This window comes from Lactuca sativa, chromosome 1, assembly GCF_002870075.4.
Source record: "Lactuca sativa cultivar Salinas chromosome 1, Lsat_Salinas_v11, whole genome shotgun sequence".
NCBI lineage: Eukaryota > Viridiplantae > Streptophyta > Magnoliopsida > Asterales > Asteraceae > Lactuca > Lactuca sativa.
The window spans coordinates 157,657,907-157,729,995 of NC_056623.2; the positions used below are offsets into that span (position 1 = coordinate 157,657,907).

The 72,089-nt window shown below is 40.2% G+C and overlaps 1 protein-coding gene and 1 pseudogene across 1 annotated transcript; both read right to left on the minus strand.

Moving 5' to 3' along the window:
• Positions 1–14,636: 14,636 nt before the first annotated feature.
• On the minus strand, positions 14,637–15,877 carry LOC111879342 (aldehyde dehydrogenase 22A1). The gene is made up of 7 exons (XM_023875785.1): positions 15,797–15,877; positions 15,613–15,708; positions 15,493–15,499; positions 15,325–15,446; positions 15,017–15,232; positions 14,884–14,909; positions 14,637–14,745 (listed from the first exon to the last, which is right to left on the minus strand). Exons 1-7 carry the CDS (start codon positions 15,875–15,877, stop codon positions 14,637–14,639), a joined length of 657 nt encoding a protein of 218 aa, XP_023731553.1.
• A 67-nt stretch (positions 15,878–15,944) lies between these two features.
• On the minus strand, positions 15,945–46,982 carry LOC111879341 (succinate--CoA ligase [ADP-forming] subunit alpha, mitochondrial-like; annotated as a pseudogene).
• Between the last annotated feature and the right edge of the window lie 25,107 nt (positions 46,983–72,089).

Below are 72,089 nucleotides of genomic sequence, written 5' to 3' on the forward strand. Positions count from 1 at the left end.
TATTGGTAGTTCGGGGAGCTAGGGGAGCAGCAGTTCGGGGACTTGTCGAATAGTAGCCAGAGATTTCAGCCAGTCTTCAGTTGTGCGAGGTGAGTATTCTTCCAGTAGGAACGGGTCTAAGGCCACAATGTCGGTCCAATTAAGTAGTTGTAGTATGCTGGGGTGAGCCCGATGTCGGGGTAAGCCCGATGCAGTTTATATGTTTCCGGACTTCGGTCTGATTCCGTGGCGGTCCCGAGAAGTAGTTAAGTATGTGTGATGTATTTGTGATTCATGTAGGTTATATAATATGTTCTATGTGTTCCGGACTTCGTTCTGATGCCGGGGCAAGCCCAATGTATGTTAATTTACATGTTGTATGTTATGTGTTCCGGGGTAAGGCCAATGTCGAGGAAAACCTGATGTATGTTAGTTATTATGCCATGTGTTATGTGTTCCAGGGCAAGCCCGATGTATGCTAGTTTATATGTTATATATTATATGTTCCGGGCTTCGGTCCGATGCCGGGGCAAGCCCGATGCAGATTATCTGATTATGTTATGTGATATATGCTATGTTGTGTATGTACCGGGATAAGCTCGATTCCGGGGTGAGCCCGATGCCCGATGTGGTCGGATGTCGGGGTGAGCCTGATGCCGGACAGGAGTCCGATGTCGGTTAAGCCGATGCTGGGATTCGTCCCGATGCAGTTGGGAGTAGTCCAAGAGTTATAGTTAGGTTATGTGTTTATGTTATATGCATTGTTGATATGTTTATATGTGTACTGTTCTACGGTCTGATGTCGGGCAGGTCCCGATGCAGTGGGCTAGGCCCAAGTTATGTGATTATGTTTATGGTATGTGGTAGTTTGGGGACACTACTAGAAAAAAGCCTTTTACGAGGCGCATTGCGTGTCGTAAAACGCTCAGATGACGAACAAATGCGCGTCAAGGAAGGCCCTGTCATAACGATAAACGACGCACATTTACAACGCGCTTTTATGACACGCAATGTGTATCATTAAAGCAGCTGTCAAGAAAAGCCATGTCATAAATGAAGCCGACACACATTTTTGCGTATCGTAATATAATTTAAAAAAAAAACTATTTATAGATTTACTAATTTTCAAATTAAATTTGCATTTGATGTCTCATAATAGAATATAAAATATCATATATAAAAAATGCAATGCATTGCACAAAAGCTAATGTCATACAAATAATCATTGCCATAGTAGACAAATGTAATACATCAAACGTGAATAATGCAACCATTAGTTTCACATAAACCAATCTATTATAAAAAAATCCTTGATTGTAAGCAGACAAATTCAAAGTTTAAAAGTCAACCAGTGGGGAAAAGTTCAAGCCTCATAGTTGTCTCCTGGATGATCCCTTGTGTTATTGCCTGGCCAAGGTGTTCCATTGTAACACCCAAAGTTTGAAAAGCCAAGAAAAGGAAGAAAACCCCAATTTTAAGGGGAGACTCGGCGAGTCCAAGGAGGGACTCGGCGAGTCCGAGCGGGATCCGGGTTGAGGTGTAAGCGACCAACTCGGCGAGTCGGCCATGGTGACTCGGCGAGTCTGGTTTGAGCAAGGAAAACCCTAAATCTGGGACTTCGAGCTTATTTAAACGTCTCATTCTCTCCTCTAGGGTTCCTTTACTGCCTCTCTAGCACATATCACTAAACCCTAGCCGCCATAATCGTTTTGGAGCAAGATTTACCCTTAGTGAAGCTTTTGAAGCTTGGAGAAGGAAGAAAGGCCTTGGAGGTGCAAGAAGGGACTATAGATCCGGGATTGAGAAGACATTTCAGACCAATTAGAGGTAATAAGCTGTTGCTTGGACTCCCTTTGCACCTAGATCTATTCTTATGTGTGAGTTTTGGACATTTTGGTAGGATATGTAACCATTTCGAGTTGGAGGTCCAAATCTGAGGTTGCTACCTCAGATCCATGCTTGTTTTGGTCTAGAATCCCCTAAAGTATCAGCCCTTGGTATGTTGAAGAAGTATGTTTGCCATAAACCCTAGTTTAATGTGTTTTGAGCCTAGATCTCTTAATCTACATGTAAAGTTTGCCACTTTACGTAGGGGATAGGCCTTAGAAGTATGGATCTATAAGTTGGAAGCCCTGTTTGGCTCGAAAAGTCACTGCATGGATTAAGGACTGAATAGACTCGGCGAGTCCTTCGAGTGGACTCGCCGAGTAGCCTGAAGATGAGGAGGAACTCGACGAGTGGGATGAACAGCTCGTCGAGTCGGATGAAGTTAAGCATGAACTCGGCGAGTCGGAAGAACAACTCGACGAGTGGGTTGAAGATTGTCTTGGACTCGGGGAGCCTATTCTTGGACTCGGCGAGTCAGGTCGCGAAACCCCAAACCTGTGACAACCCGATATTTCGAGACAATGTAATGTAAAACCAATCAAATTTAGGTCAAAATATAACTTTCCTAAAATCTTATTTGGGTTAAATAAAGTAGTAGGAACCTTATCAAGGTTTTCGTACATATAAAGAACCCTAAAATCCGAGTTATAATGAAGAAGTTATGACCAACCGAAGATTCTCGGCAAAACCAGCAACACTGATTAAACGAAAAACGCGAAGTTTCAATACAATAGTTTATAGCCTTAAGTATCTAAATGAAAGTTATAGATAACCTCAAACCGTGAGCGTACATAAAAAGAACGTCCAAATCTGACTTCGTATGAGGAAGTTATGATTTTTCCAAGATTCGGGTATAGCAGTAGATAGGGCTGGCAATTCTCGACACGACCCGCGACACGACCCACGACACGACACGAAATAAATGGGTTTGGGTTGAGTTTTTCAACCCGCCAATCCACCAACCCGCCAACCCGTCAACCCGTTTATTAAATGGGTCATATATGGATTTCTCAAAAAATAAATGGGTTGACCCGCCAACCCATTTATATTTTAATAATATATATACATACATACATACATACACACACACATACATATATATATATATATATATATATATTATTTTTACATGTATTTATGTATTTATGTATCAAGTATCAATATTTAATAAGTATTATCTATGTTTGTATTAATGTTTAGTTTTGAACATGTTCTATGAATGTTTTTTAATTTTCATTTGGATGTTTAAGACTTAAGTAGTTAAGCCTCTAAAATTCGGATATGTTTGCATCAACCATTAAGAATTTATTCATGTTTAATTGTCAATTTTATTTATGGAATCTGACCCACGAACCCGCCAACCTGTGAACCCGTATAAATAAATGGGTTGACGGGTCATATATGGGTTTATGTTACAAACCCGCCAACCCATGACCCGCTAACCCGTGACCTGTATATTTAAATGGGTCGTGTTTGGGTTGACATATTTTGACCCTTCAACCCGCCAACCCACGACACGCCAACCCGAACACGACACGATTGCCAGCCCTAGCAGTAGACAGCTAAAAACTCGAAATAGAGCTCGAGATACTTTTGACCAAAACAACCTAAATGAGAATCTAAGGTCTCAACATTAGTAGCGCAATGGCGAAAAGTCTGACGAAAACGGACATCGGATGAAGAAGTTATGGAATTTTAACGGACTTTTCGTGTCCCGGCCCGTTAAAAATAAATAATTAAAAATAAATTCAGAATTTTCCAACTAAGTCTAAACGAGAGTTGTAGATCATGTTTTTAGCTACGCGTGCATATAAAGAACGTCGAAAACGGAGCTCGTACGCGAAAGTTATAGATTTTACAAGTTCGGGGTCCAAAATCTGAGGCTGTCAGGCCCCCACGACGTGGCACAAGCTTGCCGCGACCCGGCAAGTGACTGAGGGAGTCCAATCAATGGAAGAGGATAGGTTTGACTCCCCACGACGTGGCCATCACTTGCCACGACGTGGCACACTCCAAAAATGCCCCTATAAATAGATTTCAAGGGCTCCGAGTTCCATTGCTCAGTTCCCTTCTTTCTTGCGCCGAAACTCTGCGTTTAAGCCCCAGAGACCCTCCCAAAGCCCCGGTTTTCACCTTCAAGCCCCGAAGGAAGCTTTTGTGTTCCCGAGATTCCCGAGAATCCCGAGATTTCCCGCGTTTTCAACTCTTCCTGTCGAAGTTCTGCTCGATTCCTCTCTCGACTACTTCAAATCAACCACTTCAATCAAGTGAGTTCATACCCCTATAATCCACACTTTTAAATGTTTTATAAATGTTTTTATATGCTTTTAAGGGGGGGAATACAAGTAAGACACACGATGATTATCGTATGTTATATAAAGTTTCATTATACACTTTTTATCAACGGAATCACATGTGATTTATAATTATTATAAAGAAACTTTCGTATGCAAAATGTATCACGATAACATCATATATTTTGAAATTAAAAGTGTTGCTATTTATATATAATTCAAACACTCTGCTTATACCATATGTATATGTGTCCACCTTTGATACTACAAACATACGATTATTTTGGCACGAAAAACATCAATATTTTGGGATACTTCTTGTTAATAAATCAATCATATGTGATTTATAACTAGTATACCAATGGATTTACTACAAGTTTAACAGTTTTACTAAACATATTACTTCAAATGACTTTCTTAAATGTTTTTACATGATTAAAGCTCGTTATCAAACTGTCTTACATACTGTAAGCTTCCTTTCAAACTCGGTTACAAAGGTGTTTTCAAACAGTGGTTTTCCGTGTACTTAAACTGTCTTATCAAACAAAATACTTTCAATCATTTTATAAACTGACATCAAGTCACAAATTCTTTATTAGACTTTTCAACGGTTTTACAAAACTTCTTTATGCTTTTATATTATAAATTGCATGCCTCTATATGTATAGTTATATAAGAAATGTTTAAAAGAATTAGGAAGGCTATCCACCCTATTTCCTTTTCGCGCCTTGAGATGTGGTCTGGTGGGATATTGGGTATTCGTCCAAAAGTCGTTTAAATATCAGTTATATATCATGTATACATATATGGTCATAAATGTTCCATCAGTTAATTTAGTTCCGATACTCTTGAGTAGCAATGGTGTATAAACCTACTTGGACACTCATCAATTACATTCTAGTAAACTATTATAGGAATAGTTTAGAGTAAACAAAACATTTTCCCTACTACAAGAAATTACACCGGAGTCAGTTCATTCATGAGTCTAGACTACATGTTATATGAAGAAATACTCTTACATGAATACTTATACATGAATACTTTTACATAGACATTATATGGCAAATTACTACTACATGTTATATGAAAGAATACTCTTACATGAATACTTTTACATGAATACTTTTACATAGACATTATATGACAAATTACTATTACATGTTATATGTCTAGATACGGTTATATCGTTCGCCTTTCTATCTTTACCTTGTGATTCAATCACATCATCGACGAGATAGATTGGGACTTTATCTCCTAGTACCACATGATACTTTGAGGGACTAACCATTCCGACAACCACTGTTAGCTACAGAGGTAAATGAACAATCTACGGATGTTTTAGGTTGATACCATCGTGGGTATACATAAGGGACTAACTATTCCTAAACCCGGCTGTTAGCAATAGAGGTAAATGAACAATCTACGGATGTTTTAGGTTGATACCATTTCAAGTATACTTAAGGGACTAACTAATAAGAGTTAAACCGGGAAAAACCATCACATTTTCAAGAGATGCGTACTTTCAAAACAGTCAGGTCTAGGTAAAAGACTACTTTCAAAACATTTGGGTCTTGGTAGAAGACTACTTTTATACTAGTAGGAAATATGGGATTTTCTAGAGTTTTTCATACTTATGCTAAATGTTTCATCATTCATTCGCCAGTCTTTCATATCAACTAATCAAAGCAATGACATTAAATACTTATGAACTCACCAGCTTAAATGCTGATCTACTCTTTCAAAATAACTTGTATTCTCAGGTTACAAATAGACAGGTGCCGATACAAGGTTTAGAGAAGACGGAGCAGTCAAGACTCGTCTTTTATTTTGATAAGTTATCATCATGTCTTGTACTATGAAAGAAAACACTTGTAACTAAAATTATACTATTAATGCAATGGATGATGTTGTTGCTTGTTTACTACTTTACAATTGTTGTGATGCATCCATGACGTCCTCCGCCCCAAACGTTTCCGCCGTTCTCGGTTTTGGGGTGTGACAGATTGGTATCAGAGCATTGTTTATAGTGAATTAAGTATATCAAGCCATAAAAGATATACTAACTATAAATACATAAGGGATTAAAAATACTCTGACCAAGAGTTTATACTTTAAATAGTAAAATATTTAAGTAAGTATACGTGCTGCATTCATACTAAAATCAGTGTCACTAGGACTGTACAAAAGAATTACGATTGTTGGGCAACACAAGTGGGCTTAGAGACATATGATCAAAACTGGAAAGATATAGCATGATCACCTATATTATCCGAGGGTTGACTAGCATGTGCCTAAGTTTTAATTGGGTGGTTGCAACAATGCTAAAATCTTACCAACCCTACCACAAAGAGAACAATAGAACATAACAATAAATTTAAAATACTATAGGTGTATTTTGGTGTTACTATAAGTACTTTATACTTGAGAATTAAAACGGGATCCTCATTACTAAGTTGATAGTTGCTAAGTGGATACACTAAGGCTACATTTAATTAGGATGTTATAGACTTAGAATCAGTGATAATTTTGCCTTACCCCTATTCTGTGTGAATTTGGAAATAAGGTCACTTATTCGAAGCTCTATCCTGTTTAGATTACACATAGCTGGTATGCACTTCACAAATAGCGATGTAACTAATGAGGGTTTTCTAAATAATTATCTAGATAGTTCGTCTTCTAATTATCCACTTACCCTAAATTCTCGCATAGAAATCATAGCTGGACTCCATCCCCTTGACAACCAGTTTCTTCCGAATGAAGTCATAGCTGGTTGGTTTGGAGAAGAACTAGAGAATGATCATCCTATCCCCTTGGATGATCACCGTGATGAAGACTTTTCGTATGATGCTAACTCCGAACCAAAGGTTGAGAACCTACCCCAAGCACCTCCTTTCCAATTCCTAACCCTCGTCCGACTTTTCATGGCCCGACCCTGAGTGAGTGGAATGCTTGGAAACAGGGAGCCAAGGACAAGATCAGTTTATGCTATTTGATGGCGACCGAAGCTTTTACGACTTGAGCGATGGGGGCTCAGCAGATAGAGTCTTGCCAATCTTGGTCCGCAGAGAGGCCCGAAATGAGATTCAAGGCAAGACAGCCCTACATCAGATTGCAGAAGTAGGCGCCTATGCTAGAATGCATACCCTCCGCACCATTCATCTAGAAGATGCTTACGAGAGATCAAAGAGAAACCATGAGAACCTGCTGCAAGCACTAGCTGAAAACCCAAGCCAAAGTCATAGAGCTCCAAGTACGCCAGAGAGTGTACGAGAGATACCTGCTTGATATGGAACGTCAACTAACCGAACTAAGGGTTCACCATGGGGGTGACTGTCGCCAGTAAGAGATACCTTACTTCCTTCTTTATTTTAAAGAACCGTGTTCCTGTCTATGTCTGTGTAGTACTTTCTATGTGACTACCTTGTACTGTAAGTACTTTTGGTTAGGTCTTCATGATGTCAAGAACTATCTCCTATGGATATGATGTAAGGCCTTTTACAAGGTCATTTTCCCAAACTTTTACGTCGTAAATATCAAAGGTATTGACAGTCGGCTAACTTTTGTGTCATTTCCTTCATTCAAGTACTCTTATCATACTCTCATTGGAGTCTATCTGAAACCTGCTTTAGTTAAGTCATTGGACCATAGCAAGTTAGATATGGAGGCATTTCCAAGTCTCTTTCAGTGGTTGGATTTTGTTATTAACCAACCCACGATACCTCAACTTGTACAACAAACGTCTTGAGACCATTCTACGAACTTACCTCTACTCATTTCTAGGACTGCATCATAGGGATGTAGGTCAAACCTTCGCGAACATACTTTCATTTTGTACTAGGACTGCATCATAGGGATGTAGGTCAAACTTTCGAGAACATCGTCGTACTCTTTACATGAACAATCTAAGTACATCAGGGTCAACCAAAATCGCTCACAAAATCCTAAATTTCGTGTTACAGAATCATGTCGTCATCCAGAAGTAATAAGTCGATCAGCGAAACCCCCACTTTTCCTATGGACGCCGCTGCCTTTGAAACAACAGTTACAGCTGCCATGGTGGTTGCCGTAACCGCAGTCCTTGCACACCGTAGCGCTAACAGCACAGTTAATGCAACTGATGGGAACGAAGTTTCCAATCGTAGTATCCATGCAGGAAGTCGTCAAACATTAACAGTCACAGGCTCGCAAAGACGAAAAACAAAAATCAAGAAACGAAAGCATCAAGCCCGGAAAGAACGCAAGAGATCCCAAAAGCTAGCCATACAACAGTAGCAAGTGGAAACCCCTGCCATCCCAGTACCGAGCAGGCCATACGAGGGAAAACTCCTGAAGTGTGATAAGTGTAGTTTCCATCATCATGGGGCTTGCCATGAGATGCAGTGTTGCAATTGCCTAAACATAGGGTACCATGCTCGTAACTGTGGAGCACCGGCGCGACCCATCACTCAAGTCCCTTTCATCGAGACTAAACCTGCACACAAGATTTGTTATAGCACGGAACGATTTAAGAATCAGTTATTCGACTACCTTTTCAATCTTAATTATATACGACTCTTATACACGAGATTGTGATCGTGAAGCCCTGTATAAATTCTAAAATGGACTTCAGGATGGAGAACTGCCTAAGTATACGAGTAATCACATCGTCATGTGAACAAACTTAGAACCCAATACGACTCCCGAAAACAGATCGCCCTATAGTTCAAACACCCTCGGAGATACCAGAACAGTACAAACCACTTGACGAACTACACAGAAAGAGAATTAGAAGACTAGGCTTCTCACCCTAGAGAACCCCGGTCATATTCTCGCGGAGATCGACGGATTGCAACGTATGTGCCTCGGATATCGAGGACTCCATCAAGATTTTCGTGGAAATCGTTATCTCTGCCTCGCATAGACAAAATGGTTGAGCAAATGCAAGGAAAGAAACTACTTCCAGGAATGGATCTGGAATCCGAATATCACCAGTTCAAGTGTTAGGGGAGGATGTCCGGAAGACTATCTCCTGAACTCGATGCGGACACTTCGAGTTCGTAGTGATACCCTTCGGATAGGACCAATACGCCCATAGTTTTCATGAGCTAAATAAATAGAGTTACGTCTTTCTTATTGGGATCAGTCATCATTTCTCCATGTAATGACTTACTTATCTACCCTCGTAGTAAGAAGAAAGCCCATGGTAACATTCCTACAGAGGAACTTTTAGCAAAGTTCTCTAGGCACGAGTTTTGAAATTGAAGAGTCAAATTTCTAGGACACACTTTAGTAATGTGAGAAATTATGAGTACTCTTTCAATTTGTCAAAACCGTTGAGCATTTATCGACACCAGAGACGCCGACAGTTTTTCGCCAGATTCTAGGTCTTACCGACCTACCGCCTTAGTTCATTCAGAACTCCTCGCAAGCTACAGAACCTCGTACGCCTTTGACCCAGCAAGGGGTGGCCTTTGACTGGGAAGTTACGTAAGAAAAGGAACCTTTGAGATTCCAAGTGAGTGACCAAGTTCTTTAGGATAACTCACTCTGGGAATGGCTTAATACGCTTCGTAAAGCGTGGAAAGCTAAATCCAAGTTAGACAGGACCTCCGAGATACTTATCAGAATCGGTCCTGTGCCTCACACAAACAAGACCTACTCCGCGAACTCAGTAACATACTTTCTACTCTTCGCATCTCGATCGTGAAACCATACCTTTCTGTTAGGACTCTTGCAAGTCCACTCGTCGAGATCCTCGCCTTCGTATTAGAACCGTAGTGACCCTCGACCGAGAGGTCAAGCGGACGAAGAAACGCCATCGCCAGTTAGTGAAGGTTCGTTGGAATGCCAACCGAGAACCCGTGATCACTTAGGTGCACTAGAACCAATCGATTAGGAAGTTTCCTCCTTATGACTCGATCATTCGTGCATACTTCCTTGCTTAAATTCAAATTTCGGGACGAAATTCCTTCTAACGGGGGGATGATGTGACAACCCGATATTTCGAGACAATGTAATGTAAAACCAATCAAATTTAGGTCAAAATATAACTTTCCTAAAATCTTATTTGGGTTAAATAAAGTAGTAGGAACCGTATCAAGGTTTTCGTACATATAAAGAACCCTAAAATCCGAGTTATAACGAAGAAGTTATGACCAACCGAAGATTCTCGGCAAAACCGGCAACACCGATTAAACGAAAAACGCGAAGTTTCAATACAATAGCTTATAGCCTTAAGTATCTAAATGAAGGTTATAGATAACCTCAAACCGTGAGCGTACATAAAAAGAACGTCCAAATCTGACTTCGTATGAGGAAGTTATGATTTTTCCAAGATTCGGGTATAGCAGTAGACAGCTAAAAACTCGAAATAGAGCTCGAGATACTTTTGACCAAAACAACCTAAATGAGAATCTAAGGTCTCAACATTAGTAGTGCAATGGCGAAAAGTCTGACGAAAACGGACATCGGATGAAGAAGTTATGGAATTTTAACGGACTTTTCGTGTCCCGGCTCGTTAAAAATAAATAATTAAAAATAAAGTCAGAATTTTCCAATTAAGTCTAAACGAGAGTTGTAGATCATGTTTTTAGCTACGCGTGCATATAAAGAACGTCGAAAACGGAGCTCGTACGCGAAAGTTATGGATTTTACAAGTTCGGGGTCCAAAATCCGAGGCTGTCAGGCCCCCACGACGTGGCACAAGCTTGCCGCGACCCGGCAAGTGACTGAGGGCGTGCAATCAATGGAAGAGGATAGGTTTGACTCCCCACGACGTGGCCATCACTTGCCACGACGTGGCACACTCCAAAAATGCCCCTATAAATAGATTTCAAGGGCTCCGAGTTCCATTGCTCAGTTCCCTTCTTTCTTGCGCCGAAACTCTGCGTTTAAGCCCCAAAGACCCTCCCAAAGCCCCGGTTTTCACCTTCAATTCCCGAAGGAAGGTTTTGTGTTCCCGAGATTCCCGAGAATCCTGAGATTTCCCGCGTTTTCAACTCTTCCTGTCGAAGTTCTGCTCGATTCCTCTCTCGACTACTTCAAATGAACCACTTCAATCAAGTGAGTTCATACCCCTATAATCCACACTTTTAAATGTTTTATAAATGTTTTTATATGCTTTTAAGGGGGGGAATACAAGTAAAACACACGATGATTATCGTATGTTATATAAAGTTTCATTATACACTTTTTATCAACGGAATCACATGTGATTTATAATTATTATAAAGAAACTTTCGTATGCAAAATGTATCACGATAACATCATATATTTTGAAATTAAAAGTGTTGCTATTTATATATAATTCAAACACTCTGCTGATACTGTATGTATATGTGTCCACCTTTGATACTACAAACATACGATTATTTTGGCACGAAAAACATCAATATTTTGGGATACTTCTTGTTAATAAATCAATCATATGTGATTTATAACTAGTATACCAATGGATTTACAACAAGTTTAACAGTTTAACTAAACATATTACTTCAAATGACTTTCTTAAACGGTTTTACATGATTAAAGCTCGTTATCAAACTGTCTTACATACTGTAAGCTTCCTTTCAAACTCGGTTACAAAGGTGTTTTCAAACAGTGGTTTTCCGTGTACTTAAACTGTCTTATCAAACAAAATACTTTCAATCATTTTATAAACTGACATCAAGTCACAAATTCTTTATTAGACTTTTCAACGGTTTTACAAAACTTCTTTATGCTTTTATATTATAAATTGCATGCCTCTATATGTATAGTTATATAAGAAATGTTTAAAAGAATTAGGAAGGCTATCCACCCTATTTCCTTTTCGCGCCTTGAGATGTGGTCTGGTGGGATATTGGGTATTCGTCCAAAAGTCGTTTAAATATCAGTTATATATCATGTATACATATATGGTCATAAATGTTCCATCAGTTAATTTAGTTCCGATACTCTTGAGTAGCAATGGTGTATAAACCTACTTGGACACTCATCAATTACATTCTAGTAAACTATTATAGGAATAGTTTAGAGTAAACAAAACATTTTCCCTACTACAAGAAATTACACCGGAGTCAGTTCATTCATGAAGCTAGACTACAAGTTATATGAAGAAATACTCTTACATGAATACTTTTACATAGACATTATATGGCAAATTACTACTACATGTTATATGAAAGAATACTCTTACATGAATACTTTTACATAGACATTATATGGAAAATTACTACTACATGTTATATGAAAGAATACTCTTACATGAATACTTTTACATGAATACTTTTACATAGACATTATATGACAAATTACTATTACATGTTATATGTCTAGATACGGTTATATCGTTCGCCTTTCTATCTTTACCTTGTGATTCAATCACATCATCGACGAGATAGATTGGGACTTTATCTCCTAGTACCACATGATACTTTGAGGGACTAACCATTCCGACAACCACTGTTAGCTACAGAGGTAAATGAACAATCTACGGATGTTTTAGGTTGATACCATCGTGGGTATACATAAGGGACTAACTATTCCTAAACCCGGCTGTTAGCAACAGAGGCAAATGAACAATCTACAGATGTTTTAGGTTGATACCATTTCAGGTATACTTAAGGGACTAACTAATAAGAGTTAAACCGAGAAAAACCATCACATTTTCAAGAGATGCGTACTTTCAAAACAGTCAGGTCTAGGTAAAAGACTACTTTCAAAACATTCGGGTCTTGGTAGAAGACTACTTTTATACTAGTAGGAAATATGAGATTTTCTAGAGTTTTTCATACTTATGCTAAATGTTTCATCATTCATTCGCCAGTCTTTCATATCAACTAATCAAAGCAATGACATTAAATACTTATGAACTCACCAGCTTAAATGCTGATCTACTCTTTCAAAATAACTTGTATTCTCAGGTTACAAATAGACAGGTGCCGATACAAGGTTTAGAGAAGACGGAGCAGTCAAGACTCATCTTTTATTTTGATAAGTTATCATCATGTCTTGTACTATGAAAGAAAACACTTGTAACTAAAATTATACTATTAATGCAATGGATGATGTTGTTGCTTGTTTACTACTTTACAATTGTTGTGATGCATACATGACGTCCTCCGCCCCAAACGTTTTCGCCGTTCTCGATTTTGGGGTGTGACAAAACCCTTCGAGTTGAAACTCGAATCAGTGAGTTGGGTGGAGACTCAGCGAGTTGGACTGGTCAGGACTCGAGAATAGTTGACTCGGCGAGTCATAAACTGACTCGACGAGTCGAGTCGTGAATAGAAAGACCGTGAGCATAAGAACTCGGCGAGTTATTAGGTGGACTCGGCGAGTAGGGTTGACCTGGAAGGTTGACTTTGACCAGGATTTTGACCTTGACTAGAGTTGACCTAGTTGACCTTTGGAGGTCAGTTGGACTAAGTGTTATATTGACATTGATAGCTCAAGGAGCTAGTGGAGCACCAGTTCGGAGTCAGAGGTCAGGTAGCAGTCAAAAGGATTAGCAGTACCAGTTCAGCAGTCTCAGGTGAGTTTCCTTCCAGTAGGAACGGGTCTAAGGCCACAATGTCGGCCCGTTTAGCTAGCAGTAGTTTCTGGATTTTGATCTGATGCAGTAGTTAGTATGTTTGATGCCTTCGTGGCTCAGACAGGATTTATGTGTTATGTGTACCGGGCTATGGCCCGATGTAGTATGCAGTATATGTGTGTTCATGCTAGTTGATATGTTTATGCTATGTTCTGTTCAGTTAGCCCGGACTTCGGTCCGATGCAGGGGGCAACGCCCCGGTTAGTCCGGACTTCGGTCCGATGCAGGGGACAAGGTCCCAGTCAGTTAGCCCGGACTCCGGTCCGATGCAGGGGGCAAGGCCCCAGTTAGTCCGGACTTCGGTCCGATGCAGGGGACAAGGTCCCAGTCAGTTAGCCCGGACTTCGGTCCGATGCAGGGGGCAAGGCCCCAGTTAGTCCGGACTTCGGTCCGGTCAGGGGACAAGGTCCCAGTCAGTTATCCCGGACTTCGGTCCGATGCAGGGGGCAAGGCCCCAGTTAGTTCGGACTTTGGTCCGATGCAGGGGACAAGGTCCCAGTCAGTTTCCGGACTTCAGTCCGATGCAGGGGGCAAGGCCCCAGTTAGTCCGGACCTCGGTCCGATGCAGTGGGCAAGGCCCAGTATGTGCTTTATATCTTATTGCATGATATGTGATAGTGTGGGGGAGCTCACTAAGCTTCGTGCTTACGGTTTTCAGTTTTGGTTTCAGGTACTCAGTTTTTCAAAGGAGGAGCTCAGGAAGATTGCAGTGCACACACCATAGTCAGTTAGTCTGGGAATGCTTGACTCTGATAATGATATTATGTTTGAATTAATACTCGAGAAATTTTGTTATGACTTATGATACATTTTTTATAAATATGATCTTAGTAATGTTTTTAAAGAAATTTTTGGGTCGTATTTTTGGGTCGTTATATCCATCCAGCAAAATACAAGCTTCATCAGGGACTTTCTGCCCTTGATTAAAGTGAAAGTGAGATGATAACATTTCTGCCATTGTTTATATTGGATAAAAACTCATCCACGCTTTTCTTCTCTAACATAACAGTCTCTGCAGAAGTAATGCACCCACTTCATGATTACAACAATGTTACTATTATCAATTCAGTTCATCAACACTTGATGTATAATGTACCTGAACTATAGTTGCAACCTTGATGTCAATATTTGATCCTTGTTGAATGGAGTCCTTTCCAGGGGTAAACTTACTATTTATCACAGTTTTTGCATGGTAACTGTCATGAAGTAGACAAAGTATTAGAAAGATAACAATTGTCAGAAGGAAAAAGGACATGCAAGTGTATACGGATGCTTTGATTTCAGATTTAAAAAAAGGACTTACTTCCTCTTGCATCAATTTCATTTGATGGTTGACATTTACAATAACAGTAGGTGGGAAGTATTGGTCAACAGCACCTTCACTAATATCTCTCACATTTCCACCTCCAACAATTTCAGCTCCTTTATCCAATGCATCGTTTATTAAGCTTTGAAACCTTTCAGAATGGTCTTGCATGCAAATCACACCCATGTCGTATTTTCCAAGTTGTGGAGGACCCTGGCATATTTATTTAATTAATAAAAAAACAATACGTTGCAAATTATATATAATCAAAAGGGTAGAACTATAATTACTAATTAGTTACTTACAGCTGAGACAGATTTAACAATCTTAAAAACCGCAACTACAAATGAAGCGTATATGTCTTTGTGGGAATAAAATCTTTTAGCTCCTGCACAGTTTTGTACACTAGATTGTAAAGCAGCTCCTGCTAATTTTTATAGAGAAAATGTAAGTAAGCTGCTATTATGGATTACATATTTGCTATTATTTGTAGAAAATGTATATTCATTGCTATTTCTCACAATTTGGAGTAAACAAAAGATGGAAAAGTCAAAATTGTTATATGAATTTGACTGAAAGTCAAAGATTCTTACGTGAGCCACATCGACGGCTTCATAGACAATAAACAAATCCTTTCCACCAAGCACAAGTATCACGAGTATCAATGTGTCAGCGGCTTTTCTCATTATCTGGTTTTATAAAACAATGTAATGTGAAATTACGTTAATAACCTTTATGTTATCTTCCAGTCATGAGATGGAAAAGGGAAAATCATACCATTCTGCCAACACCTGGAGAGTTGACAATTACAATTTTGTCAACTGAGGAGACTAATGCTTCTCCAGTCTCAGCAAACATAGAAAATTCAAAGTTTAAGGGACCTGATAAAATTAAAAATTATTGAAATGACTAAAAAGGGCTTGGCTTACACGATTATGACTTTAACAAGATTTTCAGGAGCTCCAATAGCTACAAGGGCAGTTTGGAGAATTCGCACGTAGAAGCATCCAGACCAGCTTGCATGTTCTGAAACCTGAAATACCAATAAGGAAGAGTAAATTGCATTTTTGGTCCTTGAGTATAGATGATTTTGCAATTCGAGTCCCTTATTTGAGGTTGTTCATCTCTATTTCAAGAAAATGACTATATTTTTGACCAATATTGCAAAAATCAGCTATACTCAGGGACCAAAATAGTTATTTTACTTTGAATAAGGACCAAAACTGTTACACGACCACAAATGATGACCAATTTGCAAGAGAAAACATTTTTGGACCAAGACTGCAAAAATAGCTATACTCCACGGGGTGTAATATAAATTACTCAAGAATTAAATACATTGACAACTATGCCATTCCCATAGAAGACAGTAGCTTAAATTGAATTAAATACCTTGACAACTATGCCATTCCCAGAGAAGACAACAACTAAAACTGGATTAAACAAGTTATAAAATGGATAATTCCATGATACAATTGCTCCAACTGCACCAAGGGGGTAAATTTCACTTTGGGTTTTTTGTGAAGCATTGATCTTCCAAATAATAATAAAAAATGTTAGTATTCAAAAAATACATTACATACCTTATGTTCCATAACATGAGCAAGTCTATACTTCTCCTTGAGATCTCCCTCATGACGCTCTCTTCTCAACTCAACCTCAAGCTGCACAATCTTTCAAAACACTTTGAGGTCAAAAGGACTAGTCCCAAAACATAGAATTGATAAAAAAAAATTCAACTTTTTTTAGAAAAATCATACTTTCGGAATAGACATGGAAAAACTAAAGACTGCTAATGCCGAAGTTAAGTTAAACAGAACATTAATTCATATTTGGAAAATATTCCACTTAAATCTTAGCAATAAATTAACATAGCCATACAATTGTGCTTTAAAGCAACCCTAACATAATAATCATTTAATGTTATCAAAAAACTTACAAAAACTAAGTAACAAAATTTCTTATAATATTCATGTCGTAAACACACTAACTATCCACACATCAAAATGAGATGCAATTACACAAATTTAAAAAGCCTAACCAAAATTGAAATTCATTTGAAAACTTGAGTTACCTTCTGTTTGAGGGTCATCAATGAATTTTGTCATGCAGTCAACAAAGTTGGTCCCGTTAAAAAGGATCCTCACCAATACCCACACATGTGGATTGACCTAGCCCTACAGTAGTAGTTTGGTATACCTGTAACAAAATGAACAACCAAATCATTCAAATAGCTGCATAGAATCATAATGTTTTCCAAATTCAAAATAAGCAATTAATCTTAAACCAATCATATAATAAGTAAAGAAAAAATCAAGAATATCTTACCACTTCCTAAGTTATTGTGCCAGATCGAGATACAATACCAATACGCCCCGGTTTATGAATGTAACCAGGCATGATTCTGATATTGCATTCTCCAGGCTTAATGATACCAGGGCAATTTCGTCTAGTCAACAGAGTTTTTGACTACTTAATAAGTGCAGCCTTTACACGAACCTATATGCATATGATTGATTACAAGGGACATACAATCAATAACATTCTTACATTGAAAGCACAAGTAGCCAACATATTGATGAGAAATGCAGGTTACCATGTCATGTTGTGGAATTGCTTCTGTAATGCAAACAATCAAATCTAGTTCAGCCTCTAATGCTTCCATGATTGCCGCTGCAGTAAATGGTGGAGGCACATAAATTACAGATGCATTAGCCTTGGTTTCAGCTTTTTCATCTTCAACTGAGATGAAAACAGGGAGCCCTAAATGCTCTGTTCCATTCTTCTTTGGGGTAACTCCACCAACCTACAAAAGTCAAGAACAAGGTTCAAAATAAACGGAAAGCACTTTCAGAGCTACATGTTGAAATTATTTATATACATTTGTTAGATCATTATATTCACATTTTCATTTCTAATCCAAAAATATCTCAATGTCATTACTAAGCGTTACTGTGACAACCCGGAATTTTTATTCTGAACAATCATTCACATCAATAGAATTGAGAACTGTTCCTGGTATCTGTTAAGCATTTTGGAGTTACTTTAAGTGTTTTAAAGCTTAGTACTTCAAAGAATAACAGGAGAGATGATGCCCTAGGTTCATTGTGCATCATTTTCGCAAAAACTCCAAGAGTTAGGAGTTTTCAGCCCAAATGGTGTTTGGACCGAAAACCCCCTTGAGTATATATATGACACTTAGCCATATTTTTCACATTTTCACTTTTTGAAGAACAAGAACCAAAATCCTCTCAAGTATCATCCGATTTCTCCTTCTAGATCTTTAAAATGTGATTGTTTCTTACCCTATCTAGTTGATTCATTCCATATTCAAGTGTTTTTACATGATTTCATCCATGAAATCATTCCATATATATATATATATATATATATATATATATATATATATATATATATATATATCGTTAAGTGTTCTAAGTTACAGCAAAAACACCAAGAACACATACTAGTGTTTTGGGCGGAAAACACCCTCCTTTGCTCCCTTATTGTAAGTATCTATCTCTTATACTTCTTACCTAGTAATAGTACCTGTTTAGAGCCTTCAAAACGTTGTTTTTTCCAAGAACAAAAGGGGTTTTCGGTTACTGCATCTCTCTAAACCGAAAACCCAAAAGAAAGGTGCCTTTAATGACTTTAAACCTTCCTAATGTGTAGTATTGAGTCTAGAACACTTCTTTACTTTTTGAAAGCCCTTGGAAATCACCTTAATAATAAAAGAACAAGAGTTTTCGGCCAACTTTTGGACCGAAAACCTATTGGACCGAAAACCATGTGGACCGAAATCCATGTGGACCGAAAACCCCAAATAAACATACCACTTGGACCAACAGCTTCCTTAAGTGGCTTATATAACCCTTAGAGACAACCCTTAGTACTTCTAGAACTAGAATCAAAGTGTTTTCCATGTCTTAGGGTGTCTTAACTGGGTTAATTAGTTGTTAAATGAGTAATTTGGTACATATATGTGTTATTATATGATAAATAGGATTCGTGTGTGTGTTCAAGTCCTCACTTGACACCTAGCATCCTACACCATCTGCTCATCCAAACCACTCACTATAGGTGAGTTTATACCCCTTAATTAACCTTTGAAATGTTATTAAATGTTTTTAAATGCTTTTATGGGGGGGGGGGGATACAAGTTGAATCATGTTAGTTATTAGATCAATCACATGAGATTAATAACTAGCATACTAATGAATTTTCCATACTTTAAACTGTTTTACCAAACAAATGACTTCAAACTATTTATCAAACTATTTTACATGTCAAACTCTTTGTCAAATTCACTTTTGTATACTAAACCTTTCTTTTACAGTTTTCCAACTTATATATTGTTAAAACCATGTGTACTACATATATAGTTATACAAATAAGGTTTGAAGGACTAAGAACTGATAACCCACTTTACTTCCTGTCCTTGTTTCGTTGTGGTCTTAAAGTACCCGGTTGTTTGTCCGAGTGTCGTTGAATCCTTAGTTATATATTATGTATATAGGTATAGATATAATGACTTTTATCTCAATTCAATACATTCAGTCATTCATACAAGTCTGCTAATAAACTATAATAGGTATAGTTTAGGGTTAAACTACTTACTACTTCTAGTTCAATGAAGCATACAAGAGTCAGTTCATTCATGAGTCATTACTTACTACCATGAGAACATATACAAGTATACTATGATGAGAACATATACAACTATACTACTATGAAAACATATATAACTATACTAAGATGAGAATATATACACCGATACTACGATGAGAAACAATACATACCATTACACGAGTACATACATTAAATATATAAGTATACATAACATAAATGTGATCCACTGTATCAGAGAAAGCCTTCATTGTCATTGCCCGAGTTATGACCAGAATCTCCTGGAGGGAGAGCATGAATTTGCGTATAGATCTATACTGGATTGACTATCCTACACCTTGCTGCTAGCTACAGTGAGACCTGTAGGTCTTCGGGTGCCAAATGTCATTACTTTTGACGTCTTACATCGTCGTGTTCATAAGTCGATAGTATGGTACAATTAATCACATAATACCTTGATATAAATCCGGTTTATGGTAGTTAATATAGCAATAGTTCCTATAATACAACACTACAATACTACATTAATTCACCCTTTACGTTTATTTGGTGATTTATTCTCCTAATCATTAATGTATAAACTCTATTTTTATAATGATAGTTACACTTGGGAAAATTACACACTTTTACGAGAAAAAAACATAGAAAATAGTTGTGCCTTGGTAGAAGGCTACTTTAAGTAGAAAATATAGGATTTTCTAGGAGTTACAAACTTTTACAAACACTTACAAACATTCACATACTTTTACTTCAAACATTTACAAGTTCGTACATCAAACACGGATTCAAACATTTTGATACAAACATAGACACTAAGTACTTATGAACTCACCAACTTTAATGCTGATAAACTCCTTTAAAATTAACTTGTATTCTCAGGTCATCAGTAGACAGGTGCTGATGCCAGCTTTTGAGAAGATTGAGCGTTTTCAAGACTCATCTTATATTTTGATTTATGTTTTGGTGTCTTATATACTACAGAACACACTTGTATTGAAATTATATATTTAAGGCAATGGATAATGTTGTTTACTTACTTACTATTATATTGTGTTGTGATACTTTACATGGCGTCCTGCACCACAGAACGTTTCCGCCGTTCTTGGTTTTGGGGTGTGACAGATTGGTATCAGAGCATTGTTAATAGTGAATTGAGTATATCAACCCATAAAATATATATACTAACTATAAACCCAATGGGATTAAAACACTTTGACCAAGAGTGTATACTTTTGAATAATTAAATATTTAACTAGGTATACAAGCTTGCATTCATACTAAAATTAGTGTCACAATGACAAATACAAAAGTATTACGATTGTTGAATATCATAAGTAAGCTCGGGGATGTATGGTCAGTCCTAGGGATGGCATAGCCTGATCAACTAAGCTGGTCCGAGGAGTGATTAACATATGCCCTAGAATTGTTGTGATATGCCAACAAGTCTAAAAACTTACCAACAATACTACAATGAAAACACTAGAACATAACATAAGTCTAAAATACTATAGGAGTATTTTGTGTTACTATAATTACATATCTAAGAACTAAAAAATATCTCTATCAAGTAGGTCAGTAGTCGTTAAGTGGGTACGCTAAGGTTATATGAAATTTAGGTGTTATAGACTCAGAATCTGTGGCTTCTGCTTTACTTCCTGTCTTTGTTTGGTTGTGGTTTTGGAGTTAGGGCCACTTATTCAAAGGTCTATCCAGCTCTGATTTCATATAACTCGTACACACTACACAAGTATTGACATAATTGATAAAGATCATCTTATAATTATCTTAAGTAGTATGTGTATTTATATAAGATTCTTATACCCCTCTTTCTCGCGTAGATATCAAGGCTGGATTTCATCGTGGTGACCCATACTTTCCCAACGAAGGCAATGCTGGATGGCTGGAGGGAGAACCAAAAGAGGATGACCCAATCCCTTTGGATGATCACCATGCTGAAGGTTTTTCTGATAGTTCCAAATCTGAACCTGGAGTCAACAACCTACCCTAAGTAGGTCAAGCCCCAAATCTCAACTTGACCTGTGTTTCAAGGTCCTACACCCTTGCAGGCAACAAACTTAAATCTCTGGAGCAATGAACATGGTCAACCTTTACCCTACAACGTGGACCGAAGCTTTTACAACATAAACGAGGGTGGATCAGCTGACCGAGTCCTACCTATCATTGTCCGTAGGATTGCTAGGAATGTCGAGCAAGGTCAAGCAGCCATCGGCCAAATCATGGAAATTGATGCCAACTCTGGTGTCAACATGGTCCGCATCCGCCGTCTTGAAGAAGATATGGAGAGGACCAGAAGAACCAATGAGACACTGCAGAAAAAGATGTTTGCCTCCCGAGTTGAAGTCATAGAATTTCTAGTTCGCCAGAGGGCTCATGATCGACACCTTCAAGAAGTGATTCATCAACTGGCAGACCTTAGGGTTCGCCCGAGGAATTCCCATCGTCGTTAGAAGATGTCTAGAACATCTTTTCTTTTGATTCAAGGAATAGCCTTTCTTAACTATGCTCTATGAAGCGTTTGTCTGTAAATATTCCTACCTCCTAAGTACTCTATCTAGAAATCTATGGACTGTCAACATTTTCCCTTATATGGTTTGATGTAAGACCTACTGCTAGGTCGTTTTTCCCAAACTTATTACATCAATAATACCAGGAATATTGACAGTTATCTAATCTATTGGAAAAATCAGTACTCTTGTGTTTTTCCTACTCTTCTTCTATATTGTTATTTCAAAACATAAACCATTCAACTATTGGACTAAGACAATTGAGCCCATGTAACACTCTTTGTGCTTACAATTGATTCTAACCACCATGTACATATTTCCTTTTAAATTATAGTTGAAGGATGCCTCCTCACAAATCAACAGGGCGTAATCCTCCGAATACTCAAACTCCGATACCACCACCTCCTCCGCAAATCGATGCAGAAGCTTTGAATGCTGCAGTAGCTGCGGCTGTGGCTGCAGTAGCTGCGGCGCTCAATATCATTCCACTGATGCTAGCAGAGGTGGAACCCCTGTTAAGTCTACTCAAGGTGAAATCCTTGTGCACTCGAGAGAGTGCTCCTACAAGGACTTCACTAACTGTAAGCCAAAACCCTTCAAAGGGACTGGTGGAGTCATTGCCCTCTCGCAATGGTTCGACAAGACGGAGTCAGTCTTCAAGATTTGCTCCTGCGCTGCCGCGAGTAAGGTCAAGTTTGTCGCTTGCATCTTTGAGGAGAAAGCCTTGACGTGGTGGAACAGCTATGTCAAGTCACTCACTCTTCTAGTGGCAAATGGCATGGGCTAGGAAAAAATGAAAGAACTCATGATTGAGGAGTACTGCCCGATGGGCAAGATTCAGATTAGAATAGGAGCTGTGGAGCCTAACCATGAGGGGTTCAAACATAGTCGCATATACCGCCAGATTCAGTGAACTGGTAGCCCTCTGTCCCAACATGGTTCCCACTGAGGGAAAGAAAATCGAAAGGTACATCAGGGAGACTGGTGCCTCTGTACCAGGGAAATGTCCTATCTTCACAACCTACTACCTTCGACAGTGCCAAGCGATTGGCACAGCGACTCATCGGTCACGGAGTCCAATCCCCATCGCCAACAACAACCCTAGCCATCTCAGAACCCTCCAAACCCGCTGACAACAAGCGAAAATTCTGGGATGACAAGAAGAAATAAAAAGCTGCCCAAAAGCAGCAGATTGTGGCGGTGCATGCCACGATAGCATCCGCCGTTGCTGCTACGGTGAAGCAGTACACTGGGAGTTTGCCAAAGTGCAATAAATGCAACTTCCACCACAACGGCCCCTTCCAGGAAATACAATGCTCCAACTGCAACAAGAAAGGACACACTGTCCTTTTCTGCAAATCTCCAGCGAGGCTGATCAACCAAGTTCCCGGCACTGGCGTGGGCTAGGCTTGCTATGGATGTGGCGATGTGGGCCACTATAAAAGGGACTGCCCTAAAGCAAGAAATGCTGGTAGAGCAGGAAGAGTTCTGGCTATAGGCCAAGGGTAATCAGTTGCGGACCCTACGGTGGTGACTGGTACGTTTCTCCTTGAAAAGTCTTATGCATGCATACTGTTTGATAGTGGGGCAGAAAGAAGTTTCGTGAATCAGAAATTTGCACGCTTACTTAAACAACAACCACACACACTTAAAGAACCATTCACTGTAGAAATGGCTAATGGGAAAACTGAGAGCACTAATAGTATATACATAGGATGTACCCTAACTTTAGATATCCATTCATTTCTAATCGACCTCATGCCAGTCTCGATTAAAATCTTCGACGTCATCATCGGCATGCATTGGTAGAGTCTTCATCGTGCCAACATCATGTGCTACGAGAAGGAAGTCCGTCTAAACCTCCCGTCTAAAGAAACTCTCCTTATCTATGGGGACAAACCCGGTATGAGTCTTCATATCGTATCAAGTATTCAGGCATGGAAGTATCTACGAAAGGAGTATCATGCATTCCTTGATCACGTTGTCGATATGAGTCTGGAAACGAAAGAACTAAAGAACATTCTTGTAGTGAGAGATGTTCCTGACATCTTTCCAGAAGAACTCCCAGGATTACCTTCGCAATGACAAGTCAAGTTCAGAATCGACTTAGACCCAGGAGCTACCCCATTAGCCAAATCGCCCTACCGATTAGCACCAACTGAGATGCAGGAATTATCTGGTCAACTTAACGAACTGCTTAGAAAGGGTGTTATAAGACCAAGCTTCTCACCCTGGGGAGCACCAGTTTTGTTCGTTAATAAGAAAGGCAGATCATTCCGGATGTGTATCGACTACAGAGAAGTCAACAAACTGACAGTCAAAAATCGTTACCCTCTGCCTCACATAGATGATTTATTTGACCAACTGCAAAGGGAGAATTACTTTTCCAAAATTGATCTAAGATTTGGATATCACCAGTTATGACTGCTAGAGGAAGATGTTCCAAAGACAACCTTCCGAACTCGTTACGGACATTACAAGTTCATGGTGATGCCATTCAGATTGACCAATGCACCCGCAGTAATCATGGACTTGATGAATAGAGTACGTCATCCTTACTTGGATTAGTTCGTCATTGTTTTCATTGATGACATCCTGATCTACTCTAGGAACTTTATGAATAGAGAAGCTTTATGTGAAGTTCTCTAAATGTGAATTTTGGATCTGAAGAGTCGAATTCTTAGGACACGTGGTTAGCAAAGAGGGAATCCATGTGGACCCATCCAAAATTAAGGTAATTGAGTACTGGTCAGCACCGAAGACACCTACATAAATTCGTCAATTTCTAGGTCTCGCTGGCTACTACCACGGGTTCATACAGAACTTCTCCCAGATTGTGAAACCCCTTTCTACCCTGACCCAGAAATGAGTGGCCTTTGACTGTGAAGAGAAACAAGAAAAAGCCTTTCAAACACTAAAGAGAGCCTTATGCACCGCACCAATACTATCCCTCCCCGAAGGGATAGAAGACTTTGTTGTATACTGCGATGCATCCAACCAAGGGCTCGGTTGTGTTCTGATGCAACGAGGTAAGGTCATTGCCTATGCCTCAAGGCAGCTGCAGACACACGAAGTCAACTACACCACACACGATCTTGAGCTAGGGGCAGTTGTGTTTGCCCTGAAGATCTGGAGACATTACCTGTATGGCACAAAAAGCACCATTTTTACTGACCACAAGAGTTTACAACACATATTCGATCAGAAGGAGCTCAACATGAAACAACGACAGTGGGTCTACCTACTCAATGACTACGAATGCGAAATTCGTTATCATCCGCCCTAAGTCAGAAAGAATATTTTGGTTGAAGGGTCAAATCGTTGATAATAACTATCCATTCACACTTGTCTACACAAATTCAGGAGGCTCAGCTTGAAGCCTTGAAACCTGAAAACATGGCGGGTGAATCCCTTAGAGGAATGGATAAAAACTTAGAAACCAAGGGTGGCGGAGCCTTATATTTCATGGACCGGATCTGGACACAGAAACACGGTGGCTTCCGAGACTTGGCCATGACCGAGGCGCACAACACTCGGTATTCCGTCCACCCAAGTTCATATAATATGTATCTGGATCTTAAGAAGTTATACTGGTGGCCTAACATGAAAGAAAAAATTGCTATCTTCATGAGTAAATGCTTTACTTGCGCAAAGGTTATGGTCGAGTACCAGAAACCCTCCGGTTTGCTGCAACAACTAAAGATTCCAGAATGGAAGTGGGAGCGGATCACTATGGATTTCATAACCAAGTTGCCCAAGACCACGGGTAAACTTGATACCATATGGTTCATCGTCGATAGATTGACAAAGTCTGCACACTTGCTGCCTATCAAAGAAACTGACAAGATGGAGAAGCTTACGAGAACATACATTAAGGAAATCGTACGACTGCATGGTGTTCTTATATCCATTATCTCCGATAGAGATAATAGGTTCACTTCAAGGTTCTGGCAGTCGCTAAAAAGTTCCCTAGGGACGAGGTTGGGCATGATCACAACCTACCAGCCTCAGACCGACGGACAAAGTTAGAGGACCATCGAAACACTCGAAGATATGCTGAGAGCCTGTGTGATTGATTTTGGGAAGGCATGGCATACTGACTTACCCCTTGTCGAATTTTCCTACAATAACAGTTATCACACGAGCATCAAAGTTGCTCCATTTGAAGCCCTCTATGGCTGGAAGTGCAGATCCACTCTGTGCTGGGCTAAGGTGGGTGACACCCAGTTAGCTAAAGGACAGGTTCCTGACAGCACTCTCGCTGGTCCGAAAATCATACGGGTTAGGAGTTTTCGGCCCAAATGGTGTTTGGACCGAAAACACCCTTGAGTATATATGTGACACTTAGCCATATTTTTCACTTTTTCACTCTTTCAAGAACAAGAACCGAAATCCTCTCAAGTATCATCCGATTTCTCCTTCTAGATCTTTAAAATGTGAGTGTTTCTTACCCTATCTAGTTGATTCCTTCCATATTCAAGTGTTTTTACATGATTTCATCCATGAAATCATTCCATTTACATAGATCTTCAAGTGTTCTTAGTTACACCAAGAACACCAAGAACACATACTAGTGTTTTGGGCCGAAAACACCCTCCTTTGCTTCCTTATTGTAAGTATCTATCTCTTACACTTGTCACCTAGTAAGAGTACCTATTTTAGAGCCTTGAAAACGTCCTTTTTTCCATGAACAAAAGGGGTTTTCGGTTACTGCATCTCCCTAAACCGAAAACCCTAAAGAAAGGTGCCTTTAATGACTTTAAGCCTTCCTAATGTGTAGTATTGAGTCTAGAACACTTCTTTACTTTTTGAAAGCCCTTGAAAATCACCTTAAGCATAAAAGAACAAGAGTTTTCGGCCAACTTTTGGACCGAAAACCTCTTAGAACGAATAACATATGGACCGAAATCCGTTTGGACCGAAAACCCTAAAGAAACATACCACTTGGACCGAAAGCTTCCTTAAGTGGCTATACAACCCTTAGATACAACCCTTAGTACTTCTAGCACTAGAATCAAAGTGTTTTCCATGTCTTAGGGTGTCTTAACTTGGTTAATTAGTTGCTAAATGACTAATTGGGTACATATATGTGTTATTATATGATAAATAGGATTCGTGTGTGTGTTCAAGTCCTCACTTGACACCTAGCATCCTATACCATCCGTTCATCCAAACCACTCACTAAAGGTGAGTTTACATCCGTTAATTAACCTTTGAAATGTTATTAAATGTTTTTAAATGCTTTTAGGGGGGGGGGAATACATGTTGAATCATGTTAGTTATTAGATCAATCACATGTGATTAATAACTAGCATACTAATGAATTTTCCATACTTTAAACTGTTTTACCAAACAAATGACTTCAAATTGTTTATCAAACTATTTTACATGTCAAACTCTTTATCAAATTCAATTTTGTATACTAAACCTTTCTTTTACAGTTTTCCAACTTATATATTATTAAAACCATGTCTACTACATATATAGTTATACAAATAAGGTTTGAAGGACTTAGAACTGATAACCCACTTTACTTCCTGTCCTTGTTTCGTTATGGTCTTAAAGTACCCGGTTGTTTATCCGAGTGTCGTTGAATCCTTAGTTATATATTATGTATATATGTATAGATATGAAGACTTTTATCTCAGTTCAACACATTTAGTCATTCATACAAGTCTACTAATAAATTATAATAGGTACAGTTTAGGGTTATACTACATACTACTTCTAGTTCAATGAAGCATACAAGATTCAGTTCATTCATGAGTCATTACTTACTACTATGAGAACATATACAACTATACTATGATGAGAACATATACAACTATACTACTATGAGAACATATACAACTATATAAAGATGAGAACGTATACAACGATACTACGATGAGAAACAATACATACTATTACACGAGTACATACATTATATATACAAGTATGCATAACATAAATGTGATCCACTCTATCAAAACATGCCTTCATTGTCATGGCCCGAGTTGTGACTAGAATCTCCTGGAGGGAGAGCGTGAGTTTGCATATAGATCTATACTGGATTGACTATCCTACACCTTGCTGCGAGCTATGGCGCGACCTGCAGGTCTTTGGGTGCCAAATGCCATTACTTTCGACATCTTACATCATTGTGTTCATAAGTCGATAGTATGGTACAGTTAATCACATAATACCTTGATATAAATCCAGTTTATGATATTAGTATAGCAATGGTTCCTATAATACAACACTACAATACTACATTAATTCACCCTTTACATTTATTTGGTGATTTCTTCACCTAATCATTAATGTACAAACTCTATTTTGATAATGATAGTTACACTTGGGAAAATTACACACTTTTACGATGTGACAACCCGAAATTTCCAATTGTATGAACATCATCTATTCAATAGAAGCTAATTCAGTTTCAGTGATTTTCAAGCTTTTCCGAACAAGTTTGTGTACATTAGGGTTTATGGTTTAGATGATATCAGGAGAGTGGATACTCCTGGTTTTATGAAACTTGGGCATTTCAAGTTTCATACTATTACAGTCCAACATCAGGAATAAAAACATTTTCTGTCAAAATATTCCAGGACTATAAATAGTTTTCTGAATTAAATTAATTCATTATTTACAATTCCAAATAGAGAAAAGCCATATTCTCTCTGACGGATCTTCGGGTTTTCATCCCATATTGTGAGTTTACTTTTCTAAGTATGTTTCAATACTTGTTAGATGCTCATTAACACAAATTACATGTCTAGATATCAAGATCCGGGAGTTTACCGCCCAAGAACGTTCTTGAGGTGTAAACTCCAAAATGGAACATTATGGCTTCCTAGTCCCAATCCCTTGCTAGAAGACTTGTATAGGAGATAGGGTATGACATTTATGGATCAAAAATCAACCAAGAAACATAAGTTCTAGGAGTTTACAGCCAAGGAACTCCCTTGGGCCGTAAACCCCTTTTCAAGGGCTTAAATGCCCTAAAACTTTCCCCAAATGCTTAAGGAACTTAACCACTAGTGCTTGTGTTTGTTTAGAACATAAAAAGGCCATAAAAACCATAAGTTTCTAGGAGTTTACGGCCAAGGAACTCCCTTGGGCCGTAAACCCCTTTTTGTGGGACAAAAATCATTCCAAGCTACCCTTAAGCCTTTAGACAATTTACCTTGCACCTTTGGGACTAGAATGGAGAGTAGAACACATAGAAATCAATCCTTGAAAGGAGTTTACGGCCAAGGAACATGACTTGGGCCGTAAACTCCAAGTGAAGGCACCAAAGTGTGCATCTTGTCCCCATTAGCCTTAGATAAATTCATGGATGCCATTCTTGATGTTTAAGTGCCTCAAATCAATTAAATTCCTAGAGTTTACAGCCGTAAACTCTAAGGTGAAGGACCTTAGGCCGTAAACTCCCTTATGGAGTGTTCTAGAGCCTTAAAACTACTTCATGCATTATTCCAATAAAGATAGGAGTGTTCTAGATGCAAGATAACACCACAAAACACCCAAAAACACCATTTGAGGAGTTCACGGGCATAAACCTATGAGTTTACGGCCGTAAACTCCAAAGTGTGGGGTTTGTTGGATGGTGAACTCCTATACAAGGCTATTTGATGTTTCAAACCCTTTTGCCTTGTCCCGTAGCAACTTAGATGCAACCATTTGGACCATAAACACTCATAAAAGTGTTTAAATGTTTCCTATGTGTATTAACTTATTTACTAAGTTATTATTTGTCTAATTAGTTATATATATGCTTATTATATGATAACTAGGCTCGTGCGTGTAAACCAGTCTCCGTTTGTCACCTAGCACGGTAGCCGACACTACAATTCAAACGACTCACCACAAGTGAGTTCATACCCCTTGAATCAACCTTTGAAATGATTTTAAGTGTTTTAAATACTTTATGGGGGGGGGGGGGGAATACAAGTCAAATACTTATAGTTATTGCTTCAATCACATGTGATTGCATTAAATCACATGTGATTAATAACTAGGAAAACAACGATTTTCACCACTGTTCAAACTGCTTTTCAAACTGCTTTACTATTGAAATGTTTTACAAACTGTTTTACTATCCAAACTTACTTATAGACTGTGATTCAAACAAATGCTTCTTATACTTAAACTGCTTAATTACATTTATGCTTCAAAATGTTTTATGAAAACTTATTTATGCTTTATATATCCAATTGCATGCCCATATATGTATAGGTATATAAATAATGTTCAAAAGGCTTAGGAATGCCATCCGCCCTATTTCCTTTTCCTCGATTTGGATGTGGTCTGGTGGGATTTCGGGTGACCCTCCGAAGGTCATTTCCATATTACTTATATATCATATATACATGTATAGACATAAAAGTACTTCCATAGTCATACTCATCAGTACATCATTAGCTGGTTACCATCGGGGTAATGCAGAAATAATACATATACAGATATACTAGAAACAATACATATACAGATATACTAGAAACAATTCATATACAGATATACTAGAAACAATACATATACAGATATACTAGAAACAATACATATACAGATATACTAGAAACAATACATATACAGATATACTAGAAACAATACATATACAGATATACGAGAAACAATACATATACAGATATACGAGAAACAATACATATACATGAATACTGAACAATTATGATCCACTGTATCGGGCATGCCTTAAATGTCATGGCCCGAGTTGTAGCCAGAATTCTCTTGGAGGGAGAGCGTGAGTTTGCGTATAGATCTATACTGGATTGACTATCCTACACCTTGCTGCTAGCTACAGCCGGACCTGCAGGTCTGCGGGTGCCAAACGTCATTTCTTATTACGACCGTTCATTATGTCGTTGATTATCAGCCGATAGCATGGTGCAATTAATCACAATAAACCTTAATATAAATCCGGTTTAAGGTAGTAATAATTAGTACAGCAGTAGTCTTAATATACAAAGCTACAGTACTACAATGATTTACCCATTACATAGTTTAGTGATAACATCACTAAAGCATTAATGTACAAACTATATTTTTGACAAATGATAGTTATATTTGGGTAATCACACACTTTCACAACAGAAAAGTTTACAAAACAGCCTAGCCTTGGTAGGAGGTTACTTTTATGGAAAATATAGGATTTTCTGAGTGATTCAAACTTTTACAAACACTTTCAAACATTTACTTACATTTTTACAACTTATACATTGAGACAGGTTCAAACGTTTTTACAAGAAACATTGACACTAAAATACTTATGAACTCACCAGCTTTATGCTGATAAACTCTTTCAAAATAACTTGTATTCTCAGGTCATCAGTAGACAGGTACCGAGGCCAGCTTTTGAGAAGATGGAGTGCATTCAAGACTCATCTCATATTATTTTGTGTTTCATTATTTTTGGTGTCTATAACTGTACAGAACACAACTGTATTAAAATTATTTATTTAATGCAATGGATGATGTTGTTTGCTTATTTACATTTGCCGTGTTGTGATACTATACATGACGTCCTCCGCCCCAGAACGTTTCAGCTGTTCTTGGTTTTGGGGTGCGACAGATTGGTATCAGAGCATTGTTTATAGTGAATCAAGTATATCAACCCATAAAAGATATACTAATCTATAAACCCAGAAAGGGACTAAAACACTCTGACCAAGAGTCTATACTTTAAATAATAAAATATTTAATTAAGTATACTAGTCTACATTCATACTAAAATCAGTGTCACAATGACAAGAACAAAAGTATTACGATTGTTGAATATCACAGGTGAGCTCGGGGATGTATGGTCAGTCCTGGGAATGGCATAGCCTGATCAACTATGCTGGTCCTAGGAGTGATTAGCATATGCCCTAGAATGGTTGTGATATATTAACAAGTCTAAAAACTTACCAACAATACCACAAGAAGATCAGTAGAACTTAGAACTTAAAATACTATAGGAGTATTTTGTGCTACTAGTTACACGTATACTATATTCTTATACCTCTCTTCTCGCGTAGATCTAAATGGCTGGATTCCATCATGGCGACCCGTACTTTCCCAATGAAGGCAATGCCGGGTGGATCGATGAAGAGCCCGAAGATGACCATCCAATCCCTTTGGATGATCACCTCGCAGAAGGCTTTTCGGATGGATCCGACTCCGAGCCTGAAGTTAACAACCTACCGCTTGTAGGTCAAGCCCCGAACAACAACCCTCGACCAACGTTCCCAGGGCCTACTCCCATGTGGGCAAATAATCTGAATCGCTGGAGTGATGAGCAGGGTCAGCCCTTACCATACTTTGGGGACCGAACCTTCTACAACATCAGTGATGGTGGCTCTGCTGACAGAGCTCTGCCGGTGATCATCCGCAGAGTAGCTCGTAATGTCGAGCAAGGTCGAGCAGCCATCGACCGGGTCATGGAGATTGATGCAAATTCAGGTGTCAATATAGTCCGCATTCGCCGTCTTGAAGAAGACATGGAACGGACCCGGAGAACCAACGAAACTCTGCAGGAACAGCTGGCTGCCTCACGTACTGAAGTCTTAGAACTTCGAGCTCGTCAGAGAACTCAGGACCGACACCTTCAAGAGGTGTTTCGTCAAATGTCCGACCTCAGGGCTCGCCCGAGGAATTCCCATCGCCATTAGATGATGTCTAGTACATCTCTGTCTTTTGATTTAGGGATAACCTTGAACATATGTGCTTTAAGTAGCACTTTTCTGTAAAATATTCCTAACTTTCGGTACTCTAATTAGGAATCTAGGACTGTCAGTATTGTCCTTATGGTATGATGTAAGACCTACTGTTAGGTCGATTTTCCTTGAACTTATTACATCAGTAATACCCGTACTATTGAAATCTATATAATCTATGGGAAAAATTTGTACACTTGTGTATTCCTACTAATATTTCTTATGTGATTTCAAACACTCATTCAAACTGTTGGGCTATGGTTAGTTACTCCATGGGACACTCTCACATTGCTTGCAAATTGATTCTTAACATCCTTCTTGTCTTTATAAACTTATAGCTGAAGGATGCCTCCTCGCAAATCTCCCCGGAATAGGAATAATCCTGTACCTCCACCGCCTCCTCCACCTGCAGTCATCGATACTGCAGCTCTGAATGCTGCCGTAGCAGCAGCAGTGGCAACGGCCATGGCTCAGTATCACTCATCGGATGCTAGCAGAGGTGGAACCCCTGTGGAATCTATCCCAGTTGAAATCCCTGTGCGCTCGAGAGAGTGCTCTTACAAGGATTTTACAAACTGCAAGCCGAAGCCTTTCTATGGCACCGGCGGAGTCATTGCCCTCTCGCAATGGTTCGAGAAGACTGAATCAGTCTTCGAAATCTGTTCGTGCCCAGCTGCATTTAAAGTGAAATATGCCGCGTGCACCTTCGAGGATAAAGCCCTAACGTGGTGGAACGGCCACGTCAAAGCCCTAACTCTTGTTGTGGCTAACGCCATGGGCTGGGAAACGATGAAGGACCTCATGACTGAGGAGTATTGCCCGAGGGGCGAAGTCCAAAAGTTAGAACATGAACTCTGGAATCTGACCATGAAGGGCACCAACGTGATCGCTTACACTGCCCGCTTTAGCGAACTGGTGGCCCTATGCCCCAACATGGTTCCCACTGAAGGGAAAAAGATTGAACGGTATGTATGGGGGCTAGTACCTCCGTACCAGGGGAATGTCTTAGCATCCAACCCTGCTACCTTCGACAGTGCCAAGCGATTGGCACAAAGACTTATTGACCATAGAGTCAAGACCCCTGCAACTACAACCACCCTAGCCATCCCAGAACCCTCTAAACCTGCTGGCAACAAGCGGAAGTTCTGGGATGAGAAGAAGAAGCAGCGTGCTTCAAAGAAACAGCAAATCGTAGCAGTACATGCTGCGGTAGCCGCTACTGCTGTTACTGCTTCGGGGAAGCAGTATTCTGGAAGTTTGCCGAGGTGCAATAAATGCAACTTCCACTATAACGGCGCCTGCCGTGAAATGCAGTGTAACAACTGCCACAGAAAAGGACACACCGTCCGATTCTGTAAGTTCCCGGCGCAACCGATCTCTCAAGTTCCTGGCTCAAGCGCGAGCCCAACTTGCTATGGATGTGGCGAAACAGGCCACTTTAAAAGGGACTGCCCTAAGGCGAGGAATACTGGAGGAGCAGGGAGGGTACTAGCAATAGGCCACGGGGAAGCAGTCGCTGACCCGACAGTGGTGACTGGTACGTTCCTCCTTGATAACTCCTATGCATGCATTCTGTTCGATAGTGGAGCGGAGCGAAGCTTTGTAAACCACAAATTTGCTCGCATGCTTAAACAACAACCACACGCACTTAATGAACAATTCACAGTAGAAATGGCCAATGGGAAAACTGAATGTACTAATAGCATATACTTAGGTTGTCTTCTAACCTTAGATAACCATTCATTCCCAATCGACCTTATGCCGGTTTCGATAAAAAGTTTCGACGTTATTATCGGCATGGATTGGTTAAGTCTTCATCGCGCCGACATCATGTGCTATGAGAAAGCAGTCCGTTTAAACCTCCCATCTAACGAAACCCTTATAGTCTACGGCGACAAACCTGGTGCGAGTCTTCGCATTATTTCTAGTATTCAGGCTCAGAAGTACCTGCGCAAAGAATACCACGCATTCCTTGCTCACGTCGTCGACACGAACCTGGAAACGAAAGAACTAAAGGACCTCCCAGTAGTGAGCGACTTTCCCGACATTTTCCCAGAAGAGTTACCCGGGTTACCTCCGAAACGACAAGTCGAGTTCAGAATCGACTTGGTCCCTGGAGCTACCCCAGTAGCCAAGTCGCCCTACCGTTTAGCACCAGCCGATATGCAAGAACTCTCTGGTCAACTTAACGAACTGCTCAACAAGGGCTTTATAAGACCAAGTTTCTCACCTTGGGGAGCACCGGTCTTGTTCGTTAAGAAGAAAGACGGATCATTCCGTATGTGAATTGACTACAGAGAACTCAACAAATTGACGATCAAGAATCGTTACCCTCTGCCACGCATAAACGATCTATTCGACCAACTGCAAGGGGCGAACTATTTTTCCAAGATTGATCTGAGATCCGGATATCACCAGTTACGAGTGCTTGAGGGGGATGTGCCGAAGACAGCCTTCCGAACTCGTTACGGACACTACGAGTTCGTGGTGATGCCATTCGGATTGACCAATGCGCCCGCAGTCTTCATGGATCTGATGAATAGAGTATGCCGACCTTACCTAGATCAGTTCGTCATCGTTTTCATTGACGACATCCTGATCTACTCCCGAAGTAAGAAGGAGCATGGTGATCACCTACGACAAATTCTAGAGACACTACGAAAGGAGAAACTTTATGCGAAGTTCTCAAAATGTGAATTTTGGATCCGAAGAGTCGAATTCTTAGGACACGTGGTTAGCAAAGAAGGAATCTACGTGGACCCATCCAAAATAAAAGCCATTGAGAACTGGTCAGCACCAAAGACACCTACAGAAATTCGTCAATTTCTAGGTCTAGCTGGCTACTACCGCAGGTTCATTCAGAACTTCTCCCGAATAGCGAAGCCTCTTACGACCCTGACCCAGAAAGGCGTGGCCTTTGACTGGGAAGAGAAACAAGAAAGAGCGTTCCAAACACTCAAACGAGCCTTGTGCACCGCACCAATACTATCCTTTCCAGAAGGAATAGAAGACTTCGTAGTCTATTGCGATGCATCCAATCAAGGACTCGGATGTGTTCTGATGCAGCGAGGTAAGGTCATCGCCTACGCCTCGAGACAGTTGAAGACACACGAGGTTAACTATACAACCCACGATCTTGAACTAGGAGCAGTAGTGTTTGCTCTGAAGATCTGGAGACATTACTTGTATGCAACGAAGAGCACTATCTTTACCGACCACAAGAGTTTACAACACATTTTCGATCAGAAGGAGCTCAACATGAGACAACGACGGTGGGTCGAGCTACTCAGTGACTACGAATGCGATATTCGTTATCATCCGGGTAAAGCCAAGGTAGTAGCAGACGCCCTAAGTCGGAAGGAATATTCTGGTCGCAAAGTCAAGTCATTATCAATAACCATCCATTCACACCTGACTAAGAAAATTCAGGCGGCTCAACTTGAGGCCATGAAACCTGAAAATGTGTCGAGTGAATCCCTTAGGGGAATGGACAAGAACTTCGAAGTCAAGGGTGACGGAGCTTTATATTTCATGGACCGGATATGGACACCGAAACATGGTGGTTTCCGAGACTTAGTCATGACCGAGGCGCACAACACTCGGTATTCCGTCCACCCAGGTTCAGATAAGATGTATCTGGATCTTAAAAAGCTATACTGGTGGCCTAATATGAAAGCAGAGATTGCTACCTTCGTAAGTAAATGCCTTACTTGCGCAAAGGTTAAGGTCGAGTACCAGAAGCCCTCTGGTTTACTACAACAACCAGAGATTCCAGAATGGAAGTGGGAGCGGATCACTATGGATTTCATAACCAAGTTGCCCAGGACAACGGGTGGACTTGACACCATATGGGTCATCGTTGATAGATTGACCAAGTCTGCACACTTCCTGCCTATCAAAGAAACCGACAAGATGGAGAAACTTACGAGAACATACATTAGGGAAATTGTACGGTTGCATGGTGTACCTATTTCCATTATCTACGATAGAGATAGTAGGTTCACTTCAAGATTTTGGCAATCCCTACAACATTCCCTAGGAACAAGGCTGGACATGAGCACAGCCTACCATCCACAAACCGACGGACAGAGTGAGAGGACCATCCAAACATTGGAAGATATGTTGCGAGCCTGTGTGATTGATTTTGGGAAGGCATGGGATACTCATTTACCCTTTGTCGAATTTTCCTATAATAACAGTTATCACACCAGCATCAAGGCTGCTCCATTCGAAGCTCTCTACGGCCGCAAGTGCCGATCCCCTCTGTGCTGGGCTGAGGTTGGTGATACCTAATTAGCGGGAGGGCAAACTTCCGACAGTACTCTCACTGGTCCGGAAATCATTCGGGAAACGATAGAGAAGATCGTTCAAATCCGTGAACTATTGAAAGCCTCTAGAGACCGACAGAAGAGCTACGCCGATAAACGAAGAAAACCTTTGGAATTCCAGGTGGGAGACCGAGTCCTTCTCAAAGTCTCACCCTGGAAAGGCTTGATACGCTTCGGCAAGCGTGGGAAGCTTAATCCGAGGTACATAGGGCCTTTCGAGATTCTTGCCAGAGTCGGCCCCGTAGCTTACAAGCTTGATCTACCCGACACACTGCGTAACGTACATTCTACATTCCACGTATCTAACTTGAAAAAGTGTCTGTCCGACGAGACTCTCGTAATCCCACTCGACGAGATCGAGATCAACGAGAGCCTCAACTTCGTGGAAGAACCTGTAGAGATCATGGACCGTGAGGTCAAGCAGACGAAGCAAAGCCGTATCCCTATCGTGAAGGTTCGCTGGAACGCCAAGCGAGGACCGGAATTCACTTGGGAACGCGAGGATCAGATGAAGTTGAAATACCCTCATCTTTTCGCTTAATTGTTTGTAACTTTTATTTGCTTAAATTCTAATTTCGGGACGAAATTCCCTCTAACAGGGGAATGATGTGACAACCCGAAATTTCCAATTGTATGAACATCATCTATTCAATAGAAGCTAATTCAGTTTCAGTGATTTTCAAGCTTTTCCGAACAAGTTTGTGTACATTAGGGTTTATGGTTTAGATGATATCAGGAGAGTGGATACTCCTGGTTTTATGAAACTTGGGCATTTCAAGTTTCATACTATTACAGTCCAACATCAGGAATAAAAACATTTTCTGTCAAAATATTCCAGGACTATAAATAGTTTTCTGAATTAAATTAATTCATTATTTACAATTCCAAATAGAGAAAAGCCATATTCTCTCTGACGGATCTTCGGGTTTTCATCCCATATTGTGAGTTTACTTTTCTAAGTATGTTTCAATACTTGTTAGATGCTCATTAACACAAATTACATGTCTAGATATCAAGATCCGGGAGTTTACCGCCCAAGAACGTTCTTGAGGAGTAAACTCCAAAATGGAACATTATGGCTTCCTAGTCCCAATCCCTTGCTAGACGACTTGTATAGGAGATAGGGTATGACATTTATGGATCAAAAAGAAACCAAGAAACATAAGTTCTAGGAGTTTACGGCCAAGGAACTCCCTTGGGCCGTAAACCCCTTTTCAAGGGCTTAAATGCCCTAAAACTTTCCCCAAATGCTTAAGGAACTTAACCACTAGTGCTTTTGTTTGTTTAGAACATCAAAAGGCCATAAAAACCATAAGTTTCTAGGAGTTTACGGCCAAGGAACTCCCTTGGGCCGTAAACCCCTTTTTGTGGGACAAAAATCATTCCAAGCTACCCTTAAGCCTTTAGACAATTTACCTTGCACCTTTGGGACTAGAATGGAGAGTAGAACACATAGAAATCACTCCTTGAAAGGAGTTTATGGCCAAGGAACATGACTTGGGCCGTAAACTCCAAGTGAAGGCACCAAAGTGTGCTTCTTGTCCCCATTAGCCTTAGATAAATTCATGGATGCCATTCTTGATGTTTAAGTGCCTCAAATCAATTAAATTCCTAGAGTTTACGGCCGTAAACTCTAAGGTGAAGGACCTTAGGCCGTAAACTCCCTTATGGAGTGTTCTAGAGCCTTAAAACTACTTCATGCATTATTCCAATAAAGATAGGAGTGTTCTAGATGCAAGATAACACCACAAAACACCCAAAAACACCATTTGAGGAGTTCACGGGCATAAACCTATGAGTTTACGGCCGTAAACTCCAAAGTGTGGGGTTTGTTGGATGGTGAACTCCTATACAAGGCTATTTGATGTTTCAAACCCTTTTGCCTTGTCCCGTAGCAACTTAGATGCAACCATTTGGACCATAAACACTCATAAAAGTGTTTAAATGTTTCCTATGTGTATTAACTTGTTTACTAAGTTATTATTTGTCTAATTAGTTATATATATGCTTATTATATGATAACTAGGCTCGTGCGTGTAAACCAGTCTCCGTTTGTCACCTAGCACGGTAGCCGACATTGCAATTCAAACGACTCACCACAAGTGAGTTCATACCCCTTGAATCAACCTTTGAAATGATTTTAAGTGTTTTAAATACTTTATGGGGGGGGGGGGAATACAAGTGAAATACTTATATTTATTGCTTCAATCACATGTGATTGCATTTAATCACATGTGATTAATAACTAGGAAAACAACGATTTTCACCACTGTTCAAACTGCTTTTCAAACTGCTTTACTATTGAAATGTTTTACAAATTGTTTTACTATCCAGACTTACTTATAGACTGTGATTGAAACAAATGCTTCTTATACTTAAACTGCTTAATTACATTTATGCTTCAAAATGTTTTATGAAAACTTATTTATGCTTTATATATCCAATTGCATGCCCATATATGTATAGGTATATAAATAATGTTCAAAAGGCTTAGGAATGCCATCCGCCCTATTTCCTTTTCCTCGATTTGGATGTGGTCTGGTGGGATTTCGGGTGACCCTCCGAAGGTCATTTCCATATTACTTATATATCATATATACATGTATAGACATAAAAGTACTTCCATAGTCATACTCATCAGTACATCATTAGCTGGTTACCATCGGGGTAACGCAGAAAGAATACATATACAGATATACTAGAAACAATACATATACAGATATACTAGAAACAATTCATATACAGATATACTAGAAACAATACATATACAGATATACTAGAAACACATATACAGATATACTAGAAACAATACATATACAGATATACTAGAAACAACACATATACAGATATACTAGAAACAATACATATACAAATATACGAGAAACAATACATATACAGATATACGAGAAACAATACATATACATGAATACTGAACAATTGTGATCCACTGTATCGGGCATGCCTTAAATGTCATGGCCCGAGTTGTAGCCAGAATTCTCTTGGAGGGAGAGCGTGAGTTTGCATATAGATCTATACTGGATTGACTATCCTACACCTTGCTGCTAGCTACAGCCGGACCTACAGGTCTACGGGTGCCAAACGTCATTTCTTATTATGACCGTTCATTATGTCGTTGATTATCAGCCGATAGCATGGTGCAATTAATCACAATAAACCTTAATATAAATCCGGTTTAAGGTAGTAATAATTAGTACAGCAGTAGTCTTAATATACAAAGCTACAGTACTACAATGATTTACCCATTACATAGTTTAGTGATAACATCACTGAAGCATTAATGTACAAACTATATTTTTGACAAATGATAGTTATATTTGGGTAATCACACACTTTCACAACAGAAAAGTTTACAAAACAGCCTAGCCTTGGTAGGAGGTTACTTTTATGGAAAATATAGGATTTTCTGAGTGATTCAAACTTTTACAAACACTTTCAAACATTTACTTACATTTTTACAACTTATACATTGAGACAGGTTCAAACGTTTTTACAAGAAACATTGACACTAAAATACTTATGAACTCACCAGCTTTATGCTGATAAACTCTTTCAAAATAACTTGTATTCTCAGGTCATCAGTAGACAGGTACCGAGGCCAGCTTTTGAGAAGATGGAGTGCATTCAAGACTCGTCTCATATTATTTTGTGTTTCATTATTTTTGGTGTCTATAACTGTACAAAACACAACTGTATTAAAATTATTTATTTAATGCAATGGATGATGTTGTTTGCTTATTTACATTTACCGTGTTGTGATACTATACATGACGTCCTCCGCCCCAGAACGTTTCCGCCGTTCTTGGTTTTGGGGTGCGACATACGAGAAACAAACATACAAAACAGTTGTGCCTTGGTAGAAGGCTACTTTAAGTAGAAAATATAGGATTTTCTAGGAGTTACAAACTTTTACAAACACTTACAAACATTCACATACTTTTACTAGAAACATTTACAAGTTCGTACATCAAACACCGTTTCAAACATTTTGATACAAACACAGACACTAAGTACTTATGAACTCACCAGCTTTAATGTTGATAAACTCCTTTAAAAGTAACTTGTATTCTCAGGTCATCAATAGACATGTATCGATGCCAGCTTTTGAGAAGATGGAGCGCTTTCAAGACTCATCTTATATTTTGATTTATGTTTTGGTGTCTTATATACTACATAACACACTTGTATTAAAATTATATATTTAATGCAATGGATAATGTTGTTTACTTACTTACTATTATACTATGTTGTGATACTGTACATGACGTCCTCCGCCCCAGAACGTTTCCGCTGTTCTCGGTTTTGGGGTGTGACAGTTATAAAGTATCGGTAGGCTTATTGTTCTAAACGTTTTCTCTAATTTGGCATACTACCTGTCAGTTAAATATTCTTATTAAATTGTGTCCAGACTAAAGAATGTCATTTTCGTAATTAACAGTACAAAATCAAACAATCATTTTACAGATTACCATTATACGAACCTGGATGTCACTGGTCGTACCTTCCACTGTAAACCTTCTATGATCTGAAGCTCCGTAAGATGTCTTTGAAATGATATATATATATATATATATATATATATAAAGAGAGAGAGATTGAGACAGAGAGATGTATATAGAACCCTAAATCACCTCCTGGATGTCATGCAGTATGTATATGTATATATAGGAGACGGAGAGAGTGAGAGAGAGAGAGAGAGAGAAATGGAGAGAGAAAGAAAGGGGAACCGGAAGTAGATCGATGGAGTTGGGTACACTGGAGGTGGAGCGGGACTGGGAACACTGAATCGTAGGCGTGATCCAGAATAAGATGAAAAAGCATGTGTATACCTTCTCAGTACTGTCCATGGCGATTGGTCACTTTGTCGGTGTAAGGTCGTGTAGAATAAGAGGAGAGATGTATGCGAGAATTGAATTTTTTTATGAACGATTGAGTTATGGAGAGTGAAGCCGAGTCGATCTTCGAAGAGCGGCGGGGCCCGGAGAAAGAAGGCGGAGTTGCAGTGGTCGATTTAGGGTTGAAGAGTTGGGATGTTTGGTGTAAGAGAAATTGAAATTTTCGCCAAAGTAAACCCTAATTCAGAGCTTGAAGGCGACAAAATGGAGAAAGGGATAAAGATTGGCAGCCACACTATTAGGGTTTCTTGGGTACAACATACAAAGGAGTAGATAGAGAAGGAGTAGATGCATTAGGCGGGTTTATATTTTTTAGGGATTTCATTTCCCTTTAAAACACGGCTTTCACTAAAATTATAAAACCACATACTTAGGCGACGAACTTTTTACGTCCGGTGCCCTCCGTGTTTTTTTTGTGTTGACATTAATTTCAGGGCACGCATAAATGCGTGTCCTCTATCCTTCAAATTTTAGAAGATATGACATTATTTTTAGAGCGCACACTTTTGCGTATCGTAAATCACTGCGTGTCATTGTTTGCACGTCATTAAAGGGTTGTTTTCTTGTAGTGGGAGACTCACTAAGCTTCGTGCTTATGGTTTTCAGTTTTTGTTTCAGGTACCCAGTTTCCAAAAGAGGAGCTTGGGAGGATTACAATGCACACACCATGATAAGTTAGCCTGGGATGTTTACTCTGACAATTGAACAAGTGTTCTGGAAATGAAACTCTGATTTGTACTAATGACTAACGTTTTGGATGGATGAATTATAATTAAGACTTGATTAATGATAAAAAAAATGAAATTTGGACCTGATTTTTGGGATGTTACAAGTTGGTATCAGAGCCGTGGTATGAGGGATTCGGGCACACTTTCGGGTGTGCCTAAAATCAAACTAAGGAATTGGTATAGAAAATTTTCCAAAGGAAAATCAATATTTGTAAAAAGCAATTTTCAGAAAAGAAAAGAGTTTTAGAATAAGCGAAAAGAAATTTTAATAAGGAAAAGAAATTTTAATAAGGAAAAGAATTTTTAGAAAAGAAAGGGTTTGGTGCATGCAATCAGCCGACCTCAAGTAAGTACTCCCAAATTACCCATACAAGTTTATATTATGTTATGTTATGAATATGAGAACGGCATGCTAGAGCGGAGCGAAGGATCTAGGAAGAGATGCCTTATATATCTATTGTATGTGCTTGTAGACTTGCATGCTAGTACTGATCAGTTAGTTGTAGGATAACCTGTTTAGGTTATGTCGGACTGTATGAGCCTTTGAATTGCATGTACTGATTCCTGAGTATGGGATAGTACAATATGATTGGATTATGTGGTTAGAGATTCGCTTTTTCTGAATGCTACTTGCTTTATGCTTTCTGGGACTCTAAGTGATAGGAGTTAGCCATTAGGTGAATACGTCACGTCTCATGTGATTAGGGTTGAATAATCTGAGGGTGCTAGATTTGGCGATATTGTGCAACTCTCGTATGAGTCTAACCGTTATAGGGATGAGTCCTTTACTCGAATGATTATCTGAGCCTCATCACATGTGATGGTATTCAGGTAGTGGCTAATTGGCATTATAAAGATACCTTCAGTAGCTGAGGATTGGGTGCGGGTTGGAGGTTACTCTTAGGCAAGCCTAGGATGAGAGTAGCATAGAGCAGTAGCAGTAGAAGGGACTTGGCGGAGTCAAGGCAGTTCTTGAGGAACGTACGGATAGATGTAGAGGGTAATATAGGCTTGCACTACTGAGAGCAGAGGATCTGTACTCGAATCAAGGAAGGCTGAGATGAACCCAGGGAACTTTTAGTGTGTGAGATCCCTCGATTTATGATGATTGCTATGAATATTGTATTGGTATGTTTTCGGGTATAGTGACGTTACATGGTAGACCAGAGAGTAATTCGGGTGTCGACGAGGGATCAGGCTCGAACTCTGTAGTCGGGCAGCTTGATGATCAGATGAGGGAGTTCATTCCATCTGATATTATGCACGGTATCATTGACCAGACTCTTGTGATCCTCAGTATGATCAAGGAGCGCATTATAGAGATTTGTGATGAGAGGCCGAGTGCAACCAACACTGAGATAACATTCATGATAGGGACCCGTACGTTGACGTTTTGGGAATTCAGAGTTTGTGAGGCTTCAGATTGTCATGGGGGTTAGGGACCGCATTGTTAGCAGCAGATGGTTGGCAGATGTCACCAACACTTTTCGTACAAGACGTTGTCTCTAAAGGAGACAAGATCTGACTTACTTCCTATATCCTGAGGGACGGAGCACGAGATTGATAGGAAGAGGTTGGTAGAAGGTTGAGTGATGATGCGATTGATGTTATGTCATGGGATGACTTTTAGACCAGATTCTGAGCAGAGTGTGCCCAGGCGATTGAGGCGCAACAGTTGGCGCAAGAGTTGTTAGATCTCCACCAGACGACTAAGACAGTTGTAGAGATCACTGTCAAGTCTCGGGAAAGAGCTTATATGGTACCACAATATGCAGCAATTGAGGAAATGAAGAAGATAAGTTATCAGAACATATTGTAGAATGATAGTAGGGAGATCGTGAGTATCTAGGGCTGCAAGACCCTGAATGATATGACTTCTAGAGCTTAACATCGGGATATGGACTTGGAGCACATTGGCAAGAGGGAACCAGATCAGTTGATTACATTTAAGGGTCTCGGGAGGAGACCCTAGATTTAGGATTAGCCTTCAAGAGACCAGCATGACCAGGTTCAGTGTAGCACTTGCGGAAACTACACAATAGAGCCTTTCGTTTCAAGGGTTTGAGTAAGTGTGACTCCGGGTTATCCTCTATTTGTGTTTGAATTATACTTCCAAGAAATGTCATATGCCAACTGCATACCGAGAATTATTAGTGGATAGCGAAAGATCATTTCCCAAATTGCAGGATTAGGAGAGTACAACGTCATCTTGGTTTATTCCGAGACTGAGTAACAGCACGAGAAGCACCTGAGGGTGGTGCTAGAGACTTTGAGGAGGGAGAGACTTTTTGGCAAGGTCCTCCAAATATGAGTTCTGGTTGCGCGAGGTGCAATTTCTTGGGCACCTTGTCAATCAAAAGGGTATTCTGGTCGATCCGACCAAGATAGAGTCTGTGATGCAGTAGGAGATTCCGAGGTCTCCAATTGAGATTCAGAGCTTCCTGGGTCTAGCGGGTTATTACCGGAGATTTATTCGGGTTCTTGGAGGTGGTATGATCTTTTACACTGGCTAATATTGAAGCACTAGCAATAGTAAGTATTGGTTGTCAGCAAATCTACATTAGATGGAGAAAAGGATTGATAATCTTTTTCAAGCTGTAGGGTGTAAGGAGCTAGTGGAATCAAACGGGGGAGAACCACTCGAGTGTTCATAAGGAGAAGTAAGTGCAAGAATGGATTGGGTTCACATCATTGTTGAGGAGGAAAGCAGTCCAAGTGGCTATTTGGATGGAGGAGGACGTGAGCGGGTGGTTGGGGAAAGCTTCCCGAAGTTGAGTTCGTGTATGCACGATTAACTGATGTCTGGTTGGGAAACTAGGCTAGAGATTTTCTATCCAAACGGGGTAAAGTCGAGTGCTCGTCTTGATTGAGGATTGGATGAGCTAGGAGTTCAGAAAATGTTCCAACAATTGGTTTACGTTTTCATTGGCTTTGGGAAGCAGGTTTTAGGAACCATATTATAGCCCCTGATGAGTTCAAAACTCTTAGATCGATTAGATCTTTCACAAGTACGATAAAAGAAATCAAACAGTTTAAGAACAATATGGGAATAAACACAGAACAAAATCAAATATATGCTTCTGATTCAAAACTGAGTCACACCTTAGCAGAGCTCGATGAAGAACTTCTGTTGTAGAGGCGAGCTAGGGTTTACAAAAACTATGAAGCAAATAAACAATTAAAGCGCTAACTTCTATGTCTGCATGCATGCAGCTTATATACTAAAACCTAGTACAAAATTATGCACGGCTGGACATGCCGAATACCATGATTCAAACTGGGCTAAGGACCGAGCCCATGACGCAATCTAATAGACTCTATAATTTCCCCCTTTGCATCAAATGAGGTGAGAGATTATTTAGTCCGAGTAGGCTTCACCGTCTTTATAACTTTAAACAAACGAGGAATTATGGCGAGAAGAGTCTGTCTAAACTGTATGTACCACCTCAGCATGTCAGTGAACAATTTCTTGTCAGCAGCACTGTTCTGATCGCACCTCTGAATGATCTCCAAGATATGCTCAAGGCAAGATGTTGAGAAGGGGTGTTTGCCTACAAGAGCGAACAAACATTTTTAACCTTCGCCCTTGAGGAACATAACTGTGTGATACTTTGAATCGATTTTCCCCTTGATCATGGTATTGACATCGCCAGCCCTGCCCATAGTCTTGATCGTTGTTCGCTTGTGTATGGCAGAGGAATTCTCCTGGTCCATCTTCGCTACCTCATGTATGTAGCAAGCAAGCATATGCTTGACATGATCGATTATTGGCTGATACTCTAGAGGATTCGACAAAAGAATATTAATGAGGAGTATCCAGACATGAAGATTAAGGTTTGGTAGATCAGCGAGGGTAAAATGGTAGACTGAGCCTTCGGTTCCTCGAGTCACCCTAAATTTGACATTAATAAATTTCCCTGCTGAATAGGGCTTCGTCACCTTGACTGTGGTTATTTTCTTTAAGCTCCAAGTAAGGTATTGGGGTTGAGTAAACTCCAAGTAAAATTCTAGAAGATCCATATCTACCTTCGGGTCCGGGGATGGAATGGCAGCAGTTGAGTTGAAGTAGTGGAAGATAAATGCCTTTCGAGTGATTGGCATGTCGAATTGTGCATCCTTGGAATTATGAAGACCAAAGGACATAATAGGCTCAATCTAGAGAATGCTTGGCTCATCAATTGCAGATCTTTGAAGCGAGTCTTTTGTCCACACAGGAAACATGGACTTTTTCTTCTCAAGTATCTCAGCCTCCTTTCGCTTCAGCTCTAGCTCAGCTTGCTGTTTCTTGGTGTTTTCTTCCGTTTCTTTTTCAGAAGTGTTAACCTTCTGGACGGGTTTCTTGGGAATCTCGACATAGACATCATCTTCATTGTCTGTGTCGTCTTCACCTATTTTCTTCTTCTTTTTATCTTTGTTACTGACCAAAGCTTCATTACCCGTTGGTTCAGCAGATGGTTTTGATCCAGAAGGAGGAGGTTGCTTTGACATTTTCTCCCCCCTTGTTCCGGTGTGAACCTGGTCCCCGGAACTCCCTCGATACGGATGAGAACCTCCAGTGCCGGTCTGAGCTTGTCCGCCAAATGACGTCTGACAGTTGGATCATGAGTCTCAATAAGATGAAGAAGGATGGAGTGAACATCTGCAACAAAACTCCTAATGACCTCCCTTTCTGACTTGAGGTCATTAATCTCAGCATTAGCAGTACGCAGCTTGTGTGTTTGCAATTTAAGCTGGGATGTACGTCTGTCGAGCTCATCCATAATCCGATTTTCCACTGCTAATTCCGCTTCCAGTTGAGTTAATCGTTCGTTGACATTTAGCATGGAGCATTTCATTGGCTTCTTCAATGGCTTGACGTGCCGCTTCAACGTTCGAGCGCTCAGATTGAAGAGAGCTTTGAAGATTCTCTACTGAAGCATTGACAGTTTGAGCATTTTTGGCAGCAGCAGCCTGTAAGGAGTCTAGAAATAAGTGAGCTTCTGAGACTACTTTATCAACTTTTGCGGTCGCTGAAGAGAATTGTTATCGAGATTTACGAAAGCAAATATGATTTGAGTGATTGAAAAGTAAGAACTAATCAGATCTTATATTGATGAAGACTGATTACAGAATAAGCAGAAAGGATATTTGTGTTTCATAAAGTTATCCTCTACTTCTATCCTCAGTCCCTATTTATAGGGAACTTGAGTGTACAAAAAATATACTAAGTCTAAACAATACACTTCGCAGAAAATTGACTTAGTAAAATAACATAAAGATGCGAAACTAAACAAACACACTATTCGACTTTTACAATTTTGCTTCTACAGCCGCATCCTTGCACTCCTTAGTAGAGGCATCAACAGCGAGAGAAGCCTGTTGACATTGGGTAGTGGAGGCTTCGATAGCCTTGGCTGCAGCAGATAGAGTAGCACTGTGTTTGACGACGACCGAAGAGAACAAGACCTTCAAAGCTGCTTCAGTATAGGCACCAGAGGAAGAGGATGAAAGTAGTTGATCAAGATTTTCGTTTACTACCTTGAGATGATGTTTTCTAACAAGCTCATCGTGATCATCATCTCTTTGCACTCGATAGGGACTGAAATATGTGGAGTCGAATTCCAAGTCCTCACCGCCTAAAATAGGGGTTGTTTCAGTAGATTGTTTGGGACACAAGGGTTTTGAATAAGGTGGAGGTTCGGTTGTGATAGGAGGTTCGGTTACAGGTGGATTAGGAACAGTGAAGTCAGGTTTTGTGATAGTAGTAGTAGTGGTTGTATCTGTGAAAATGGGAGTGGGAATAAGAATTGTAGTGAATGGTTGAGAGGTGGTAATTGGAGAGATAGGAGGGATGGATACTGGGATTGTAATAGGTGGAGGTGAAGGAGGAGAAGAGCGAACCAGAATTTCTGGAGTAGTGGTTGTATCACGTTGGCCTGAAGCCTCTTCATCAGAGCTTTAGCTCTCAGATTCAGAAGGACGAGCGTTCTTCTGCTTAGGAGGGACATATTCTGAATCCGAATCACTTGAGGATTGAAGAATAAGTCTCCTAGCGGGCTTCTTCTGCTTTTTCGGTTGAGCTTGAGAAGTAGCAACTTTATTAGATTGTCGCTTCTTGGGGGTTTGCCCCTTGGTTGGTTTGATGACCAGTCCCTCTTTCTGTGTTTCAGGCTTCTTACCCCTCTTGGCGGGCTTGTCAGCCTCTTCAATTGAACGAAGCATAGCCGGTGTAAGCTCTCTTGGGCCAATAGATGGACGCTTTATGTACTGTTGAAGAACGTTACTCGACGCTGAAATACGACCGAGCATTGCTTCAGGAATGGATCCAATAAACGAAACTTTGTTGGGTCAGTGACGATGATTTTCGTCGTATGAAAAGTAGCAATAGATGAGAGTAAGGAGTCCGCCATTATCGGAACACCAAGGCGATCCATTGCCTAGTTGGTGATAAGAGACCAGAAACACCCACATGAGATCTTAGAATGCTTGGATGAAGAAACCAAGCTTTGAACCAACTGCTGCCAGATAATGGACCTATAATCAAGGTTAAGTCCATTGTACAACCCATACAGCACCGTCATGAATGACTTGCTTGCACCATCGGAGCCAGTCCCTTGAACAATAGCATGAAAAGGCCATTCCATTGAGGAGGAAGGCATGACTTCTTGAACTTCATAACAGTAGTTAGGGTTTCGGTATACCCCATCTGATAGAACATAGAGAACAGTTGACCAGTTGTAATTGAATCAGGGTTTACCAGAGATAGATCTTGAGAAAGACCAATTAGGGCACAAAATCGATTTTAGGAGATGGAGGTGTTCTCATCATGGAGTTCAAAATGAATCCGTTCATTAATCTTGACATAGAATGCAGTAGAGTAGACAAGAGACAAGCACGACATGGGAACCACTTCAACCTTAGTCAGTGCATCGACGAGTGGTGAGTATTTGAGACACTCAACCACATACAACATATAGGTCTCATAGATGAATGGAGTGAGATCAATGATCAGGTTCTGTTGGGGTTTGATGGTGAGAAGTGGTTAACGAACTGAGGTATCGTGAACGGATGATGAGTCTGCCCTTGTAGTAGCTTGGAGAAGATGATGAACAGTTGCAGAGAATCACCGGGTTTCTTTGTGAGATTTTTGGAAGTGATAAAGGTTGAGAGAGTACCGTTCCAATTCCTTTTCTACGTACAAGGAAGAGAGAAAAATACGGCTGAAATCTTGGATTATCTCAAAAATAGCGCCTGAAGCGATGGGTGAACAGTTGGCATGCCGAAGATGACGCAAGAGTGAGAAAAGACGTTTCCCTTTTACGTGCCCTTTCATAAAACTCACTTTTTCAAATCGCCAAACCGTTTGGATAGGCGCTGAGTCAGCTTCCACTTTATCCAATCGTTTCTCCATACGACGTTTGAATTGCTGCAGCCTTAAGCATTTTAATTATAAATTCTGAACAAAACTAGAATTTGGAAAATTAAAAATTTTCGTGCATAGGGTGTAAATGATAAAGAAATAAAACGAAACTTTAGGGAGAATCTGTGATGTCGTAGTCAGACATAAAACAATTGATTCTGGGCAAAAATCACATCCTTCAAAATCAAGAGAGACAATAGAGTGCTTGCTTGGTTTCCTATTGAATAACGATCAAGAACTTGTTGAGAAGTTTTGAAAGGCATCTTTTGAAGGTTAAAGAAGGTGGCTTTCGCTTCAATTCATAATTTCGATTCTTAACATAAGACCGAAACTGAATGAAGTACTTGTGAGATCATTGTGATCTGTTGAACAAGTAGGTATGAAAAGCTTCATAGTGACGAGAGAAGTAAAGAAATCTCAAAAAAATTTAAACTAGATCTTTTAGGGTTTGAGAAGCGTTGGTGAAAGGCAAGCTCATAAAGATCACTCAAAAGGAAAAAAGATTTCATTGGGTAACAAGTAAGAGCTTGAATTTTTGAATTCACCGTCAATTCATTAGTGGTGTTGAACTTTGGGTTTCACTTAGTACATAGTGGCATGAAACTAAGATCATGAACGTAGATTTTGTGTAACTATAAACCTCAGTGGTTAATACTGAGAGTCTTAGGGGTTGTATTGTTGAAACAAATTATAATGGAGAAAGGTGATGGAGATGGTATAAGAAGCGAATGTACCTCTGATTTTAAAGAAAAGAAGGACCAAGCAGAAAACTCTAAACTCAATTTGAGTAAAGTAAGGTAGCTCATGATTAGAGTGAAGTTGATAGCCTGGATTAGGAAAACATGATTGGTATATATCATGTTATTAAGGCTTCACTCAAAATCATTCGAGGCTTTAGTCAACATACAACAGGATGCTTCTAGGGACTCCTAACTAATATGTCACACCCCCAAACCAGAACGGCGGAATCGTTCGGGGGCGGAGGACATCATATTCAGTATCATAACAGTTCATAGAAAGGAAAGTACACACCACCATAATATAAATATGTTTGAAAAGTTTACATGATTGTAGGTGTTACATGTTTGCAAAAGAAATCAAATATAGAATGGTGATCCAAAATATGTTACTAACGCCAATGCGTTAGTCTTCAGAAGTAGTTGCTACCTGGCTAGCGGTTTCCTGTGAATACAAGTTATTTCAAAGAAAAAGTGTCAACATTTAAGTTGGTGAGTTCATAAGTAGTGTTTTGAGAAGATGTATGCCATTCGAAAGTGTTTGCATGTTTTCCAGAAAAACCCTTATTTTCTTATAAAAGTATGCAATGCATATGAATGTTCGTGATGTAAATTGCAACTAATTGTACCGAGAAAATCCCTTATTTTCCTATTAGTTGTTTGGTTTGTATACAGGAAAAACCCTTATTTCCCTGACATAACTGGCAGTCTCTAAGACCGAAAATCGCAAGCAAGCGACGTGCTTGTAAGTTGTGTCATAGTTTTACATAGTAAAGCTATACGAAGACCGCACTTATTAGATGAAGAATAGTTTTAATGACTACTCGTTCATAAAAGCATAATACCATAATAATTGTATATCCGATGAGTTTTATAACCATACTAAACATAATATGCCTGTAGCGACGTTCTTCAGGCGTCGTAGCGTTATGACAACTGTCACCCCATAAGACGGACTGTAGCTAACAGTCAGGGCGCGGGATCATGACTTCCCGTATAGATCTATACACATTTGACACGTTCTCCGAACGGGAGACTCTGGTTATAGACAGGACTTGCAGCATTATTTTCTAATAAAGAAAGTAACGTTTGAAGATATACACGACTCATGGATTCTCAACTAAGTCCGTAGTAAGGTAGTAGTTTGTATGCAAAGTTTAACCTCTTTCACAATGTTTGACAAAGCATAATCATAAATTCTTTGAATGCATGAAATGACTTAGTAAAGAATGTTACCCTTGATATGATGTGTTTGTATGTAAACGTATAAATAAAACATATTTCTATTTATAAACATATTATATCCCAAAGAGGGTAAAGCTGTGTTGTGAGGGGTTTTGTATCATAATAACTTCACAAAATAGTTAAAACAACAGTATGAAAAGTATATCAAAAGGTTAATGTTTCACACGAATTTAGTCATGTGTTAACTTGTATTCCTCCCCAAAAAGAGTATAAAACATTTAAAATGTATTTAAAGAGTGTTCAAAGGGGATATGAACTCACTTGATAGTTTGAAGATTGTGAGGTGGAAAACCGAGCAGAGTTTCGTCTCGGGAAACTGATTTTTCTTGGGATTCTCGGAAATCTCGGGAGTAGAATCGGCCTTCGGGACTTGAGCCAAAAAGACCAGAGCTTCGGGTTTGAACGGACACGGAAAACGAGGAAATGCTGAGAGAGAGAGAAGAGAAATGAACCCCTTCTTTGGAAACCCTCGCATTCTATTTATAGGAAGGCAAGTCTGCCTCGGTACGCGGGGCGTACGCGCGTACGCGCTGCGTACGCGTACGTCATGCATGACCGAAGCCTCGACTGCTTCGGTTCGGATGGGACGGGTTCTTGGGTTCTCGGGTCGGATGGGACGGGTTGCTGGGGAGGTGGGTCGGATGGGACGCCGGGTCGGATGGGACGTCGGGTCGGACGGGTCGGACGGGTCGGCTTCCTCGGATATGGCGACGTGGACGATCCGAGGCCAATCCTCTCGGTTACGCGGGGCGTACAGGAGTACGCAGCGCGTACTTCGGAGAAGGACGCTGACTCCTCTTCGGATAATATCCGAATTTTGAATTAAATAATTAATTAATTTATTTAATAAACTTCAAAAATCCATATCTTCTTCATACGAACTCCGTTTTCGATGGTCTTTATATCCACGCGTAGGTGAGACTACGATCTACAGCTTTCGTTTAGACTCCATTGGCAAATTCCAAAATTATTTTTATTATTTATTTTATAACTAATCGCTTTTAAGGAATTTCTTTGCAAAATCATAACTTCCTCATGCGAAGTCAGATTTGGACGTTCTTTTTGTGTACGCTCACGGTTTAATGTTATCTACGACTTTCATTTAGATACCTAAGGCTAAATGTTATCGTATTGAAACTTTGCGTTTTTCGCTTGATCGGTGTTGTCGGTTTTGACAGAAATCTTAGAATGGTCATAGCTTCTTCGCCATAACTCAGATTTTAGTGTTTCTTTATTTATTTGGAACCTTTAAGATGATATCTACTACATAGCGTACTCCAAATCAGAGCTTTTGAACAATTCATTTATCGATGATATTCCCATTACATTCAAAAGGGGTTACAAGACTCGGTTTATAATGCCCGGGATAACGGGTTGTTACATCATCCCCCCGTTAAACGGAATTTCGTCCCGAAATTTAATACAAGGTAAGAGTTTTAGGGGCTGAGGAAGAGATGCGGATACTTCTGTAGCATTTGGTCTTCCCGTTCCCATGTGAATTCGGGTCCTCTCTTAGCATTCCATCGAACTTTTACTATTGGAATGCGACTCTGCTTGGTCCTTTTAACTTCCCTATCCATGATCTCGACGGGTTCTTCTACAAAGTTAAGATTTTCGTTTAACGCGATTTCATCGAGTGGAATTACAAGTGTTTCGTCGGACAAACACTTTTTCAGGTTCGACACGTGGAATACTGGATGCACTTTGTTAAGCTCGATTGGAAGTTGGAGTTTGTAGGCCACTGGACCAACTCTCGAAATGATTTCGAAGGGTCCAATGTACCTGGGGTTTAGCTTTCCACGCTTCCCAAAGCGTATCATGCCTTTCCAGGGTGAGACCTTCAGTAGCACACGGTCGCCAATCTGGAATTCCAAGGGTTTACGTCTCCTGTCGGCATAGCTCTTTTGCCTATCCCTTGAGGACTTCAGTCGTTCTCGTATTTGCACGATCTTTTCGGTAGTCTCTCTGATGATCTCTGGGCCAGTAAGGGTGCTTTTAGTGACTAGACCTTTTGCCAATTGGGTGTCGCCCACTTCCGTCCAGCACAGGGGTGATCTGCACTTACGGCCGTAAAGGGCTTCGAATGGAGCGGTCTTGATACTAGTATGATAACTATTGTTATAAGAGAACTCGACCAAAGGCAAGTGAATATCCCATGCCTTGCCAAAGTCGATTACACATGCTCGCAACATGTCTTCCAAGGTTTGGATCGTCCTCTCACTCTGTCCGTCAGTTTGAGGGTGGTATGCTGTACTCATGTCCAACCTTGTTCCCATGGATTTTTGCAATGATTGCCAAAATCTGGAAGTGAACCTACTGTCTCTATCTGAGATGATGGACATTGGTACTCCATGAAGTCGTACGATCTCCCGGATGTAGGTTCTTGATAGTCTTTCCATCCTATCGGTTTCCTTGATAGGTAAGAAATGGGCTGATTTGGTTAATCTGTCGACGATTACCCAAATAGTATCTTGGCCACTCTGAGTTTTGGGCAGTTTGGTTATGAAGTCCATGGAAATCTGCTCCCATTTCCACTCAGGTATATCAGGTTGTTGGAGTAGGCCTGAGGGTTTTTGGTGTTCTATCTTTATTTTGGCGCAAGTTAAACACTTGCTCACATACGTAGCGATCTCCGCTTTCATGTTTGGCCACCAGTAGAGTTGCTTGAGATCTAGATACATCTTGTCTGACCCTGGGTGTACGGAGTATGGGGTCCTGTGTGCCTCGCTCATAACTACCTCTCTGAATCCCCCAAACTTTGGTGTCCAGATTCGGTTCATGAGGTAGCGTGCTCCGTCACTCTTGATTTCTAAGTTCTTGTCCATTCCCCTAAGGGCCTCACTTGCCACGTTTTCGGGTTTCAAGGCCTCTAATTTAGCTTCCTTGACTTGCGTTGATAGGTGCGAATGGATCGACATAGCTAATGACTTCACTCTCCGGCCTGAGTACTCCTTTCGACTAAGGGCATCGGCTACTACGTTTGCCTTTCCCGGATGATAGCGAATATCGCATTCGTAATCACTGAGTAGCTCGACCCATCGCCGTTGTCTCATGTTGAGCTCCTTCTGATCGAAAATGTGTTGTAAGCTCTTGTGGTCGGTAAAGATAGTGCTCTTCGTTCCATACAAGTAATGTCTCCAGATCTTCAGGGCAAACACTACTGCTCCTAGCTCAAGATCGTGGGTCGTGTAGTTAACCTCATGTGTTTTCAACTGTCTCGAGGCGTAGGCGATAACCTTACCTCGCTGCATCAGAACACATCCGAGTCCTTGGTTTGATGCATCGCAATAAACTACGAAGTCTTCTATTCCTTCAGGAAGGGATAGTATTGGTGCGGTGCACAAGGCTCGTTTGAGCGTTTGGAACGCTCTTTCTTGTTTCTCTTCCCAGTCAAAGGCCACACCTTTCTGGGTTAGGGTTGTAAGAGGCTTCGCTATTCGTGAGAAGTTCTGAATGAACCTGCGGTAGTAACCAGCGAGACCTAGAAATTGGCGAATTTCTGTAGGAGTCTTCGGTGCTGACCAGTTCTCAATGGCCTTAATTTTGGATGGGTCCACGTGGATTCCCTCTTCGCTTACCACGTGTCCTAAGAATTCGACTCTTCGGATCCAAAATTCACATTTCGAGAACTTCGCATAAAGTTTCTCTTTCGTAATATCCCTAGAACTTGTCGCAGATGATCGCCATGCTCTTTCTCACTTCGGGAGTAGATCAGGATGTCGTCAATGAAAACGATGACGAACTGATCCAAGTAAGGTCGGCATACTCTATTCATCAGATCCATGAAGACTGCGGGCGCATTAGTCAATCCGAATGGCATCACCACGAACTCGTAATGTCCGTAACGAGTTCGGAAGGCGGTCTTCGGCACATCCTCCTCTAGCACTCGTAACTGGTGATACCCGGACCTCAGATCAATCTTAGAAAAATAGTTCGCCCCTTGCAGTTGGTCGAATAGATCATCTATGCGCGGTAGAGGATAACGATTCTTGACCGTTAGTTTGTTGAGTTCTCTGTAGTCGATGCACATTCTGAACGATCCATCTTTCTTTTTCACAAACAACACGGGTGCTCCCCATGGTGAGAAGCTCGGTCTGATGAATCCTTTTCCCAGTAGTTCATTCAGTTGACTGGATAGCTCCTGCATCTCTGCCGGGGCTAATCGATAGGGTGCCTTGGCTACTGGGGTAGCTCCGGGAATCAGATCGATTCTGAATTCGACTTGTCTTACGGGTGGTATCCCTGGAAGGTCCTCGGGAAACACATCGGGAAAATCGCATACGTCGGGCACATCCTTGATGTCCCGGACTTCGCGTTCCACGTCTACAACATGTGCAAGAAATGCGTGACCCTCCTTTCGTAAGTGCTTCTGAGCTTGGATACTTGAGATGATTCTAAGAGTGGTACTAGGTTTGTTGCCCAAGACGAGGAAGGTTTCGCCGGTTGGCAGATTAAGGCGAACGGCCTTATCGTAACATAGAATGTCCGCACGATGTGAACTCAGCCAATCCATGCCAATGATGACATCGAAACTCTTAATCGAGACTGGCATGAGGCTGATTTGAAAGGGATTATCGTTTAGAGTTAGGATGCAGTTTAAGTATATCTTTTTAGTGCTTTCAGTTTTCCCGTTGGCCATTTCTACTATGAACGGTTCACTTAATGATTGTGGTAATGGTTTTAGCATGCTTTTAAAGTCGTGACTCACAAAACTCCTTTCCGCTCCACTATCAAACAAAATGCATGCATACGAGTTATCGAGAAGAAACGTACCCGTAACAACAGTAGGGTCCGCAATGGCTTCATCTTGTCCCATTGCGAAAACTCGGCCTCTTCCGCCGGTATTCCTGTTGTTTGCCTTCGGGCAGTCCTTGCGGTAGTGCCCTGTGCTCCCGCACTCAAAGCAAGCGCGGCTTACTCCGGTATTAGCAGTGGGGGCGGATTGTTGGGTTGGCTCCTTGCAATAGCGGGCTGTATGACCCTTCTTATTGCACCTGGTGCATTGAAGGCCATGACAGAGACCGTGATGGTGGAAGTTGCACTGATTACATTTCGGTAGCTTTCCATTGTATGAACTTGTGGGGGCAGAGTTGGTGGGTACAGTAATGGCGTGGGTCGCTATCACTTGTTGTTTCTTAGGGTTCTCCTGGAGGATTTGTCCCCTCCTCTTGTTCCAAGGCCTACTCTGTCCCTGAGCCTCCCTAGGTGGATTTGTGGCTGTTGTGATGGTACTCTGTTTCGCTCCGTGATCGATGAGTCGTTGTGCCAGGCGTTTAGCGCTGTTGTAGGTGATAGGGTTGGAGGCTAGGACATGCCCTTGAATCTGGGGTGACAACCCCCAAATGTACCTTTCGACCTTCTTTGTTTCTGGGTTGACCATGGTAGGGCACAAAGCAGCGAGATCGTTGAACCTAGCTGTGTAAGCGACTAGGTCAGACCCGACCATTTTCAAATTCCAGAGTTCCTGCTCAAGCTTTTGCACTTCACCCCTTGGGCAGTATTCTTCCAGTAGTAGTACCTTCAGTTCTTCCCAACTCATGGCGTTAGCGACAGTGAGCGTCACTGAGTTCACATGGCTTTTCCACCAAGTGAGGGCTCGATCTATGAAGGTGCAAGCAGCGAACTTAACCTTGCTTGCTTCTTGGCACGAGCAGATCTCGAAGACCGTTTCGGTCTTTTCGAACCATTGCATTAGTGCAATGACTCCTCCTGTTCCATTAAAAGTTTTTGGTTTAGCGTTAGAGAACTCCTTGTAGGTACATTCTCTTCCTTGGCCATGACCAGTGCCATGATTTGGATGATTCGTGCTGCTTCCCGCCCCTCCATTCCCTTGGGAGTTTATTTGCGAGAGGGCTGCGGTTACCGCTGCTGTGATAGCAGCCTGAACCATGGCTGGATCATAAGCTGGTGGTGGAGGTGGTGGTGGTGCCGTGCCCGGCCTGGGCCTTAAGTTTGGACGAGGAGGCATCTTGCTGCCAAAAGAAAAATATGGAAGAAAATTATAAGTTTTGGCAGTTCAAAGTTGAATGATATTGAGTTAACTGCCTTAAATAGATTAAGAATTTGGTTTGATCAACAATGGGTTTTGAGCTTGATTTATTAATAACGTTTGAATGGATGCGCTCATGAGTTGAACGGAAAACACATATTTAAAATCAGAGAAGGGGGGGTATGCCCCTTATATATAAAACATATAGTCGTGTTACATCCGAGTTTAGACAAAACTTTTTGACCTTTCTAAAGGTCTCCGATTACAGAAAGTTTTAACGAAAAGGAAATTCTTATCCGAAGTCCTAATTTATAACAAAATTTGAAATCCTGGCAGGCACTACTTGCGACGTAGGTTGCGCTTGGAGCTTGACTCCGCATCTGATTGCTTCGATTCCATTAGGCGTCGATCCAAAGCGGCTTGTTGCTCCCTTAACTCGGCTAGGGCTGCAATTATCTGTGCCTGAAATGCCTCAGACTGGAGTTGGACATTATCTTGTATCTTGTCCAGCCTACGGATATCAGAAGTGTGAACCTGCACTTCCACGTTGATATCCCGGAGTCGGCTTGCTTGTACTCCGGACTGATAGGACTGATTGGCTAACTTACCAACCATTACCGGGAGTGCTCGATCAGCCGAACTGCCACCGCGGACATCGTAGAAGTCCCGACACATGCCGTAGGGAGGGCGTATGCCTTGTTGTTGGCTCCAATGATGTAGGTGACTTCCCCAGACGGGAGTGGGTCCTTGGAAGTTCCTCACATGGACAGGAGGTTGAATGGGTGGTGGATCGATCACTTCAGGTTCTGAGTCAGTACCGGAGTCATCACCCAATTCTATGGGTTCCTCATCCTCTTCTGGATCATCTTCGATCCATCCTCCGTTGCCTTGGTTGGGAAAGTAGGGGTCATTGGGGTGGTGAAATCCAGCCATTTGACTGTACGAGAAATAGGGTCATAAGAATTGAATAAAGTCGGAACATGCAAAACATGTAGGTTAGTTTAAATAGCAATTACTCCTATAGCATTTAAATTATTGTGTTTGATTCTAATAACGGTTTGGTAAGTTTTTTTTTTTTTAAATTTGTTGTCCACTGCAGACACCCCTCGGCACACGTTAGTCGGCTCTCGGACAAATATAGTTGATCAGGCTATATCCTTCCCAGTTCCGATTACATGTCCCATGGCGTACCCGTACTGCACAACTCATTAATAATACTTCTAATATGGTACGATGTGGAACTGTTACTAACTGAATGCATGCTTACTTACAAAAACTAAATAGATTTAATTTCAAAAGTATGACTCTTCTTAGAGTGTTTTTGCCCAGTTGAGTTTATAGTTGTATAAAAAAAATGGTTTTGATATACTTAATTCACTATAAACGAAGCTCTGATACCAATCTGTCACACCCCCAAACCAGAACGGCGGAATCGTTCGGGGGCGGAGGACATCATATTCAGTATCATAACAGTTCATAGAAAGGAAAGTACACACCACCATAATATAAATATGTTTGAAAAGTTTACATGATTGTAGGTGTTACATGTTTGCAAAAGAAATCAAATATAGAATGGTGATCCAAAATATGTTACTAACGCCAATGCGTTAGTCTTCAGAAGTAGTTGCTACCTGGCTAGCGGTTTCCTGTGAATACAAGTTATTTCAAAGAAAAAGTGTCAACATTTAAGTTGGTGAGTTCATAAGTAGTGTTTTGAGAAGATGTATGCCATTCGAAAGTGTTTGCATGTTTTCCAGAAAAACCCTTATTTTCTTATAAAAGTATGCAATGCATATGAATGTTCGTGATGTAAATTGCAACTAATTGTACCGAGAAAATCCCTTATTTTCCTATTAGTTGTTTGGTTTGTATACAGGAAAAACCCTTATTTCCCTGACATAACTGGCAGTCTCTAAGACCGAAAATCGCAAGCAAGCGACGTGCTTGTAAGTTGTGTCATAGTTTTACATAGTAAAGCTATACGAAGACCGCACTTATTAGATGAAGAATAGTTTTAATGACTACTCGTTCATAAAAGCATAATACCATAATAATTGTATATCCGATGAGTTTTATAACCATACTAAACATAATATGCCTGTAGCGACGTTCTTCAGGCGTCGTAGCGTTATGACAACTGTCACCCCATAAGACGGACTGTAGCTAACAGTCAGGGCGCGGGATCATGACTTCCCGTATAGATCTATACACATTTGACACGTTCTCCGAACGGGAGACTCTGGTTATAGACAGGACTTGCAGCATTATTTTCTAATAAAGAAAGTAACGTTTGAAGATATACACGACTCATGGATTCTCAACTAAGTCCGTAGTAAGGTAGTAGTTTGTATGCAAAGTTTAACCTCTTTCACAATGTTTGACAAAGCATAATCATAAATTCTTTGAATGCATGAAATGACTTAGTAAAGAATGTTACCCTTGATATGATGTGTTTGTATGTAAACGTATAAATAAAACATATTTCTATTTATAAACATATTATATCCCAAAGAGGGTAAAGCTGTGTTGTGAGGGGTTTTGTATCATAATAACTTCACAAAATAGTTAAAACAACAGTATGAAAAGTATATCAAAAGGTTAATGTTTCACACGAATTTAGTCATGTGTTAACTTGTATTCCTCCCCAAAAAGAGTATAAAACATTTAAAATGTATTTAAAGAGTGTTCAAAGGGGATATGAACTCACTTGATAGTTTGAAGATTGTGAGGTGGAAAACCGAGCAGAGTTTCGTCTCGGGAAACTGATTTTTCTTGGGATTCTCGGAAATCTCGGGAGTAGAATCGGCCTTCGGGACTTGAGCCAAAAAGACCAGAGCTTCGGGTTTGAACGGACACGGAAAACGAGGAAATGCTGAGAGAGAGAGAAGAGAAATGAACCCCTTCTTTGGAAACCCTCGCATTCTATTTATAGGAAGGCAAGTCTGCCTCGGTACGCGGGGCGTACGCGCGTACGTGCTGCGTACGCGTACGTCATGCATGACCGAAGCCTCGACTGCTTCGGTTCGGATGGGACGGGTTCTTGGGTTCTCGGGTCGGATGGGACGGGTTGCTGGGGAGGTGGGTCGGATGGGACGCCGGGTCGGATGGGACGTCGGGTCGGACGGGTCGGACGGGTCGGCTTCCTCGGATATGGCGACGTGGACGATCCGAGGCCAATCCTCTCGGTTACGCGGGGCGTACAGGAGTACGCAGCGCGTACTTCGGAGAAGGACGCTGACTCCTCTTCGGATAATATCCGAATTTTGAATTAAATAATTAATTAATTTATTTAATAAACTTCAAAAATCCATATCTTCTTCATACGAACTCCGTTTTCGATGGTCTTTATATCCACGCGTAGGTGAGACTACGATCTACAGCTTTCGTTTAGACTCCATTGGCAAATTCCAAAATTATTTTTATTATTTATTTTATAACTAATCGCTTTTAAGGAATTTCTTTGCAAAATCATAACTTCCTCATGCGAAGTCAGATTTGGACGTTCTTTTTGTGTACGCTCACGGTTTAATGTTATCTACGACTTTCATTTAGATACCTAAGGCTAAATGTTATCGTATTGAAACTTTGCGTTTTTCGCTTGATCGGTGTTGTCGGTTTTGACAGAAATCTTAGAATGGTCATAGCTTCTTCGCCATAACTCAGATTTTAGTGTTTCTTTATTTATTTGGAACCTTTAAGATGATATCTACTACATAGCGTACTCCAAATCAGAGCTTTTGAACAATTCATTTATCGATGATATTCCCATTACATTCAAAAGGGGTTACAAGACTCGGTTTATAATGCCCGGGATAACGGGTTGTTACATAATAAAACCATTTACCTGCCTTAGCTTTGCCATCGAGAATCATACTTAGACAAAAATAAAAAAACGTTAGATAAAAAAAATAAAATAAACAAAATAAAAAATATTGTTGGGATTTTATAAGTAGAAAAGAAGTAATGAAAAGGTGTATATAAGAAAACAATTGAAATGCCTTAAAAAAACGAACGAGTTCAGAAGGACCGAACCCGAAATAGACCGAACGTTCGGTTCATGGTCGAACTTCACCCGAATGAGACCGAACCCGAAATAGACCGAACGTTCGGCTCATTTCGGTTCATTTTTGTTCGCTCTATTTCACTTGTTACCTTTATGGAAGTGAAGGCAAATTCGGTACAGAATCGACTTGCATCATTCCCAGGCCTTTTAGAATCTTATTGAAGCTTGCTTCGGGTAAGGCCTTTGTGAATATGTATGCCAGTTGATCAGTCGTTCTGACGAAGTGAATTTCTACGTTACCATCTTCGACGTGATCCTTGATGAAATGGTACCTTATGGCAATATGCTTAGTCTTCGAATGTTGCACGGGGTTGTGAAAAATCCTAATTGTGCTTTCAGAGTCACAATATAGCGGGATTTTCTTCATGTTTAGCCCATAATCCTGGAGTTGACTTTGTATCCATACAAATTGAGATGTACAGGATGCTGCAGCAATATATTCGGCTTCTGCAATGGATAGCAAAACACATGTTTCTTTCTTCGATTGCCAACTGACTAATTTACCATCTAGAAATTGACATCCTCCAATGGTGCTTTTACGATCCAACCCACAGCCACCTAAATCAGCTTGGAAAATGCTTGAATGAAGAATCCTGAGTTGGTTGGATACCACAGACTGAGAGCGGAGGTTTGCTTCAGATAGCAAAAGATGTTCTTCACAGCTTGAAGATGAGGTTCTCGTGGGTTGGCTTGAAATCACGCACAGTAACATATAGAGAACATGATATCAGGTCTACTAGCTGTAAGATACATAAGAGACCCAATCATTTGTCAATAAAGTGTTGTATCAGCTGCTGGTTTCTCCAATGATTGTGTGAGTTTAGTTCCAAAAGCCATAGGCACTTTCACTTTGGAGTCTCCCATCATTCCAAACTTGGTTAGCAATGTCTTGGTATATGCTTCCTGATTAATAAAAATGCATTCAGGTCCCTATATAATGTTCATTCCAAGAAAAAAGTTAATTGGACCCATTGAGCTCATCTCAAACTTAGTTTCCATCAACTTTCTGAATTCAGCTGTTAAGCTAGGATTCGTGGAGCCAAAGATGATGTCATCAACATAAATTTGGACTATCATAAGGTTGTTACCTTCTCGCTTACGAAAGAAGGTTGGGTCAACCGAACCTTGTTTTAATTTAGACATTTTTAAGAAGCGTGTGAGAGTTTCATACCATGCTCTGGGAGCCTGTTTGAGGCCATAGATAGCTTTGTCAAGGATATAACAATGATCGTGATGCTTCTCGTTCACAAATCCTGGCGGTTGCTGAACATACACGGTTTCTTCAAGTTCATCATTGAGGATACACATTTGACGTCCATTTGATAGACTTCAAAGTTCTTGTGAGCAGCGTATGCAAGAAAGATACGAACATATTCCAATCTTGCCACGGGAGCGAAGGTTTCTTCATAATCAACTCCCTCTTCCTGATAATATCCTTTGACCACCAACCTTGCTTTGTTACGAATGACATTCGCCTCTTTGTCCATCTTGTTTCTGAATACCCATTTGAGATCGACAACCGAAGCATCCTTTGGAGTTGGAATAAGATGCCATACCTTGTTTCGTCCAAACTCATTTAACTCATCCTGCTTAGCAGGAACCCAATCTGAATGATCAAGAGCCGAGTTAACAGTCTTTTGTTCAAATTTGGAAACGAATTAATTAAACATACAAAACTCGACTTTTAAAAATAGTGCAACCTGTTTCGCTTTGATTTTAGAGTGAGTTAATACCTTTTCTGAGGATTCCCCAATAATTTGAGTTTGTGGGTGATCTTTGGTCCATTTGATAAGTGGAGGAAACTTTGGATCATAGATAGGATCCAATTCAGCATTGATTTCTTCCTCTAGTTTAGACAAAATGTCATCATCACCAACATTGGTGATCCCCCCCCCCCCCTCCTCGAAGAATGATTCCTGTTTAGGACTCGCATTTGTATCCCCTTCATTGGCTGGAATTTGAGTAGAGCTTGATGTATTTGGCGATGAGTTCTCCCCCTAGAATGAAGAACCTTGATCATGATGAGGAGAGGAACCCTCCCCCTAGACAGTAGGACAGTCACCAGAAAGTTCGCTTCTGTGTGCACCATCGGTTTCTTTGGATTGATCATCAGCCATCTTCTTAGCAGCATCATTTATAACTTGTTTCAGATTATCAACTTTGTTGTCTTTTGCAGTTGATTTAGAGTCAATCGCCTTTTCAGGCTCATAAAACAGGAGCAAGAATTGGTCGAAAAGATTTGAGATGGAGATAGTAACCTGACCATTCTTTGAAAATATGTCTTGCGATGCATCTTCTATTGGTTTCAATTTCTTAACATAACTATCGTCAAAGGTGAGATAGTATGTTTCTTCAATTTTCTTTGAGCGTTTATTGAGAACTCTATACGCCTTGGAGTTCAGGGAGTAGCCTATGAAAATTCCTTCATCCGCCTTAACATCGAACTTTTTTCGATTCTCTTTAGAGTTGAAAATGAAACATCTTGAACCGAACACACGAAAGAATTTCACGTTTGGTTTTTAATTGTTCAGGATCTCGTAAGGGGTAATTGAGAACCACTTATTCAAGTATGATCTATTCTGAGTATAACATGCAGCCGCAATTGCATCAGCCCAGAAATACAAAGGTAAGGACGCGAAGCATAACATAGTGTGAGCTACTTCACACAGGGACTGATTTCTCCTTTCAACAATGCCATTTTGTTGTGGAGTATAGGGGGCTGAGAAATTGTGAGTCGTCCCCTTTTTAGCAAGAAAACTTTCAAAATCTTTGTTCTTGAATTCCAGGCCATTGTCACTCCTTATATTACGAACTACCTTTCTTAGTTGCGTTTCTATCTGTTTACTGAAGAGCTTGAGTTTTGGAGTGGCTTCAGAATTTTGCTTGAGAAATCGTCCACAATAACCAGAATGTATTTGTTTCCCCCAATGCTTTCGATGGACTATGGACCACATAGATCAATATGCAGTAACTCCAATGGTTCTATCATCTTAGTGTTGATAATAGAAGGATGACTCTGCTGACTCTGTGTTCCCATTTCACACGCTACACAGAGATGTTCTTTATCGAATTTTAGAACTGGAAGACCTCGAACGTGATCACCTAAGACCAATTTGTTGATATCCTTGAAGTTCAAATGGGATAGTCTTCTATGCCATAACCAGCTTTTATCAAAGTGAGCCTTTGTGAGTAAGCACACTGCTGGTTTAACTCTTATTGGGTTGAGGTTCAAGGGATACATTTTCCCCTTTCGCTTTGATTTCAACAGAATGTTGTTTGATCTGTTCTTAACAATTTCTGAGCCTTCATCGTCGAATGATACTTTTAATCCAATACAAACCACCAGCTGTGATACGCTGATGAGATTGTGTTGGAGTCCTTCAACATAAGCTACCCTCCTTATAGAGAACTCGCCATTAGTGATCATTCCATAGCCTTTGATAGTTCCAAAAGAGTTGTTGCCATACTTTACAATGCCACCGTCTTTGAGAGAACGAAACTCTCTCAGTTCCTCCTTCTTTCCTGTCATGTGACGCGAGCAACCACTATCGATGTACCATTCTTTGTCAAACTGCTCATCACGTATAACCTGCAAAATGTTAAGCAAATTTAGGAACCCAAAGTTTCTTGGGTCCTTGTGAGCCTTTTACAGGACAGTGAATAGTAAGAGAAATATCAACCATATATGTGCTTTTAATTAAAGTTGTTTCATCTTTTCTTTTAATGGTGAAAACTTTAATTTTTGTTGATTTCGGAGGACTGGGGTTTTTGACTGAGGGACTGGAATTTAAAGAATTGAATTTAGAAGAGACTTTAGATTCCTGGTTTTTCTGATTGGACTTGTATGGATGGGGACCAAAACCACTATTTCGGTTGCCATGGGATGAAGGACCGAAACTGTCCTTTCGGTTGTTATAGGACGAGGGACTAAAACCGCTCTTTCGGTTGTTAATGGGTAATGGACCGAAACTCTCATTTCGGTTGTTTTCAGTCGAGGGACCGAAACTACCCTTTCAGCTCCTATTGGTCGAAGGAACGAAGCCATCCTTTCAGCTCTTATTGGTTGAAGGAATGAAACCACCCTTTTGGCTCTTATTGATTGAAGGAACGAAACCATTCTTTCAGTTGGTGTTGTAATGAGGACCAAAACTGCTCTTTTGGTTCCTTGAGTCTTCTTCTGATTTGTTCTTCCTTTCTATTCTTACAAAATCAGGATTTTGAGAATTACAAAATCGTTTTCTTTCTGAGAGATTCTTCTTATATCTCAGATTTCTTTGATGCTTTCGATCAGCCACCTATTTTGGATTTCTATGAATGTTGGCCTTTCGTTTCGAAGTATGGGCACAACATTCACTTTTTGCTGAAGAAGTATCACTTGTGGTTTGCATTGGTTCGTCCAAAGGGGTTTTAGGTCCACTTGTGCTCGACACATCATACTTTGTAGGCTCATTTAGTGGTTCAGGTATGTATCTACCTTTCACTCTCCATGAGTTTTTCTGAGAAAGACCCTTTGTCTCATTTGCGTTGTCTATTGGGGCCGACCAGAAGAATTCGTCACATCCCCCTGCATTGTCTTCTTCTACCATAGCTGTTAACTCTGCAGTTTGTTGTGGAGTGAATCCCAGTATAGTGTAGACTTTGTTTGGGTTAGTTTGAACCTTTTGGTATACAACAACTTTAGCTTTGAGAACCTTGGTTTTTTCGGTAGACGAACGAGCAAACTCAACAGAGTTTTCAGAGATTAGGTTCTTATGTGACTTGGGTTCGTTTTTGGCTAATTCAGAACAGTCCACCAAATCTTCTATGGAGATTTCACTCATATCATCAGCCTCATTGAGTTTAGATGTATTTTCAACACCAATTTTATTTTCTGAACTTAAATTGGCATTCAAAGAGTCAAATTTTTGTATAGTTTCAGCTCTCAATTTCAATCTATCATTTTCGTCTAACGGATTTTTGAGCATGTCCTTGTGGTCCTTGGACTTTATGTAGGATTCAATTTTGTCCAGACCTATTTTATACGCTGGAGACAATTCATCAGAAGATACAACACTTTCATAGTTGTAAGCTTTAGCGTCGATTTCATCCTCCTTTAATTCAAGGAAGGGTAAAATCATACGATGTATCTTCTTCCCTATTTCACAATCATGATGCAACTGAGTGATGTTAAAATAGATTCTCTTAGAAATTAAACAAAACACATTTCGTTGTTTAAGAAGTTTAATATTGTCTCTTTGCAAATAAATAGAATCATCTTTAGATCTAATTAACAATTTTTCCTTTTGCTCGATCCACATCCTTCGTTCCTCACTCTTTAAAGATATCCTGCTGATTTGATCAGTTAGGTTAGAATTTGTGACACGGGTTTGGGTGAGAATGCTACTTATGCTTGAGAATTTTGAATTTAATTTATTTAATTCCTTTTCATAATCATTAACAGGTATTTTTAGAGAAGAAAGAATAATTTGTACCTTTTTGATCAACTCATCACATTCGTTGATCTGAGCACTAACAGGCTTGGGCGCAAAACATCTGTCCTCTTGCTCCCTTTCCTCTTCAACTGCCACATCAGTTGTGTATCCTCTCATTTGGGACACACACTCGGTCACTACAAAGCATCTTCTTGTTGCATGATCTGCTTTCGTCAGCATAGCTTTTCTGTGAGTAGGCTTCCTGACTTCATTATCCTATGAATCTGTGGACCAGACCTCCACACCACCAAACTTATCACTAATGTTTGTACCCTGCACAATTAAATCATTCATGGTAGAGTTATTACCAGCAAACTTTCTTTTCTTTATTTCCTCAAATCCTCTCAGGAGGCTTGCTTCCTTATCTTCTTCTCTTGTCTTTTCTTCTTTCTTTCTCAAAATACAGTCTTTAGCAAAATGATTTTTGCCTCCACAGTAATGGCAGTCGAATCCTGAGTCTCCTCCAACTTTAGCTTTCTTCTTTGACTCTTCAGATTTTGACCCCATCTTCGGTTCCTCCTTGATCCTTTCGGCGCTGTAACTACCCTGCCAGTTTCGGTTCATGTTGGCTGGGAATTTCTGCTTAATGAGTTTTCTGGGATTGGAGACCATCATGGCGTATTCTTCGCCGGTTAGATCATAATTTGCAAGATCTAATTCCTCTTCTTCTTCAACCGAACTATTTCCTTTGGAGACAAGAGCTAACGAACCCAGACCAGAAACCACATTCGTTTCCTTAGATAGAGCATTCTCGTGGGATTTTAAAATACCCACTAGTTTTGCCAGCGAGTAAGATTTGAACTGTTCATGAGCTTTTACTGTTGACACAACAACCACCCATTCAGATCTGAGGCAATTCCTGAAAGTAAATTTTTGTTCGATAACTTTCCTTTCAATCCCATGCTTTATCATCTTGCTTAAGTCTGAACAAGTTTTTCTTCAGTCTTCTGCTTAAAGTCACCAAATTCAGATAGCAAGAGAGTTTGGATGGAATGTTCCAAGTCTTCGTCTGTGGAATATAATTCCTTCAATCTATCCCAGATCTCTTTAGTTGTAGCACAAGAACTCACCAAACGAAACGTATCTGACTACAGCGCAAACCTTATCATCCTCAGGGCCTTGGTGTTGCATTGAAAATTCTCCTTTTCATCCTGAGGAATATCTTTGACATCATTGACAAGCTGATTGTATTCTTCCTATGTTTTAACAATCTTTGATGTGCTTGAGTGAGCGAATGGGCCTGCAGTAATAGCTTCCCAGATTAAATACGCATTATCCTCCGATCCAATCACGTAGTCTTCAAAGTGATGCGTCCAAACTTCATAGTCTTGTGTATACAAGATTGGTATTCTTGTTGTAGATCCTATGCTGTTGGAGATATTTATTGGACTAGTTTGTGAATCATCCATGGACATTGTAAATACTTTTGAACGATAACCTGTAAAAGATCAGACTTGTAATATATCGTTAGGGTTAGATCAACAATTAATGAGATACGTCAATATAGAGTGACGACTCAATAAATATCAATCAATGCAGAATTAAAAACCCTAAGATCTTCTTTCACAGAAGAGATGTGTATGAATTACGTAGTCTCTTGCTCTGATACCAATTGATGAGTTCAAAACTCTTAGACCGATTAGATCTTTCACAAGTATGATAAAAGAAATCAAACAGTTTAAGAACAATATTAGAATGAACACATAACATAATCAAATATATGCTTATGATTCAAAACTGAGTCACGCCTCAGCAGAGCTCGATGAAGAACTTCTGTTATAGAGGCAAGCTAGAGTTTACAAAAACTATGAAGCGAATAAACAATGACAGCGCTAACTTCTAAGTCTGCATGCATGAAGCTTATATACTAAACCCTAGTACAAAATTATGCATGGATGGACAGGTCCAATACCGGCATTCAAACTGGGCTAAGGACCGAGCCCATAACGCAATCTAATAGACTCTACAACCCCAGTTAAGATTCAAGTGCAGTTGAGTGTTAGGTCGAGTGTGTGTTCGACATAGTATTAGAGTGTTGTAAGTCTGTGGGTGTAGCCGTAGCATTCACTAGCAGCCAGATAGTATTAGAGTGTTGTAAGTCTGCGGATGTTGTCATTGCATTTACTAGCAGCTAGATAATGTTAGAGTGGTGTAAGTCTTTAGGTGTAGCTATAGCATTCACTAGTAGCCAGATAGTGTTACTATGTTGTAAGTCTGCGGGTGTAGCCATACCATTCACTAGCAGCCAGATAGTATTAGAGTGTTGTAAGTCTGTGGGTGTAGCCGTAGCATTCACTAGCAACCATATAATATTAGAGTGTTGTCAGTCTACGGGTGTAGCCGTAGCATTCACCAGTAGGTAGATAGTGTGGGAAGTGTAGTGAGGAAACGGGATGACTGTTGTATTCATGTTAGTCGATGGATGGTTTGGAAAACCAGGTTGGAGGATCGCCAGTAGGACTCGAGTAAGTCAAGATGCAGATTGAGTGAATGTCAGGCATGGGATGTTTTTGGATTAGTAGTCAGTGTAGAGACAACGTGAGGAGTGTGGGCGGGGGCCCATATCTCCTAGATAGAGGAGTGCGGGTGAGGGCCCGTATCTCCTAGTTAGCGGAGTGTAGGCGAGGTATCTCCTAGTCAGCCTAATAGAGATTGAGAAAGGATAGTTCATTAAGAATTCAGGATGGTTTACGCTTACCATATACATATCTCATGATACTAAACATGACGTCCTCCACCCCCAAATGATTCCACCGTTCCGGCTTTGGGGTGTGATAGATTGGTATCAAAGCATTGTTTATAGTGAACTAAGTATATCAACCGATAAAATGTATACAACTATAAATACAATGGGGCTTATGTGTTGTGGATAATGATATATTTTGAGAGTATAGCTACAAGTTATAAAATATACCTACTTGCTTATACATGCTCATAATAGAACTAGTGTCACCAGGAGAACAAAACTAAAAGTATTTAAAGGAGTTACAATACTATAGGAGTATTTTATGATACGATAGCGCGATAACAAGTTTAGAACATACCAAGTAGATTACGTTAAAACATTATAGGAGTATTTTAGTCCATATAAATAACTTATGTGATAACTTAAAAGACCGTTATGGATAGGTCTATAATCTTGCAATGTATATTCCTAAAGTTTTCTATATAATTAAGATCTTATAGACTTAGAATATGTGGTCTACGCTTCGCTATCCATTCCTCTTAAGGGTGTAGTTTTTGGAGTAGGGTCACTTATTCGAAGGTCTATTTAATCTTCAACTATATACAAACTTGTATACAATGTATAATTATAGGAGGACTCTATAAGGATCACCCCATAAAGTTACCTTAAAGCTCATAGATTCTTTAGTCCCTTTCATTCTCACACGAAACGCCCAATTAGATGTAACCACTTCCTCATAGTAGACAACAGAAGAGTCCAAGAGGAACAAGAACAAGTTCATGAGAAGTTTTCATAGAAGGATCACCCGAAGTAACCAAAACGTCTTACACGTCACACCAATAAATTATAATCTTGTTAATTTATTGAGCGAGTGGAAACACTGCTCACATTATATGTTAAGATTATTTTCTTACATGCAACTGGTAATAGTTATTCAGGAAACAGATATTAATTCGAGGATAGTTATTTCATATTCATAGAGTTTATTAGGTATAGACTGTTTTATGAATTGTTTCTAGAACCCTGTGGAAGTCAGGACCCGATACATCCAGAACTAGGATAACCTTGGATTTTCAGCTTTCGGCTTGTGTCCATTGCTTTAGACTTATTCTGTCTCATCTTTGTATTCTTTTAGAAAAGATGCCTCCACGCAGATCTAACAGACGCAGTACTCCGATAACTCCAACGCCGCCTCTTTCATAAATTGATATGGCAGCTATGAACGCTGCAATGGCTGCGCCTGTGGCAAAAACCATGGTTCAATATCACTCCATCAATACCAGCGGAGGTTAAACGCCTACTGATTCTACTCAAGGTGAGGTCCCTGTGCGCTCGAGAGAGTTCTCCTACAAGGACTTCACCAAATGCCAAATCTTATCCTTTAATGGGGCGGTCGGAGTCATTGCCCTTTTGCAATGGTTCGAGAAAACAGAGTCGATCTTCGAAATCTGCTTGTGCCTAAAAGGAAGCAAAGTGAAGTTTGATGTCTGCACCTTCTCTAGCAAGGCCCTAACATGGTGGAACAGCCATGTTAAGTCACTGACTCTATCAGTAGCTAACTCATTCGGTTGGGAAAAGCTAAAAGAGTTAGTGCGGGAGGAATATTGCCCGTTAGGCGAAATTCAAAAACTAGAACAAGTACTGTGGGATCTCACTATGG

Excerpts from the sequence above, each read along its gene's own strand:
- LOC111879342 (XM_023875785.1), bottom strand. The coding sequence starts at position 15,877 with ATGTTTGCTGAGACTGGAGAAGCATTAGTCTCCTCAGTTGACAAAATT. Across the intron at positions 15,709-15,796 it reads CTCCAGGTGTTGGCAGAATG|ATAATGAGAAAAGCCGCTGA; the intron begins GTATGATTTTCC and ends TTATAAAACCAG. Across the intron at positions 14,746-14,883 it reads TGCAAAAACTGTGATAAATA|TGGGTGCATTACTTCTGCAG; the intron begins GTAAGTTTACCC and ends GTAATCATGAAG.